Raw genomic sequence first — 72,089 nt, 5'->3', positions numbered from 1 at the left:
CGAGTATATCCTCTTGATTATTCATTTTCTATTTGTAATCTATATATTTCATCCAGTGGCAGCGCCAGAAGTGAACTTAAAAAGTATTGGGCCCCCGCGTCGTGACCCATCACCTCAAAATTTAAATTTAAAATAAATCATAATTGGCTATTGAAAATGATTTCATGAACCATGATTTATAAGATTATATGAAAATAATAAATATAGAGCATGGAACAACATCATCACCATTGTTTTTATATCATGTTAACATTTTACTATAGCACCCCTAAAAATGTTTGACCTCAGCCAGGACCACCTAATATTGAAATTCTGGCGCCGTCATTGTTTCGGTCAGTAAAAAAAAGAACGCAACACAATATTTTGTATGATTAGAGGCACATAATATACGACTGACATATTATATGCGGAACGCCAGAACTAAAAAGGACTCGGGGAGAGTGCTATATTATACGAGTACGTTACCTATTGTGCTATTTAGATACAACAAACTGGTATTAAAAAAGGAGTATAATCTTACTCTACACGACTACACGTAATTACTAAAGCTTTAAAGACTTATCGCAGTATAATCACTAATACGCATAGAGATATTATTTAGTCCAGTGCTCGAATTAGGAAAAATTAAACAGAGGAGCTCCATCCAACGATTTAAAAACTGCGTTCCAAGTGCACAATACCCGTGGGGAGCTTTACCCCTCCCCCCGACACACCCTTCCCCATTACCCACCAAAATAATAATAAAAACGTATATAGTACTCGGTATACATTATAAGTATACATGTATAATAGTATAATATTTCATGAATATAAATCAAAAACAAATACAGCTTATATTTTGTTGATTATAGATAAGAAAACGCTGGTTAAAAACACGGTTACAAGGTTAAAGGTAATAGGTAAACAGTTGAGACATGGAATAATAAAAGAAAAATGTACACATATTACATAAGTACTAGGTAATAAGTACTATTTGGTACTATATATACGCTCTTGAAGTCAATAATATGCATTATTACGATTATATAATAATACTTAAAAAAATATTGATAACCTATCAGGTGAACTTAACCTTTTTAGTTAAAGTTAAACATAGTATAGTGATTCTCAGCTCTTCATCTGCCGACTCCAATCCCCAAACTCAGGGACCTCTCTTTGACTCTTTGTCTATCGCGCAACTATCTTCGGTCACCAAACTCGAGATCCTCCGCGAGGCATTAATGTAGTGCTCCACATATACGTATAATATGCTTAACATCGTAAACTTCGAAAACTAATAACTCTCAAGATAATAGTTTCCCCAATTTGGTTTTGCACTGTTGCACTTAACTCATTAAAATACGCATGAATCCTAAAAAAAACATGCTTGGTATGTCCGAATGTCTTTTTTTAACTGATCTTTGTTGTTTCACCTCATTTGGTGGCATAAATATTCTTTTTAGAGCAAACCAAAGGATTGTTGCTTAAAAGGTTTTTACTTTTTAAATATTCAACACATTTCAATTCATAATTATATTTCTATATAAATAATATCCCATTGTTGTAGGCGTTGTAGTTTGTAGTAGAATTCATATTAAAACTTTTATGGTTACAAAACTATGGAAAATTAAATCAAAACATATTATAATCACTCGTGAAAAAAATTCACCAAAAAACGAAATTACAACTATGAATGAACGCTAAATGATAACTGAATGTTTAAATAATATTTTAAAAATAAAATACAGTCGTAAAATTCATGTATCGTTAATTATATAGGTATAGCACTATATAGTGTAAAATATAGATAGATATCTATTATCGGTCAATCACACGTTCTACCTACAAGGCTTTATCGGTAGATCACACATTTGACCAGTCTCATGTAATTTAACCATATTACAAATTATTACCTTAACAAAACCACTTCAAAAATGTTGTATAATATACATAAAATGGTAGGTAGGTACAAGCAGGGCTTCCACAAGTGGGGAAGGCTGTTAGACCTAGGGTATAAAAGCATGGATATTTTAGTGGCCTATTGAAATTAATTTTGAAATATTTATAGAAATACTATTTTATGATATAATTGTATATTATAATACATTAAGTAAAAATCGTATGTGGGCGAGACTCGTATCACTTGTAATGGATTGTATTTTATTGAAAGTTTTCTACTGGGTCCCAAAGTTTTATGGGAAAGGGGGGCTGAATACAAATATGTGCTGTAGACGACAACAGATAAAAGTATTATTATTGTGCGCAAAATACAAATTGTTGGACAATCCATTGTGGCTTTGTGACTTTCGCGCGTTTCACGCCACTGAAAATACCTGATGTGTACCAGTTATGCCTATATTGCAAACTTCACGGCGGGTCATATTATTCGTTCTAAAATATTGTGTAGCAAAAATGTCGAGGATTGCTTTGCAGATCCGATTACGTAGGATTATCATACAATCCCCGTCGAAATTTCCTCACACAAAATTTAAAATAATAAACATATTTGTATAATATAATATCAAATATTGAATGTAGGTATACATATATATACTATACACAATATACTAAAACGATATTGTCACAATAAAAATATGCCAGGTTATATAAAAATAATGAAATTTAATTGTAAAAATATAATAATGTCATAATAATATAAATTATATGTCATAATTAATCACATACCTATTTATAAAAAAATTAAAATTGAACTGTAGAAAATATAATACTATCATAAACATAAAACATACAAATTAAAAGTCATAAGTCCATAGTTACTTATCGATTGGGAAGTCCGTATAGTCCCTAATATTTTTATCGAAAATATCCATCAGGTCGAAGCTATTGCTTTACACTGCGTATATCGCCGCTTGTCCGTCAATCTAAAAATGCATTGGTTTATTTTTAATTCGATAGAAAACGCCGCGAAATACGCTGCGTTCGAAACGCGGCGAATACTCCGTGTATAGCTCCGGCCTAAAAGTACAAACCACTAAAAATAAGATTTCATATGATAATATTATGTTAATGATAAATATTTAATTATTATTATTTTGTTAAAAATTTAAAAATATCAAAATTAAAAATAAATTTGAAAACCACTGGAAACCTAAAAAAATGTAAAGTGATGAAAAGGTAACACGAGGGACGCAATTCGTTCAAAAAGGTTCGTCTACCTGTTTTGGTACGCAATTCGTGTGCACCGACGCTCCGGTGTAGGTACATCAATTATCAGTGTATCACTAAAAAGGATAGGTATATATATGTTAAATTTGAATTCAATGATATGATTCATTGTTTACGAAAACTATTTTAAACGAAGATGGTCTGTCATCCTACAAATTACAATATGACTAAGGGTAACCTATTATGATTAAAGTACCTAATTTATTTTACAATTATAGGCATTAGTATTACATCACCTAATATAGGTTGATTTTTGCGAAAACAATTGCATTTGAAAACTTCATTGTGTGTATAAAATGTAGTAATGCACTCTAAAACTTTCAAATACCCACGAATTTGAATTGCAACAAAATAACTAAAATTGTTATTCTTGTTTCTAATTGAAATATTAAAAATTTAGGAAATGACGAAAATTCCTAATAGCGGAAGGAAATGATATCATTGCCTAGGAATGGTCATCAATTCCGTATTTTATAAGGCAATATTATCACGCATCGCTTACTTACACGAAAGCATTGGAGGTTATGATATTGCAGGTTAGGTCATGTGGACCGGCTTTACAATAAGTTACCTCTCAAAATTACAAATTGCCTCTCAGCCTTATCGTAAATAAAAAGGTTATTATTTACGAGTTACCTCCTAAAATTTTCACACTAGTTGCCTACTGTATTGAATCAAGTATTAGTGGTTCATAAACTTCATTATGAAACACCTCGTAAATACGTAAATCGAATTAAATTATTTATAATGAAAAAATATACATTAATATAGGTATATATTATAAATATTATACATTTACATTTATACAAATAATATATAACTTTTAAAAATGTTTCTTTCTGTTTTACCTTTCTCACTAATCATGTTTCGCTCTTCAGATTGATCCATTTTAAAAATTAGTTAAAAATTTAAAACCGCTTAACAACTTATAAAAATAAAATCGTACAACGCAAACAAGTGTTGGAAATCAACTAAACGATTCTCGTTCACTTACGAATTTACAATACCGTATATTGTAAATTGTTATTTATTAGTTTATTACAATCTGGGTAGAATAGATCGCGGAAAAAAACGACACAGAAAAAAACGTCAGGTAAAAAAGTAAAAAATGTATTTTTATCTAAAAATCACAATCATGGTTTTAAAGTTTATTGATAAAATAATGGCACAATATTACTATACAGTATACAGGGTGTCCCGTGAGGATTTACCCATAGCAATATCTCCCGAAATAATGGTGATATCGAAATTCTGGTTTTGTAATAAGATTTACAGGGATAAGAACTACAATTATTTCATATTTTAATTGATTTTAATGTTTTGGTAAAAAAGTTAAAAAATATATTTTTTTATTTAATTATTTCCAAAAAAATTAAAGATAGCCATTTTGTAGAATTTATTTTTCAGAAAATATTGACATACCAAAATTTTATTTTCACTAATTTCCCGATTATTAATACTTTTTTAGTTTCGAGAAAAATTGGGAATTATTTAACACCGTAATGTTTGATAACATGTGACCCGCCGCGCCACGCGCATTCTCATACGGCCGGCCGAATACCTTCCGTGTTCCTATAATAGTTATAAACTATAATCATATTTTATTTCTTCAAAACTAGAAAAAATATTAAAAATCAGGAAATTAATGAAAATAAAATGCTGAAACGTCAATATTTTCAGAAAAATAAACCCTAAAAAATGGCTATCTTTAATATTTTTGTAAATAATTAAATAAAAAAATATATTTTTTACATTTTGTACAAAAACATAAAAATAAATTGAAAAATGAAATAATTTTAGTTCTTAATTTCTTATCCCCCTGAATCTTATTATAAAACCAGAATTTTAATGTTTCCATTTTTTCGTGAGATATCGCAATGGGTAAATCCTCGCGGGACAACCTGTAGACAATGTGGTGAAATATAAAAATAAAAATTATAATAGCTGTTATATATTTTATTTTATTTTAATTTTTATTTTATTAGAATACACGGGCTAAGCCCTTTTATACATAGATAAAACAGGTAATATGGTTTACAAAGCGAGAGAAAAAAAAAAAAATAATAATAGTAATAATAATATACATAGGTAGGTATGCAATTAAAGATACATGAAGATGTTAAAGTGAACAGTAGTTATTAAGTAGCAATGGGATAATACAGTTTATGGGCATTTCAAAAATAATAGATATGACAGAGCTAACTAAAAGAGAAAGTGAGGTCCAAATTGGCATTATGCATCATACGCCTCATAGGCTCATTTAGTAAGTAGTTGGTGGAACAAAAAGGGACATGAAATGTAGTAATGGAGCGGGTGGAGCGTTGGGATACTTTAAAATTAATTTAGGATAGTAAAGTCGGGGAATCAACACTACCATCTAACAGTCCATTCAAGAACTTGGTATCCATAATGCGCCTGCGTTCTGCTAGTGAGGCTAGATTAAGTTGAATAGCAACTGGGGAATAATCATGCGGTGGACATTTGATGCCTAAAAGGAAGCTGGTAAATCCAAAGAACCTACGCTGTACCCTTTCCACCTGGCAAGGCATATATAAAAAAAAATTAACAATAGTCTTCTTAAAATCACGAAAATCGGATAGTATATGCTACAGCCTTTAAACAATTTGGGATACCTCTTTACCCTTTTGAATATTCATTACAGATATTTTTTAATTTATTTTGTAACTCTGCATAAATCTTCGATTTTTTTGTTGTCCCCGCCCAATGCATATTGAGCTAGTTTTGTTTCGTCATTCGCTACCTTCATTCGGATTTTCGTTATCAATACCCATATATAGAGGGAGGGTAATGGCCCACTAACTTTGAAAATCTATGAAAATATATCTATTTTAAACCTTTAATAATATAATAAAATGTTATGTATATTTTTGTGTGCATATTTGTATATATATATATTATATATTATCTACGACAGTTATTTGGTATGGGTTCGATAAGACGCTCGGCCTATAATTGCTGTTACCTCTGCTATGTCCTATATAGCAGTGGTGCGCAACCTGGGGGTCGCGAAATTTTATTAGGGGGTCGCCAGTAATCACCAAATGAAAAAGTTTTATACTATATTGCTATGTATATTGTATATTATTTTATAGTTTTATACAAAGTAAAATTATTTTGTACCGTTGATGGCTGTGTCAATCGTAATATTATAACATTATGTCATATCTTAATGTTGCGATAACTATAGTTCTATTGAACCACGCAGTATATGGGTTATTATAATATATTTTTTTTCATGTTTTTGATTAATTAAAGAAATATTAAAACTGCTCTAAAATTAACGATTTAATGTATATGAATAAAATGTGTTATACATTAAGACTATTAAGTAAATTTAAATTACACACTTACATAATGTTGATAGGTAGGGGGGTCGTATTAAAAAATAAATTATTTTGGGGGGTCGTGGATCAAAAAAGGTTGCGCACCACTGCTATATAGTACCTATAACACAATTGCGTACGCTGCTTATCGGCGGTATCTTTTTCATAACACATCAATAGCGTGTCAAGATTAGATTTTTATTTTAAATTTGATTATCTTAATGTTTAGTTATATAAGTATAATCGTATCAAATATCAATGCACAAAAGTCATAAATTACAAACTTATTTTGATACATGCTATTTGAAAATGTATTACAGTTACTGGGAGGTAACTATAGTACTATACCTTTTTCGTTTACAATAACATTTAGGGTACATCGGGAGGCAATTCGTAAAAAAATGATTGTCCTTTTTTCTTCGGGAGGTAACTATAGTGTGCGCCCGTAGCTATTGGAACGATAACTAACTCGCAACGGTGACATGCTAAAAACCATCATACTGCAACTGCATGCTATCAATATTGTCCGTGTTCTAAAAATATAAGGTGGTAAATGACCGATATCGATAAAATGGTTGATTGAAAAATGCCATGGCTATCGCATAATATGTTCGCGTAATATGAATGTGTTTAATTAAAAGTGTACCTAGTCATATCTATAAAAAAGCTTAAATTACTCAACTTAAAGTCAGATTTTCTAATTTTTTTTTGGTTTATCTACCTAGACTCTTTTGGAAACTACTGTGAATGTTTTACTTTTTACTCCCCAAAGTACCTACTAGATTCATTGACCATTGACCTAACCAGAAAAAATGCCGAAGTAGAAATTCGTAGTATTTAAAAGTAAACAATTCTCAATATTTTGAAAATAATCGGGATAACCATACTAAAAATTAAGGGAAAAACGGGAAAATTTACGCACAATCAATTTTGGTTTTTGATGTAACTTTAAAACAATTGATCATTGATACATGAAATTTTCACCGGATGTTTATATAAGTATATTCTATCCACCATGCAATTTTCAAAAAATTTCAACTCAAGTTTAACTAATTATAGGCATATATGCAATTTTCGATCATTATCAGTTTTTTAAAATTAATATCGATAAAAATGTATTCGTTGGGTAGAAAAGCTAGAAAATGTAATACAAGGCTCCTCCATAATTGTTACAATAGCAGTAGAAAAATAAAATAAATTCAGTCACAATTTTTTTTGTATAAGCATTCAAAATTAAAAATCACGAAAATACGCAATTTATTTTAAGTTAGAAATTCATAAAAAATTTTCTTTTTAAATCTAGAATTTGAAAAGTTTTAATAATCTATAAATATATCCTAGACAGATAAACAGTCTCCGCTCAGAATCGTTTTTCGTATATAATCATATATAATATAATTGGATTCAAATTTAATTCCATCCATTACAGTAACCCACTTGTAACCTACTACTGTACATCGCAGAGCGACATCCACGACTAACCCGCTTCTTTTTGCTTAACTCAGAGTCTAAAAATTAAATAGTTGGATTTTAATCAATGTATTCTATGTTTTATTGTCGTAAAAATATGTGATTAAAATTGTTCATCTACTATAATGGCAATAGCTTTTAACCGTACGTCGTACCCGCACTTTGTTGTTCCGTCTAACGCACGGCACCAAATTTAACGCCCAAACTCAATCTTTATCTACCTGCATTATACTATTAACTAATTAATTGCTCGTATCTCGAAAACCACTACTGTATAATACTATAATCCGATGCGAAGTTCATACAATCATACTCGTAATACTTCATCTGCATTAAAGCTGGTGAACCCGTGAACCCCAAAGTAGGGAAGCGATCTATCTGCGGATCTATTTTATGTTTATACAGCTGACATACTTGCAGTTACAACAAATACCACCATAGTAATCTACACACAGACGACACCACAATACTACTTTGTGCTAATATTTAATAATGACTATGACATCCAAACTGCTACAAATTCACTTAGATTCAATTGACAACCGGGCAACTGATTACTGAGTGTCAAATTAAAATAAATCCAAAGACAAATCTTCTGTATATTAATTATATTATGTAAATGTACCATTTATAAATGTATGCGTTAAAAGAACCGACACTCCGGCCCACCTGTTTACTTACAGGGTACTCAAATTCCATCATCTCTTGATGTGTATTTTGGAATATGTATAATATATCTCTGCATTGCTCTCAATAATAAAAGAGCCCCTTGGAGCTTTAAATCAAAGGGGAAAGGACAAAAAGTTAATAACGACCGGTTACTGCGTATTACTAAGTCGTATAATCTCCTCTAGATACCTATTATAACTTTATTTTTACCTATTAATTTTTATTCGAATTGCGTGTAGAGGGGGGAGGGGCAAGAGAATTTTTTAAATCTCCTGAGGAGGCTTTGAATAAAAAAAATGATAAACGCCGATCGACAGACGATGGTGCAACAGCAGTTATAAAAATACGTACGTTAATAATAATATAATATATAATTTATATAAGCGCGCAAAAGGTTAGTAGAGGTGTGGGGTGGTGCTATTGTACCGGTTTTATATTTTTTTTTTTTAACTACCTCTCTCTGCCGCCCTTTCCACACCCCTTTTTGGCTTCTCGTGCGAGCGAGGTCCGAAACACTATATATACGCGCGCGTTATATATAATATAGCCGCGAATATCCCCGCCACCGATCACGACTCTGGAACGCACTGCAAACAAAAGGTCTGCCAAAAGGGATCTCGGCGCACACAATCTCTCCCCTATAACAATAATAATATATATTGTGTAATATGCGCGCGCGCGAACCCGCGCGCGTTTGAGCGGTGTACGATTTTTTCGGCGGGTCCTCACACATAAAGAGTGATTCACCAGGCGAGCTCACCCCCTTGCTTCTTTTATTAATAACACATTCATATTTCGATTTTTGAAATTTTTAAATTTACTTAAAGAAGGACATATTTTTAAATACATCTACATAGATTTTTTTACATTATCAACTTAGATTTTTCAAATGAGAACTTCCCTTTTTGTATCATACATTTTTATATAATAGATTTTTTTTTAAATTGACTTTTATCCTTAGAACATATTTTACTGTTAAATAATACGGGAACTACTCGTTCAGATTTCAATTTAAAATGTATAAATGCATTAACATTTTCCAAAAATTTATCTGCTAAATAATTAACAGTAATTTTTTAGACTTATTTGAAAAACAAAAATATGTCGCCACGCAGGAAACTTTTACTTTAATAATAGTATAATAATATTTACGTTATTAAAAATATGGTAGTTAGGTATATATATACATGGTATTTTAGTATACCTACTCAAAAATTTCAAAAATCAGAATTTAAATACATAAATTATTTAGGTAAAAAAAGGAGGGGAGCTATAGACATCGGACATGCCTGAAGAATCAACCTGTATAATATATGATATGCGTGTGATCGCATATTTCAGTGTGTGTGTGCGCGCGAGCGAAGAACAAGAAGCGATGGATAAATAATAATGAAAAAAATAATCTACATTATTTTCCCGCCAGTCGATCGCCGCCGCCGCCGTTGCCCGTTGGTCCGAAACTCCCACCGAAATACGAGTACGCGACCGTCGACGCGCGCGCTCCAGCGGGTGTGTGGGTTCATTCATCAGGCACCCGGCACCGATCGGGCGAGTCGTCCGACAGCGGCGGTCGCGGCGGCGGCATCGTGAGCGGAAGGAAAAGCGAGCGAGAAAAGAAGAGGAGAAAAAACCTTAAAAACCAATCGCGCGTGAGTGTGCGCGCGCCCGCGGTGTGTGCCGTGCAGTCGTAGTCCGATCGTTTTCGTTGTCCGCTGTCTTTCCCTCCCTCGACTCATCGTTCATTTGTTCTCAGCCGCCGTCATCGGTGGCGAGTTAGTGGTGGCGTTTACACCCCCGGAGCAAGACGGCCTCAAGACATCGCACGCTTATCACCGGTAATATTATAATGATATATAAATAGATTTATAATGATATACATATATAATAATATTATGGAGTAATTATTAAGTTTGACGTCGTAAAATAGTATAGGTAATAAGATCGCGAATCAATACATCATCGTTACGAATTCGAACGAAAATTACGATACTATAATAATAAATTTATTAATATAGCAGTTATTAGTATATTATACACTTCGTTGTTTTAAAATTATTTCGTAATTATATTGTTTACAGTATATTAGTGTGAATTCGTTTTATTATCGTATGTGTAATGTGTATTTAATCTCCCCAGTAAATATTATATAGGTGGTAGAGCTGCTTTTGAGCGGGCGCTGTACATGCAACGACAACAACAACAATAGTAATAATAATAATAGGTAATACAAATAATGGCCCGGTGGAATGTTTTGGATTACAAAAAAAAAACCCGCAGGGGTTGGTTCGTAAATTGCGTACACGGATACCTTTACCAAAAGGGAAGTCACGAGTGCTCCACGGTCTGTGGTGCGTGTGTGAGGATACCTATTATATATACTTACGTACTACCTGAGGATCGAAGTGGAGCGATGTGTATTATATTATTTCGTACCTGATCGCCACACTCGTTTCATATTATTATTATTATAAACTGTAATTTAGTTTTTTCACGTATCACGTGTAGACTTGGTTTATGGCGAAACGTTTACTATGATAATGTTATATTAACACACACGATACGATCATCTGTAGTGAATGCCAAAATATTTTATTCAAATACATTTTACACGTTTCATAAACACAAAAACAAGTTAAGTTATAATAACGTGTTTTGCAGTAGAGATTTCATTTAATTTTCACACACTAAAAAAGGTAAAATACTATAATATAAAAACTATAATATTTGAAAATAAACCTTAATTATATTTCTTGATATTTGTTCAATACCAACAAATCGACACAATTTCCATAAATACGTATAGATGGAATCACCTTAAAGATGGATATTAGACTTTAAAATATGAATAAAAGACTTAAGAATTTTAATTTCAAAATTAGGAGTACGAATATAATATACTTTAAGCATATTAATAATTTTGTACTAAGAAATCTGACTTAGCAAACAAGCAAAAATAAAATAATGATTTTTCATAATTTTACAACCCTTGAGCCCTTTTCTAATAATAATTATATAAATATTTAGAATTTTAGAATATCTGAAACTGATGAATATATTTTTTGTTTTAATGTATTAATAAAATATTAATACATTTTGACGTATATATCACTTAATATAATAAAAAAAATATATATATATTCACATCTCATTGTCACAGTTGTAAAATTACATTAAAGTTTTTGTTTAAAAAATCATATTGCAATAATTCCGCAGAATAAAGTTGTTTAAACAATAACAACCAGTCACTGTATAATATTTGTACACCGAAATCCATTGATACATATCGATATTATTCGTTTAAAAATTTCGGATGGCCTTGAGAAATTTCAGTGAATATAATTGGTTTAATGGTGTTTTACTGTTTTGTATACATTAGGTTATAAGGTCATTGTAAATATACACATATAATATATATTTACGATTGAGCCCAATGAACATAAGAAAATTTGGCAATTTTCGTACAAAACGATGACTATATAGGTTAATATGACATACACGTGTTACATCAAAAATATTTTTTATAAACAATGGCAAATAGTTGTTTGATGCCTACTGAATAAAATTATTGTGCACTCCATGAGTTACGTTTTATGTCTAGATAATATCCATGAATGTAGCGTATTATTTTTTTTTTTTTTTTTTAGTAGTAGCGTAATTCAAAACTAAAAAGCATATCAATTATATCGTCATCGCAACTACAATCAATTTCAATATGGAATATACAATATTAAAATAATTTAGTAATTCATTTTCTTTATCTGAAGATAAATAATAGTTATTTACCTAACATACTATAGTATTATAGTAGTTAATGTTGTTTTTATAAAATTAATTTAACAGTAGATTATAGAGATTTATAAAACAATATAACATGTTGATTATTAAATCAAATACTAATTTTATTTTTAATTAAGAAAAAGAAAATATTAATTTTATGTACCTATATTAATATATTATATTTTATAGTTAGACGAATCACCCAACACAAGATTAGAACAATGAAAATAAGCGTTCAGTTAAAAATTTTCGCTAGATTTAACTAAAACAAAAAAGAAAGAAAAAACAAGTTTTATTCATTGACCAACACACGAAGCCGTATAATATTGTTACCAGACACCGTGGTACAAGACCGTAAGCCACCAAGTATCGGGTTTCGACAGTCGTCTTGCATTACCATGTGTTCCCACCCAACAACCCTGAAGAAATTGTACTCGCACGATGAGTTTTAAAGACAGATATTTTAAAACAATAATAATAGTATAATACCCAAGAACATAATATGATTTTTATGAATCAAGACGGAAACAAATGAGTACTGTTATATTATTTTATGCAATGTCGCTGCTACATGCCTTTTTCCCACTACACGCAATAAGGTAGGCGTGGGTCATTAAAGAACAAAACCATTTTGCATATAAAGTCAAAGGATTTCGGGCAGACAAGTGCAGTATTTGCATGACTTTTCTTATGGACGTATTCAAGTGTGTCCCATTACTAGATGATACAAGGTTTATGCTATGGCAGCTGTGTAACTATTAGGATCGTTAAACGTCGGTGAATACTGGTTTCGTATTGGTGCATAGAAGTATTAATTTTTGAACTTGTCTAGCACCATTTGAAACCAGTACTTATTGACGGGATGTCTACCAGAAAAATATATTTACTCAGTAAAGGTACTTATGAAGGTATGATTGTATTATTATTTTTTTTTTGTGTTCTTATAAACTAAGTTTTGTTTATTTTATAGTGCAGTTAGAAATTAAGTTGTACATTTTCGTTTATAGCAATATAACGTGAGCTTTATTTAATATTTTATGCAACATTTAATCAGAACAAAATATCTATGATACAATTCTAAACATACCTATTGTTCATATATTTGCACACATTTCTTCATTATCATCAATATTTTTCTGGAAAAAAACATTTCACAAATATTATATTAAACTGTGAAAATATATAATCTGAATTATGTTTGAACAAAATTAATTATAGCTATCACTTATATTTTAATTATCTACCTATTAATGTTATTAAGTTATTACAAACACATTTTAAAATTTCTCCTGGATATATAAAATATTTGTTAAGTATGCCTTTTTCGTTATACATATATAATTGTTTATTCATTATTGTATTATATATATTTAAGCAATAAATTAAGAAATACAATATTATTATTCAACCAATAGATTATGAAGATTCTTTCACTTTCAGGAAACCTTTTAAGTTATATGGTATATTTTAAAAAATTTTACAATACTTTACAATATTTTACAAAGGAAATACTCATTTTATTTTTTTATTTTCATATTCTCTTGAACAAACGTAATTGTAGTAAATTACATAAATAAATTAAAAAAGTTCTTGTAAAATGTTTTAAATTTTATATTAAATTTAATTATTTCATATTGAATTATATGTTGTTTATTTATTAATCTTGCAAATAAATAAGCACAATTAGTTGGTTAAAAAGGAATTAGCACTAAACAAAATGTTCAAAGGAAAATTGTTGTTTCGATATTTCAAACAAAATTATATTCAATAATCCTAAATTTAAAACTTAATCTTTTATAAATTCATAGATATTTTTATTTCAAATGCATTTGTAACTTGTTTTCTAAAAAGGTAACTGGCATATTTGCTTTTGAAATAATAAAGAAACCTTATAGGTATTTTAAGTTTGTGTGAACAGTTTAGTTTTTCTGGAAAAATTTAAATTCATATAAATATTCTGTTTATAAAAAGAGATTTTATAAGTTTAAGGAAAAATTAGTTATTATGTTTGAAATTATAACAACCAAACCTATCTATGATTTTAATTAAGCCTTTCCCAGATCAATTTTTTAATCATGATTAATAGTTAATTTGTGACTTAATATCACAAATCCTGTATTGAGGTTAAAAAAATGTGAAGACTGATCAATAATGCACCTTGTGTTTAATTTTAAAGGTAACAGGAAATATTTCAAACATATCACTTCTAGTTTAATTTGGGGTCTTTTTACATGACAGATAAATACATCTGTTTCTGTATATGATCAGTTAAATAAAAATATCTTAAATAGATACCAGTATACCACTATTTTTGAAACTGGATTTGTATTGTTTTATTTTCTAAGCAACTTTGATACTTAAAGTTTTTTGATATCTTCAAAATTAAAATTTTTAGAATAGTTGAAAGTTTTAAAATTAGGTTAACCACTATCAACTTTTGATTTTCAAATGGGAACTCATACTAAACAATTTATTAACTATAAAAAAAGCTATTTTTTTTTAGGAATTATCACGTTCAAATTTTAATTTTTCGTTGATCCCTTTATGGAGCTAAAGCTCCTCTAAGTTGGGAGGTTTTGGTAAGTGTTTATGAGTAAATGTGCTATACCTAATCAGTAGATACCGCGGCATATAGAATTTGAATGCTTCGCAGTAAAACACTTTTAAAAATCAATTCACCAAATACACTATACAATAAACTAAAGTTAACAGCCAAATGTATTTTATAATATCCATTTGGTAGGGTGTTGTGTAATTCACTTCACTGAAGGTGATTGCGGCACTGGTCATAATTATAGTTATCAATATATTATAAAGACCATAAGCTAAAAGCAATAAATTCAATATCGTTCAATCCCAAGGCATAATAGGCATAAAGCACAATGATTATCAATCGTGGATTCAACAATATCAAATTTATTACTATTATAGCTACTGGTCTATACAGATAATAATCCCATTTCTGAAGCAACGGGGCTGATTTTGTAGTACTTATTTATGTATAAACCCCTAAATGCCACTCAACTTTGAACAGTTATAACTCACCACTGGATTAACAAAAGTTAAACATTTTAACTGGAAAAATCTTTAAAAAAATAGATTTATTAATTAATACAATTATTAATATAGGATCTCATTTGAAAGTTGATAGTTTTTTTACTATACAATAAAAAGTATACTAACAAGTAAAAAAAATAAAAAAGTTATACCATTGTAAAAAAGCATGTATCTAAAAGTTTAAAAAAAACTTGAAAAAAAATCAATGCTTTTTAAAATAATGAGTGATCAACGATAAAAGAATCACTCTGTATAATATAAATTATGATAGTACTCATATAACACAAATATGAACATTTAAAACAAAGATAGGAAATAGAAATAATATCAAAACAACATTTTAATGTTGGGATGTGAAAATATGAAACTGAATGTTTAGTGTTTACTTATTAAAACAAGTTCCTAAATAATATTAGCTGTTTTTTAAGGACAAGACTTCATAATACTTCATACATAAAACCGATTTAGTTTTATAACTTAGTTTAGTGCAACAGTTTAATTTCAAGAAGGTTAACATTCAGTGATTGCATAAAATCATAATTTTATATGATTTTTAAAATTTACTATATCATCTGAGTTTGTTGAATTTTTACACTGATTTATTGATTTTCCAAATATAGATATGTTGATAAGCGCAGAACAAATTCAAAAATGTTTGCTTTAATTTAAATTATTCATATTGCTTAGAAAAACTGTATGTCAAAATAATTGAAACTGCATTTTAAAGACAAGGATTAAAAAATCTAAATGAAAATATCATATCACAACTCACAAGATAAAATAATGATTTGCCTGAACTAATATAATAAATTTACTATAGTATTATAAAATAAATGATAAAGATTATGTAGTAAACATGTAGATTGGACATCGTTTTGATAGATCTTCAGTTTATATTAAAAACAAGATGTTGAATGTTTGAAAAACCAAATAATTTATTAGTCAACAAAAAAAGAAATTTTTTTTTTCAAATAATTGATAGTTTGATAAAATGTAGTAAAAGAACCATGAACATTTTATCATATTATTTATAATGTTTAATGTTTTAATAAACACATAAGTAAATAATTAAATTTGTATAAGACATGTAAAACAAAACCAGTAGCAAAATGTATAGTTATTAAAGGACAAATATCCTAATAAGTAATGTTAATTTTATAAATAAAGCAATCCACTTTGCTACTCAATTAGACATTTAAGACTTTAATCCAACAGTAGATTGATTGACGTAACAGAAACATCAAAAAAATACTGGAATAAGAAGACATTGTCATAGACATACGCACAGGGTATGTGTTTGCATATCCTGTGGGAAAACGCTTGGGGGGCACATGAACAATGGCTCAGTTCATAATATTTTGACTGGTTAGTGGTTATAAAATGATAATGTGATATCAATATAGAGTATGGACTTGTTTTTAAATTCAATGTAGATGGTTTTCAATATTCAATAAGGAAATATAGGTTTTATTTTTAGAGTAGGTATTTACTATTTATACTTTCCAAAAATGACGATGGTTACATTTTTAACTACACAATGTCTAAATACTGAAAAGTCTTATGTTTATTATAATAGTTGAATAGTTGATACTATAATAAATTTAATCTATTCTGTACTAATATAATCGCCAGCATGATTGACTAATTAACACTGATAAAAATATCTTTACCAACTGTTTGTAATCAAGTTGCAGTGATGACTCCAAAGCGCCTGGATACATTAACGTTGATATTCATAGAATGACAAATTTCTATTGAAATTGACACAGAGGATGCGATTGAAGAATTTAAAGCCTTTATTTCAGGAAAGAGAAGGCTTGAGTTATAACTTATGTATATTGTAAATTTTCATTTCAATAAACATGTTCGTAAAATAGGCATTTAATTAAATTTTAAAAAAAAATGCTTTTATTCAAAAAAAAGATGAAAAACCTATTTTTTTAAATTAGTAACTAGAAGTTTTAGATGAAATGTCATGCACATTAATTTTAGGGTCATTTATATTTTTTATCTGTGGGAGAGGAGCATATTTTATCAGCCTCATACGCTGCAAAGGCTTCACACGCCTATGGACATTGTATAGTAATAGATGAACATGGGTTGAAATATTTTCTTCCTCATTATAATAAAAATAACATTTGACATTAAAAAAACTGGTTTATATTTTAGAATATGGCTAAATTGAATGTTTTAACATCGCTAGCTTAGCAGAGATATTTGTCAAATGTATTGAAATTATCAGTATATAAACAAGTGTTTTCAAATGAATGTGCCATAGCACACTGGTGAACTCAAGCATTCTCTAGAAATGCTGTATACTTTTGAAATTTTTATCCAATAATTTAACTTTATAAAAATATAGTATAGTTAAATATTAGTAATAAATTTGAATATGCCTACACTTAGTAAAGTGCAATCTTGTTAATCAAAATTTGGTGTAGAAAATTATGCAATAGCATAAAAAAAAATTGTCTTTGATAAAGAAAACTAACATAATTGTGAAAATATTGTGAAGAGCAGATATAGAGCACAGTATGCTGTTGAATAATAGATTGAACAATACTGATATACATTATTAGTTTGGATTACTAAGTGTTTTATTTTATCTTGTCTATGATATTTGATTATGTAAAAAAATGTATAAAATCGTTAATAAAATAATAAAAATATTAACTTGTGTAAGTTTAAAACTAAATAAAATACAAAAGTATTGATACAATATTTTTATTAGTATCCAAATTTCTATTAATTTTGTTATAAAAAAAATACGATATTAAAATATTTTTTTTCAATCAAGATATCATTAGTATAAGAATTTAAATAAATAGTTCAATATAACAAAATGCAACTATAGTCTATAACCTACTTTATATAGAAATTATAATTACCTAAGTTAGGTATTAAATTAAATTAATACCATTTAAGCACTGATAGTGCCTTCTTCTGCATTTGGTGCACCTCCTTGTCTCAATTGATGTCTTCTTTGTAATAATCGCTTTTCTCTTTCATAGTCCTTCATGCGATCCAAATAACTAAAAATTTTAATTAAAAATGCTTAAATTACACAATTCAAATTATCATTGGAACATAAAACCAAAATATATCTAGCAAATTTTAAGTATGTATAAACCAGAAGTATTCAAATTGTGCATCATGGTTCCCAAGGACATTGCGAGAGTACAAAGTGAGATACATTTAAACACTGAAAACCAAAAATTAATGTAGGTATTGTGTGATTATTATTAATATTATTTGTAATCATTATAGAAACAATAATGAAACACATCATGTACTCATTTGAAATGTTATAAATATAAGTTATAACACTTATAATACATAAGTCAGTGTTATTATCATCCATATTGTATCTGTGTATTGATTCAATTTTTTCATAATAATTTGGGAGTTGTTAAAATATTGTGAATAACCAAAGAAACCGTGTGATGAAAAAGCTTGAATACTTCTGATTTCAATGATAAAAATATCTTACAAATGCTATCAAAATCATATTATATTTATAAAACAAATTTTTCATGAGTTTAGGTAAATAAAAATTTTTTATAAAATGTCATAACAATTGGGAAAGTCAAATATGTATAACATTTTATTTATTTATTTGATAGGTCTAGACTTTTAATTTATATTCATAAAAGCCCATAGCTTGATGTTGGAGTACAATACAAAGTAGAGAAATACACACTTTTATCTTAGACTGTGTTGAGAACCGACAACACACATTATAAAGTATAACTTACTCGTGATACTGGCATTCATAATATTCTTCTCTCTCGTGGTGACAATGGTGATTGAATGGGAAATGCTCTCTGATACAACCTCTTAAATTCAATAACATGTGTGCACAAAAATCTCTGGCATCCAAAGGAACTTTAGCTGATTCCATTTCTGCTAGTGAAGCGATCATTTCTAAGAAAGAATTCAATTCAATATTTAATACACTGTATGACGAAACTTATTGTCATTAACATATAGTGGTACATTACTTTTCTCTCGTCTTTCCGTGGAAAACCCAAAATGAGGTTCAAACTGCGATGGTTTGTCTCGCAACGGGGTCGTCTCTGGAGCGACATATTCTGACCATGTGTGTCCCATCACTACAATATCGTAAAACGATTATCTACAAGGATAATTCTAGCTGGGAAATTGCATGTAAAGTTACAAAATAAGTTATCCGTATTTTATAGATTGCAACTACTGTAACTAGTTACTAATGTAACTTTGAAGTAAAACGAATGTTAAAAAATGAGATGATAAGAAATTTTCTTTGATAAAAATCATGAAACAAAAAGCATATCACAGCTGTTCTAGTGTTCAATAACTATATTATAATTCACACTACTCCTAGTTATGGTGACCAGACGTACTTATTTTATAAGGACAGTACTATTTTTTGGTAACATGTCCTACTGTCCTAAATAAATGGTCAAAGTATACTTAAATGTACTTATTTTTAATAATTTAATAATTGTAAATGGAAAAAAAATTACCTAAATTCAAATTTCAAGGATTTAAAAAAATGCTATCATCAAAAAAAAAAGTTTTAATAGGTACCGTGATATAGTGTTAATATTGTAATCACGGCTTTAGATACAATCTAATAATAATATAAATATAATAATAATAATCTAAGTTCTAAAGTTGTCTTTTATTAAGTATTTTTTATTATAAGTCTTGTTTTTCATGAAAATCACATAATGAGTAGAGTTACCTATATATAAAAACACATATTTTAATTTCACCGTTAGTAAGATTAAAAATCTGTGATGCATATTTATGTTTAAAAATAAATAAATGAGTTTAAATTAATGTTTTATTGTTATGTAATTATATTGATATATATATACACATAATGTATTAGCCTATATCTATATTATAATGTACTGTTTTTTCTCTTTTAATATCTGGTCACCATACTCATAGTAGAATTATTATTACTCTGTGAACTAATGGGGAATGGCCAGTGGCGGACTGGGAGAAAAACACAGCCCGGGAAAATCATAATTGTAGAGGCCCCCTCAATATACTAACGGCCTTTTAAATATATAATATATTTTTTATACGTCATGTGGTTGCCTATATACCTAATAACTATTTTAGTTTCTGAGCGGAGCGATGAATGTATAGTTTTTACAATGATGTGTTTTTTAATTTTTTTTTGTGTCTGTCATCACCTTTTAGGACATTAAAAATGCTTAGATTTTTTTCAACATTATCTTTTCTAATAGGAAAGTAGTGAATCTAGTTGGTAGTTTTCCCAGTAGTTTTCAAAAGTAAAGTGAAAAACAAAAGAAAAATTATTTTTATTTTTTGATGTAACTCTAAAACAAATGACCGTATCTAGTATCTACATGCAATTTTGACTGAATGTTAATTTAGCTTTTTTTATACACCATAACATTTCAAAATATTTTGACTTGTTTTGAACTGTTTACGGCAATTTAAAATTTCATGTTTTTTAATTTTTGTTTTCTATAAATATCAATAAAATTGTATTTGTTGTCCCAAAGTGCGTGAAAAGGTAATGAAAGGCTCCTCATATATTGTTACTAAAGCGGTTGAAAAATATTAAAAATACATAGACACGATTTTTTTTTATAATCATTTAAAGTTTGAACTTTGACAAAATCTATCAAAATCTTGAAAATTATCAATCATTGTAATTAAAAAATTATGAAATGTTCAGTTTTATAACTAAGGATTGAAGATTTACAATATAGATTCTCATAAATTGTTCATATTATGGCCAATAAATCTAAAAAAATATATAAACACAGTTATTTCTTACAGACATTTTAAATTCAAATTGTGCATTTTTATTTCTTTATTTTAAATAATATTACATTTTTTAATTACATCTAGATTAGTATTCTTGGTCTACGATAAGAGGTATTACCTCAGTTATAGAGCAAAGCTAGTAAATTCATATTATGTTAACCATACACTTTGTTCATATTTATCAACTACAAGCAATAAATAAATTTATTATTATTAAAATAAAATTTGAACAAAGTTACATATTAAATTCAATAATATCGATTTTGGTTATTTTGTTGTAATTTAAAAATAAATATTATTTGTGGATATAAGAAACTTTTAAGAATATATTGACATATTGTTGTATTTTATACACACAATGACATTTTAAAATGTATTTTTTGAGGGGAAAATGAATTTAACCTACTGTAGAAGATACTAATGCCTAATACTAAAATTAATTATTTAATCACAATAATATTATAAACTATGCCTATTGCCAATATTGCTATAGTAATATTATAGACATACCGTCTCAAAATCTCGTTTTTCGTACACAATAATAATATATCATTGAATTCAAATTTAATACCATTCATTACAGTGACCTACTATTGTAACCTACTGTAAGCCTGGTCCAGAGCCGTAACAAGCTCATTTGACGCCTGAGGCAAGTTTGAGTATATGCGCCCCCTTCCGTCAACAAAAAAAAAAAATCATCATTTGTAAAATGTTAAACTATTATATATATTTGATTATTAAAAGAGCATGTAATATATAGACATATAATATTGACATACAAAAAAGTAAATCTCATAATTTGACTTTTCTTGATTTGATTGCCGCAAATTCATCGATGACATCTTCAAAATTAATTTCCCCAGCCACTTCATTTTATATCGACAAAATAGATAAATTCGAAAGTCTCTCCTGGCCCATAGTTGATCTCAAATAATTTTTTATGAGCTTGAGTTTGCTAAAGTTACGTTCACATGTAGCTGCAGTTACAGGCATCGTCAAAAAGATTCTAAATACAATTTCTACGTTTGGATACGATTCTTTTAAATTGTAGTCTTGAATCAGCTGAAGTAATTCAATAGTTGCAGATTTAATATGGTCAGGAATAATTGACTTCACTACGTTCTGAAAATCGGAAATCTCATCAATAAATTCTGCACCATTGATGTCTTTTTCGTATTTCATTGCTAAATCCATCGCGGCTTTTTTTAATTCTATAGTACTCATGTTGTACAATGATGCACCAGACAAAAATCCAAAATCATCAGCAACTTCCATTAACTTTTCATATCTCCAATTGAGTTGATTTATGAAAACATCAACTGCATTGTTAATATTGATGCGAAGATGTTGAACTTCCGAAATATGTATTCCATCGTCTTGTCCTTCGTACAATTCTAATCTTTTCTTTTTTTTTAATCTCATGGATGTGTTTGTTATTCCCAAAGTAGTAACTAATGTAGAAGTGCGAGTAAAATTTTCTTCAAATTCTGTATTACGAAATTCCTGTAGTGAATTTTTTAATGCCTGAATCAGACTTTCAGCTTTATCCAAAGTCAAAGTTTTCATTTGACCTAATATTTGATTCCAGACATTAAGGTAGAAAAGAAATGTTAAATTAATGTTTTTGAGTAGACTTTGAGCAGAGGAAGAAGTTTCAGCATTTAAAGAATTGGCTATCATATTTTTAAGTACTCCATAAACTTCTTTAATTTGAGTACTCAATGGTTTTATGGCATTGGATTTCGAAGACCACCTTGTATCCGAGTGTCCTTTTAATGAAACTTTTAATGTTTTCATCAGAGTAGTCCAACGACTTGTAGAGCGAGAAAAAAACTTAAAAATGCGAATAATTGAGAGCCGAGAGGCGCAGTCTAACAGAGTACGATATTTGAATAAGTGCAGAGTGATAGTGATAATTGCAGAAATGCAGACAGCTGACTGATGGCCAGTATAAATATAATAAATGTGTTCGTGTATAGCGTGTTTTGACTGACGAGTACGGAGTAATGGGACTATGGTCTATGGGAGCCGCGGTTGTCGGCTGAGGCCACGATTTAAGATAGTATGGTTGCCCAACGAGCTATGATAAGACGGCATACGACTTAAATTTTGATGCCGGTGCTCGCGCTTTTGGTGGACTATTTTAAAATTGTCATTACTGTTTAATGTATTTATGACATACTATATGGCATGGAATCATCAATAATTGTCGAAGGTTTTTTACAAAGTGAGAAAATGTATGGTATCAGATATAATAAGTTCATCGCAGATGGTGATAGCAGTGTATATAAAAAAATTCTAGAGGCAAGACCGTATAAAAATTTAACTGTGAGAAAAGTGGAATGTAGGAATCATCTTTTATGAAATCTCTGTAATAAATTAAAAGATATGACCATAAAACCACAATCGGGTAAGCTTGAACATCGCAAAATATTGAGTGGTAATATACTTAGGATTCGTCGCGGTATCGTATCAGCTAGCATGTATCGTAAGACAAATGGGCATTCTGTAACCGAGCTTAGACAAGATATAATGAATAGTATTGATCATGTTTTCGGCCATCATCAAGAGTGTGCTTCATATTTTTGTATCAAAAATAAAACAGACGTTTCAGCTGACTACGTGGAAAAAATTAAATCTACGGATCAAGAATTTTATGCTAATATAATGAAACATATTAGAAACTTGGCAAGACACAGTGATAGCTTATTACAAGATGTGGACAGCAATATAGTAGAATCATATAATGCTATAATTGCAAAAGTAATCGGTGGAAAACGTATAAACTTTGCGATGAATCGTTCTTATTCTGGAAGATGCATGCTAGCAGCTGTAACCAAAAACACATGTCGCCCGCTTTATTCGCTGCATAAAGTGTTACACCATAAAAGTCCATTAAAACGAGGATTTTTAAGTGCTGTGGAGTTAAAAAGAAAAAGAAAACAAAATCTTCAAAATATTGCTAGGATAAAAAATAAAAGATTTAAAAAACAACTTTTTAAAAATATTGACCTGATTTGTCGTATGGAGAAAATGCCATTAGACCCGATATAGATCAAATAGAATTTAATCGTCAAAAAGAAGAAGTTTTAAGTGAAATGAGAGAAGTAGCGTTAAAAAAAGACGATATTCAAAAAGAAACTATCGATCAATATGAAAATGTACAGTGGAATGAAGTACGAAGAAAACTTTTAACGGCTTCTAACTTTGGACGTATCATCTCTTGAAGACAAGATACTGGTTGTGAAAATATTGTCAAGAGTCTTTTATACAATACACAAATAATAGCACAGTCCTTAGATTATGGCCGTGAAAATGAAGTTGTTGCTAAAAAAGAGTTAGAAAACATTTTGAACAAGCCTATTCGTGACTGTGGAATTTTTATAGATGCAGAACATTTTTTTTTTAGGAGCTACTCCAGATGGCTTACTAGATAACGATGGACTGGTCGAAATAAAATGTCCATACTCTGCTTCCAATATGACTCCCGATGAAGGTATATTAAATAAAAAAATTGATTTTTGGTCTATAAATAAAGATGGGAGCATTGGAAGTTTTAAAAAAAAAACACAAGCACCATTATCAAGTTCAAGGACAAATGAGAATTGTACAAAAGAAATTTTGCGTATTTGCTGTATGGACTCCAAAAGGCATAAAAACTGAAACAATTCTTTTTAATAAAAAATTCTGGGAAGAACAAATGTTTCCAAAATTGCAAACATTTTTTTACGACTGTTTACTGCCTGAGATCGTAGACCCAAGGTATCCAGGAAGAACAATTAGAAATCTACAATATATTATTGATGCTCAAAAAAAAAAAAAAAAACTAAGATCGTTGTACATAAACCACAAAAACTATAAATATAATAATAATATGATTACAATATAATGAATATTTTATTCTTGTGTAATTTTAAAATTTTTATGTGTTGTAGTAACTACTTATTTTATATCATCATTATATTATTATTTAGCTAATATAACATGGTAAAATATTACTTTGATTTCACTATTATTAATTTTGTTTCACATAGGTACCAATGATTTGTCTATAGTCTGTTCGCGGAGAGACCAGAACTGCGTGGCGGACTAAAACTCGTCTATCCCTACCCAATACAACTCGTAATTGCTCCTGTCGCCACTGTCAATCGTATACGCGAAACGGTCCATGGTCTTTTGGCGAACAGAGTGTATTATACTCTACAGCTCTTTTGTCTACTTGTCATTATACAAAAGATACCAATAGTCTATATTATGATGTTAGTTTATAATATAATAAAGACAACAATATATGAGACGTTTCCGAATGATAAATGCGTGATTTTATTTTAATTATTTACGCAGAAAGGTGTGTTAAAAATTTTATAATATTATATCATTTTATTCCAAATAATAAACGGGACTTGTTCCAAGAAGATACCGCGCGATCGACGCCTAATTACGGTTCGGTTGGGTGTGGAATGGTAAGTGGAATATTGTACTATGCGGGTTACTACTACTAATAATCATTTACGATTAATACAACGGCAAGGCTGATTACCGAATGTATAAGAAGTTGCCTATACAATTTTCCTTTGAATCCAGTAGTATGGAGGCCCCTTAGCCATGGTCAACGCTCAACCATTCTATCTACCGTGGTGCCGTGATGTTAGTATTCTTTTCTATGGTGGCAACTGATGCTGATGCATAGAAAAGTAAGTAGATAGAAAGCGAAAGAAATTAGAAAGAACGACGCGCCCCTGGTGGCAGAATAACCGGCTCATAGGAGTTTGGTCTCCTTATCTCTGATCTTCATGCATTCCTTCTTAAACCGTGGTGGCAATTGATGTCTAATACTCATACTGTAGATGTAGATAACATTCTAAAATGTTTAATACATATTGCCTAGTTTCCTACATTAATTAATATTCATTATTCATTATTTAGGTATTAAAAAATTACAATATTATTTTCATTATGCTTAAGCATCGTTTTTGAGTAACCTGGTATCAATATTTCAATCGTCATTCACGAACCAAAGTACAAGCTAACATCAAATCATCATTATATAATTTCATAGCTTAAAACAACCAAGTGTTAGTTAAATGCCTAATTAAATAACATTCGGACTACATTGCTATAATGGTCAATGATTTATTTGCGAAGTAGTAAGTAGGTGTGGCATAGGCAATTATCTTTTTTTTTACCTATTAATTTTGCAAAAAATACTTAATTAGTAAATTAATAACTTCCCATATTTATTTATTTTTTTTTGCAAAAAGTATAAAATAAAATGAGTCCTAAAATATTTGTTAACATCTTGACCTCTCCAAAGTCTTTGTAAGTATCATGAAAATTCAAAATATTTTTAATAATTTATTTTATTTTATAAAAGCATCTAACACTTAATTATAATAAAACTACTACATTATTAGTGAATAGTTATTAATCATACTTAAATAATTTTAGTAGTATTTTAAGTAAAATAATGTACTAATTACTGATTTATATAATATGATTACAATAATTATTATATGTTACCCAATATCAGTTGTACTAGTACATACAAGTGGGAATAAAACATTTCCATATTGTTTTTTTATGTCAAATAATAAAATATTTGCGTAAAAATAAATTGGCATATTATTCATGTTCTTGTGTTTATACCCATGTATACTGATAACCATAAATTTAAACAAATTTCCCTACCTAAATAGGACAGAGCTATTTGACTTAAAATTTACTTTTTTTTTATGCTTATTGCTAATTACCTCATTATAGTATAATTAGTAGATGACTATGAACAAATATGATTAATAAATTATAATTCAAATTATATTGATAATACACTAATTGAAGAATTATAACTAGATAGTAAAGTATTATTTATTAAATAAATAAATCAAAATATTGGAAACAATTATTATCTTAGGATTATTATTTAATGATGCACTTTTTATCACATTGCCATTAATCGGAAATAAGTATTTCCCGTTCCCCTCTATCAATTAAAGAACTTGATTTTTATCATTTAAATAGGTTGGGGAAATAATAAGAATATATAACTTCATAATAAATAATGTGTTTTTGAGATTATAAACTGAATTAACCAATTGGTTTAACTGTAAATGGTGGATAAATTTAACTTTAGAGGGCCACAATATCAAATATAAATATAAAGTTTTGTACAGACTAAGAAACATGTTTCTGATAATGTAACTTACACTCAATTATGTTATTGTTTATGAGGAATCAGAAACATCGTCAGAGACAAAATATGTATCAACTTATTAAAAATGAATACTAACAAGTTTATTAATTTATGTAAATAACATGATATGTCTATAAGGATTATATTAATTTTTAGATTTAAAAAACAAATAACACATGGATATGTTCAGCATATATACAGACGCTGGAAGAATGAATCACATCTGCCACCAAAAGACTTTAGTGATTTACAGACTATGCAAGACAGTAATTATTAGTATATTATTTGAAATACATAGTTAATTGTTGTTAGACTAAACTATACATCAATTTTGTTAAGTTAAACTAAAATTATCCAATATAATGGGTATATCTGGAAAATACGAAAATGAAGAAAGGGGATGGTTATCTGAGTATTTGCCAAAAGAACAAAATGAGCTACCCCCTCGTTCTATGAATGTAAGTTTATAAGTTATTAAAATGCAATAAATTAATAACAAATTAAACAATATCTGTTTTTAAAATATTTGTAGGACAGTTTTGATAGAGCTATAGTTCCTTTGAGCACTAATTTGACATTGCAAAATAAGTATACTACAACATTCAAAGGCTTGCGAATTGGGCGCCTTTTAGAAGATATGGATCTTTTTGCTGGTAAAAAGAAAAAAATAATTATAAAAAATAATTAATACTATTGATAATTTTAGTTTGGATTGTTATGAAGCACATTTATAATCCAATGCAACCATTGGATGTTCCAACACCTTACGTTGTTGTAACATTACTAGTAGATGATGTTGTCATAAATGCTAATCGATTTGTAAGTTAATATTTTTAATGCTTAAAATTTAAAAAAATAATAATAATCAAGATTTTTATTTTAGCCAGATAAAGATTTGATTATAAGCGGCCAAGTAACTCATGTTGGTAAAACTTCATTAGAGGTTACTTTGTGGCTTGAACAATTAAATGATGATAAATTTGAGCGTATTACTAGAGCTCATTTTGTGTTTGTTGCAAGAGATCCAACAAATACATCATCTGTCATGGTAAATAATTTAGTGCCAGTTGGAGAGCGTGAAAAAAATCTTATGATTCTTTCTGCAAGTAATTATAAAATTTAAAATGTTTAAATAAAAGTAAAAATCATGGTTTTTAGTCAAATATAGACAAAATTAATTAAATTAATTATTTAGAAAAAAATGAGGATAGAAAAATGGCTCGCCAAAACTCCATATTGAATAAAATGCCAACACCTGAAGAACAATCACTTATATATGACACATTCATGAAAACAGTCAATAAAAAAGAGCCAATAATTGGCAATAGAGTATTACCAGAAAATAGTGTGTGGATGGATGATACTATGCTTGAGACAAATATTCTTTGTCATCCTGAAGTATGTTATATTGTTATCACATTTAACAAGTAATATTAAATAGTTTCGCCGTAATTTATAACAATTTTTAATATTATTTTAGGATCGAAACTTACATAATACTGTTTTTGGTGGTTATTTGATGCGTGTTGCTACTGAACTTGCATTTTTAGTAGCAAGTGCACACAGCAAAACAAGAGTGACATTACAAGCAATTAATAGTATAACTTTTCGAAAACCAGTTCCAATTGGTAGCAAATTGAAGTTAAATGGACAGGTATAACTTTAATTGTTATTCTTAAACTATTTAAGTTAAAATAATCTCAAAATTTTTCTTATTATTTTATTAGATTTGTTATACCAGTGGTAGAGTAATGATAGTAGAAATTATTGCCAAAGTTGAAGAACTTGAAAGTAAAAAGAGTTTAACTTCAAACTCATTTTACCATGTCTACGTTGCTCCGAATGATGTTGATTCAGTATTGCCACAGAACTATCATGGTAAAAATAATACATTTTGTGATTCGTTAAACTAATAAAATTAACTTATTTTTTAGATTCTATGCTCTATATTGATGGGCGTAGACGGTACTTGGATTTTATCAACCACTTAGAAAAAGGGCAACCAGAGAACTAATCTGATTATGGGAATATAACATATAATATTAAGGAGTTCAATAACACATTCTAATAAACTAATTTTCTAACTTTTGAGTTTCAAGATAAAATTTCAAATCTAAATGAGTGTTAGCAAACAGTCTTTGTTCAATACTGCATTAAGTTTTAATAATAAAAAAAAAAACAGTTTTTTTCATATAAATAATTACCTCTTTAATTTTAAATACTTGACATTTTTATTTGTTACATTTATTAGTTTATAATTTGTTAACTAATAGTATTATTTTGTGACTATTTACTTATAACTTTTTTTACTAATATATCATTCCTACTATTAGAAATATTTGTTTGTAATATTAAACTAATAATAGTCATGCTGAATTCATAACATTACCTTTAGCTCTCAATTTATACCACAGAATCATTAAAAAAAAAGACGATTTTTATGATGTAACAACTCTATACGTTAGATCTCTATTTTAAACTAGAGAGTTTATACATACATAAAAAATATTATACAGTCAATAACCAACTGTTTGAATGAAAATGACCTATTATATTACCAAAGGTATGTTGTATCCAAATATGCCCTAATATTAGAAAAATTAATATCTTACATGACACAAATAACATGCAGTCGGTTCAAGTATGTTATTCAATATATAAATGATAAAAGCTTATGCTGTGAATCCGGCATCTTAAATTTAAATTTAAGTTCACTAATTATAATTATTAAACTATTAATAATTATCATCATCACTAGATGATATATCTGAATAATGGTTTAATTGATCTAACCACCATTCGTGTATTTCCTTCACTGCATTTATAACTTTAGGGGTATTTGATCTTTGTTCCCTTGAAGAAGTCGATACATTTAGATTTGACATATTCAATGGTTTTAAGTTCCTATATGAAGCTTTACGATTTTTTTCTTTATCTGAAGGATCTGATAATGTTGGTGTCAAAAATTTGCGTCCAGATCCACTGCCAACACTATCTGAACGTGAAATTCCTGAAGTTGATTTGAGCTTTGAACGATTTGTATCAGACTAAAATCAAGAAATAATTAAATATCCTGTTTAAAATCTTCTGTAATAACATACTTTAAAGTCTTTTTCATCATTTTCTTTTTCATTGTTGGCAGCTTGCTTTTCTTCAAAATCCCTAAGCATCATTTCATTTGTCGCACGTAGGCCAGCTAATAGACTACCTTGTTGCCTCTGTAAAAATGTAAATCTTAATAATCATAACATTAGAGATAATACATTTAAATTTACATTAGCTGCTCTCATTTTTCGTAAACATCCTTCAAGCCAATTACGTATGGTTTGTTTAGCAACTTCTTCTTGAATATTGACTTCAAAATCTTCACGTGCAACTAACTCTTCAAGTTGTAAAGCTTTTGTTATATCAACTGTGCGATATGATAACATACTATGTACGAAAATATAAATTATAAATAAACGTTGAATGCTATTTAAAGAATTTTTTAATTACTTTAAAACATCATGAAATGTTACTTCTTGCCCATTGTGAAGTCTTTCTAATTCATAGCACATGTGTTTCAATAACATTTTTCCTTTTTGAGGATCGGTTTCTAATCTACCTTTCAATAGGCGCAACAAAAATTTCACCTATGAGAATTTTAAGTATATTGTGATTCAAATTAAAAACATTAGCAAGCAGTTGCCAGTCTCAGAAATAATTTAGTTTCAATAAGAACATTATCAAATAATTTAAATAAATCATTATATAAAAGCAAATATCTGTGGAAAAACATTGTTTATTTTTATATTTTATTTTCAGTTAGCCGGATGTATTTTACATAAGTAACAAATGTAATGCGAGTTGTCTAAAAATGTATAGAAGTAATCATTATTTTTTATTAAACTCACTTTGTATACTTGAATGACTCCAGCTTGTGTATCATCAACAATGTTCCATGAATGTTGGAAATTCCTAATATCTGCATATGAAAGCAAAGCATCTTCTTCATTGGAATAAAATAGGGAGAAATTTTCCATTATAATTGCTGCAAGAGAAAAAAAAAATTTTAATTTATACTTATCACTTGGATTGTCTTAATAAAAATTAAATAGTAAATAAATTACCAACTAATAAGTTAAGTACAATGTATGTGATCATTACGTAAAACGAACAGAAATAAATTAAAGCAGCTGCATAGTTTCCACAGTCTGTTTGCCAATAATTATCTGCGGGTGTACATTGTGGTGGTAATATCATACAGTCATGCATGATTTTGTTCCAATCTTCCCCAGTAACGATGCGAAATAGCATAGCTACTCCAGTAACTGGTGAACCAAAATTTGCAAGCCTATAAAAATAAAAATAAATAAATAAAATGTAAAAATAAAAATACTTTAATAGAATATTAATTACCTGCCAATTCCTTCACCATACTTTACAGTACCAAATAAAATAGTTCCAGCCAAGGCATATGAAAACACCAATAGAAACATACCAAATATAATGAAAAAACTTTTACATACAGAAACGCCTACAGTCAACATGAGCATTTTAAGTGTTGCATGTTTGCCTGTGATAGTAAAAAACCGTAATACAACTACTATATAGCCAAATGAGAAAGATAATTCGTTCTGAAATTAAATACTGAATTAAAATAAATACCATTTAAAAATGAAAAAAATATAAGTTCATTCAAATATTTACATGGAATACAAAATGCGTAATTATCCAAATCACTCCTAGAACAGTTACTAAAAGATCATATCGATTCCGACGTGACTGCCAATAACCACGAGCAGTGAATGCAATCATTTTCATAATTACTTCAGCTACAAATATTAAAGTCAGAAATGCGCTAACCAATGATAAAGGTTCAGTATGTTGATCTACAGCTCGCCACTATAACAATAGTTCATTAATATATTGTACAATATCAATATCAAAATAATTAATTACCGAAACACACAACAAACAACTGTTGATTAACACAATTACTGCAAAAAACCTCTTAAAATGAATTTTTTGGGTAATATCATATATAAAAGCTCGGAATTTTCTACGATCTGGTCTAGGAGGTAAATGTAGAGGTTGAGCAATTTTCAGTCTTTTCTTCAAGTCACACCTGCAATTTATCAATTTAAAAATAACCTTTCAGTAAGTAAAGTCTTTTATAAATTACCATCGTCTTTGATCTACAGTAAGTAATGCAGTTCCTTTATTTTCAGAATAATTAGCAATAACAACACCAACAAATAAAGTGAGTCCAATCATACATCCCAAGAATATGAATATATGAATGTATATTGCATGAATCTAATAAAACAAAAATAATTAATTTTATAATATTGTAATATAAATTTGTAATCATAATAACATCATGCTTTCACACTAAATTAAAAATACAGATTTAAATCTGTTTTTGAGCATAAAATAAATAATCATAAAAAAAAAAAAATGAAGCTATAAAGCGCATATGAGAATCAAATAAAATCCAACAATAGAAATTTTCAATTCAAAAATTTAACAAATCTAGGTTCCTTTAGACTGTCATAGTAGTCAATATTAGAAAAATAATTGTTCATAGCTGTAACATTAAAAGCTAATTGTCTTATTAGACACTAAAAATAAAAAAAATTAAGGCTAAAAAAATATATCAGTAATTCCAGCCATGCTTTGTTTCTATTTTAGGGCTAACCCCCTAAACTTTTTTTAAATGACAAGTTTCAAAGATGCATGCCCAATGATGGCAAACAAATTAAACATTACTGGTCCCAAAGCGCTGATCAGTATATCACGAACATCCAGCCAGCCTTTGAATGATAACACTTCAAACAGCGTCAGCATTGCATAGCCTATATTATCGAAATTGAACCTCCTTGGGTTCGCCCTTCATTATGAATACATAGTTCCTCAATTTTTTTTTTCTTAGAATTTTATTAAAATGTACCCATGGGTACATATGGTTAAAATTGTCATATTTACCAAACTCTTGGCACCAAAATGGCAGGATAAGTTTCATTTGGTCCTGGTTGCATTTTCATTTTTGTTACATAAATTTGACGCATAAAAACTCCAGTACAAAGGACACGGTCTTTAATAGTTGGATCATTACATCGAGCTAAACGACCGCCAAAAATTTGAACTCCATAACTAGCAAATACAAACATCAGCACAATCAATAGAACAGATACCTAAAAATAAATATATATATATATATATATACATATTTAATTCAACATGACTTGAATAATTATAAATATAATTTTTATTAACCAATAAAATTTCCTTAAATCCACGACAAAGTTCATCAACTACTTTTCTCATGTGTGGGACTAGTGAGAAAATACGTAGTGGGCGTACACATCGGCATATCATTAGTAAATGAGCAGATGAATTTGTAGCTACATTGGTTGGCATCCAACATAAAAATACTAAACTGGTCTAAATAAAACAAATTAAATATGATAGCAAAATTTAAAATGTTAAAAATTTAAAATGTATAATTTACCACATAAACAAATATATCTAATATAGCAGCAACATCTTTCATATATGCTTTAGGTGTAAAAAAAACTCCATCAGCTAAAATTTTTAATGCTAATTCCATACTCATGAAGCAAACAAATACATATTCAGCTATTTGTAAAGCCGGAGTTTCCATCACACGATACAAAGGTGTTTCAAACATCATTGATATACAACTTAATGTGGTCACCAATATCATTAACCAATCCAAGTATGTAACTAGTCCCAAAAAGTTACTGTAAATAATTAAAATGTAATTATCAAATTATTTTATAAAATGATTATTTTATGTGTTTAAGCTTAACCAACACAGTAAACGACTAAATTATTAGTATTTGTATAATAATTATTATAATGGGTATAATTATATAATTATATTATCATTATTTTTTTTTTTTAAAGAAAAGTTGCACACGTAATATAAAATATTTAAAAACTATGCATAGAGAAACTCAAGTATTAAATGGATGATTAATGATAAATCACTTAATTATATCTATTTGATTGATCAAAATGTAGTTTTAAAAATACTATAAAAATAATTTAGGGTGTAACAAAAATGAGGGTAAGCTATGGATACAATTTTAAACTTACTGAAACCCTTTATATTTAACCTGACGCTCTTCTCCTGTGAGTGGATCTCTTAGTTTCAAATCATACCGAGCATATACAATTAATTGACATAATTTACGGAATTTCGATTCCCTTGGAACAATAAATAAAGGGGTGTCAAATAATGGATGATTCTCTCGCAAATCTTCTTCCCGTTGATTGCGTCTCATTTCTGCTTGCTGTCGTTTAGCTTGCAATAACTTGATATCAAGATCATGAGGCCTGGCTCGTGTAGCTGTAGCTAAACGATTCATACCACCTATATCTCCATTTTCCATGAGGTGTTCATATGTCTGTTTGAGTTTCATTGATCCACGACGAATACTATGCCTCATGGATCTTGATTTAATAAAAATATATTAATTAATTTATGATAATAAAAATTAATAATTTAATATTTATAAATATTAATACTTTTTATGATCCATACGTGTATGTTGCATATTATTAACAGTGCCTTGGGCATGTAAACCACCTTTATTACCACAACTTGGAGGCAAAAATGTTGAATCTCCCAAAAGCAAACGTTGATTATTAGAATCACTGTAATAATTAATGATTGTTATAAAAAACTAAATAATTGTCATATAAAATATTTTAAATATTTACTTAATTATGTTTGATATAATTGATTTACGAATTTCTGGTGTTACTGTTCGCACTTTTGGTAAATTAGATAATAACCGCATTGGATGCTGCTTACGAGTGGTCAAGGGAGGTTTAACTACTTCACTTGCTTTATTTATACTGTCTGTAGAAGTTTCTTCATCACTTTTATCCAAGACAAACTGTCTCATAAAACTTTCACGTACCTAAAAAAAAATTATTATTCAAAATTTCAAAATTAATAATTAATATTAAATTTTTTTTTATATACATTGTTTTAGTTGAAATATTACTTTGGGCAAATTAAAATCGGATGGTTGCTTATGTATGGATGTCATTTTAGGACGGTCAGGAAATTTTTCAAAAATTCTTAATCTAAATGGCAGTGTTTCTTTGATTTCAGCACTTTGTTCACGAAATCTCAATTGTTTTAATTTTTTTAACTCTTCGTCTAGTTCAAGGTTATCCAAAATCACGGCAACAAAAAGACTTAACACAATCTAACAAAAAAAAAAATAGATTTTAGTTTTTTGTAATTTTCTACGTTTAAAAAATTTCATTTTCTTACAAGTGTGACAAACAAATGATAGAGAATAAAGTAGACAGCAACTAATGGTACTAATGTCTTACGAGTTCTTAACATTGTTTCATCCATAACATCAACCCAAGCTTCTTGAGTGAGAATTTGAAACATGGACATGAAGGCCTATTAAATATTAATAAAAGTTAAAATTTTAAATACATTTTAATAAAATACTTACTTCAGGAAAGGTTTCAAACTTTGGAAAATCGCATAAAAAACAAAATAGTTGCATGGAAATTCCAGATGAAATCACTAATAAACACAAAGTAAATATAATAAGGCTACCCAGTTTTTTTCCAGGTCCAAATATTTTGTATACAAAATCTTCTAACATAGGTGAAGCTTTGATCAATCGGACAATTCTTAAAACCTAATAATAATTTTACTAAAAATTAAAATGCATATTTAAATACCATTAAATTATTATCTATTTCAATTATAAATAACAAACCTGAAAATAAGTTAATCCAGATAAATAAAACTGTGGAAAAATATGTAATGTAGTTCCAACAGCTAGCATTAGTTCAAACTTATGATATGAATGTTTGAAATATTCTTTAAATCCAAGTAAAACCATTTTAAATAATGTTTCAAAGTTAAATATTATTGTATATACAACCTGGAAGATGATAAAAAAGTAAATATTTGACTTACAATAAGCTTTAGAAATGATTACTTCAATATAGTAATATTGTTGATAGAATTCTTCTCTTTTCCGTCCATCATGCTTAAAATTCATTGTAGCCATAGCAATTCCATTACTCAGTATAATGCACATAACAAGTAATCGAAACCAAGCAGAGTTAAGTATTTTATGTCCTAATGGTGATGCTAAGGTCCGATGTTTATTCTGTTCAGGAGTAACTAATCTCCAACCATTTTCATCACTAACCAAAATCTAAAAAAAAATGTTTAATATTTATTATTATTGAATAATTTTTGATACACACAAATATTAAATTAAATAAAAAATAAAAATGTTTATAATCTTACTTCAGTGGAAGTTTTGTTTCCAACATGTCTTCTACTTCCCCACAATTGTTGAAATTGCACACGCATTTCATTAAATGTTTCTGTAATTACTGCAATAAACACATTCTTAACTAACCATGCTAAGAAGAATATTAATGTAGAAAAGTAAAAAATTGCTCTCCAGGCTGGAAGACTATCAAATGTTCGAAACATTATGTACACCCAACCCTCTTGTGATGCAGCTTGATATACAGTGAAAATACTTGTAGCTAAAAAATAAAAGTATTTATGTCTAGACATTCAAAGTATACAAACAACCATAATAATTTACCAAACTCATCAAATCCACTAAAGCCAGTTATGTACCTTGACAACTCTAATTTCATACATTTCATACCTTCTGGACACTGATATCCAGCACCTGGTTCCTTAGAACAGAATGAGTCAGGTATGGCTAAATTATTAAGAGTTACATGCCTGTTGAATAATTTACCACATATTATTATACAATAAATACATTTAAAAATGATGAATTACGTTGGATCTGTAGTATTAAGAACACAGTGGTTTTTCATTTCACCAAAAAGTTGAACACCGAGTACACCATATAAAGACATAAAAAACAGGAAGAACAGTGTTACATTGTAGATTTGTTGACTCGATCGCCTAGAAAAATTAAATAAAGAGTAATTCAAACTTAAAAAACAAATATATGTATGTATATATATATACTACTTGCTTGAAAATTTGATTTATTCTGGATTTTGGCATTGAGAATTTAAGGAAGACACGTATAAATCGGATCATTATGAATGGCCTTGGTGCTCGTAGTATTGATAAATAACTAAATTCGGGTAAAAATTCCACAATTTCAAAAATCTGTAAAATTACAGACACCCAAAGGAAAAACGCCATTGTACCATCAAATTGACACCAGTGGTCTTTCAGGTATGGTGAATCTCCCTGTATAAAACAGCAATAACAATTATATATATATTACTACTTAACATGTCAACAAAATTACTAATACCTTTAATATTCCGCGAATGTGCATTTTTGCAATCATTTCTGCAGTGTACAAACCAGTGACAGCGAAATCGCAGATGAACGTCGCATACTGTAGAAATGGAAAAGCCTTAAAAGTTTTTGGAGTGTTGAGACTGACACAGAGTAAACTTAGAAGCGCACAAAAGCGCATCAACCGACGGACCCAAAGCTATAGGATCAAACATACAGGGTTAATTTAGAAAACAATTATTATATTCGTGGGGGGGGAAGGCAGTCGAATTTACCTTATTCACCCAATCGATTTCAGCGTTCTCGTTTAAAGATTCATCCTGAACGTAGTCGGGAGCCATTATATCTGCCCGGATGCTTTGTTTACGGCCCAACATGCCTTAAATTGTCTCACATTTTCGCTTTAGGTCCGAACTTAAGGGTCTAGACACTAAACTCCGGAGAGTTATTAATTGTTTACGGCTATATTAGTGTGTTATGTACGATGGAATCCAAATCAGGAATTCTTAATTCGTAAACATTATTCATTATCGTCCTGACGTAGTGACGTCTCCTCTCCAGCATAAATTGCTCTCGAATCTTCGATTGATTATTTTATTTTTCAACGATAACGAAAAAATCTTGATAACATATTATCATACACCGTTTAAACCGCGGGATCATGGACGAAAAAATAACGGTTAACTACATAGACATAAATACATAATATATATGTTCTATGATATTATCCATGTTTACTACTACATAGTACATAAATTTACTGTCTAATATAAAATAATAAAAAAATACTGAGTAAATAAAGTGATAAATTCATTGAATACAATTTGTTGAAAACCGGGCCTAACTATAATAATTTAATACTATGAACCACGATTTAAGACTTGCTGGCTTGCTGCTAGCTATATTATGGAATTACCACACTATAAAAATGGTATTAAATTAATATTTTTACGACAAGACATTGTCATCTGTTTTGGCTTATTTAGGTTGTGATCACGGAGACACGGACGGTTATTAATTTTTAACTGGTACTCCTTACTAAACAGATATATTATAGAATAAACTAGATTGATACAGCGTCTGTGTAATTCATAGACCTCATACTATTATAGTACTATTACTATTACCACAGATTATATATATTTTCATATAGTCTGTGCTATTACTATTACTATTTACTATTACTATAGTACTATATATACCTTAGTATAAGGTCTATGGTGTAATTAGTTGAAGTCATTGGCCGCCATTTTAAACGAGTACATCGTTTGTTATCACTTGTGTTTAAAAGATAACGTAGAATGATTTTTATCTTGTAAATAAAATATAATTATTTTCTAAAATTAAAATAATATATACTCGGTCCGGCGAGAGAACGCGCATCCAAATGACGGAGCTCCGCCGTCTCGAGGTGAATTTCTCCCACCACGCGGTGACCAGTGGTGAGCACCGCAGCGCCTTTTCACGACCGGCAAAGTCGGAGGTGACGACGACCGCGTACGACGGATGATGCTCGGGCTGGTTAGTGGTGGGAATGCGCGAAATCCGACGAGTTTTGGTCGCCGCCGAGGTGCGTTCTCTCGCCGGACCGAGTATAGTAAAATGCATGATAAATTAATTAATTTATCAATTTATCATGGTAAAATGAATAGTATAATCATTAATCATAATTTAACGTCTAACCAGTAACCAAATGGTTTTACACTGAAACACTGTAATATAATAATATTATTAATTGAATTCAGGATTACAATATAATAATAATAATTTAATAAAACAATAAAAACTATTACAAGAATTGTAGGTATAATGGTATATTATATTGAAAAGTTACATATTATAAAATAAAATAGACTTTGTTAGCTTTTGCCTCTTACATAGGTCATAGATATTGCTAATGTATTTTGAACATAAATCATAATTTTCAAATCCATATTTTTAACAAGGAACTGTTATTTTTCAATTATAAACGATTTAAATAAGGATTCTGTTAGATAGTTTTGAAAACATTGTTTGAAGCTAGCCATAGCCCTCCTCATTGTGTTGTAGAAATAAGATTTCATAATATCTGTTTTATTACAGTAAGAATGATCTTCATACTCAGGTGAGTACATCATGGCTTCAATACAATATTTACATTTTAAGATCAGTATGAGTTTTTTTACAACGTAGCTACTATGTATAATATAATATATTTTCAGTAATTAAATTAAGAAATGTATTATTAGTTGTTCTACTAATAAAAATAATCCACATCATCATTTTCTTGTTCTTCTGGTTTATTATATTTCCATTTTATCGCAAAAAGAGAATCTTCATTTGGTGATAATAGTGTACAATTGCCAGAAGCAGAACTCGTCTTTATTGAATTATGTATTAAAATGATTTTAAGTGCATGCTTAAATTGCAAACAATTTGGATTGTTGTTATGTCCAAATTTTCCTTGCATAAAACCAAAAAATGACTAGAGCATCTTGACTAAATTTATAAGTAAGCATATACTTTTTATTTTTATTTTTTTATTTTATTAAATAAATCTACAATCTATACATATTTTTGTATAGTAAGTAGGTTTGATAAATGACAAGTAAAAAGAAAACAGGTAACATGATTTAGGTGACTAGGAAGGATACCCAGTGGTTTATATTATAGGGTGGACACCCTATAATGTGACAGAATTCTGTTTTATTAATAACAATGAAAAATTGAAAAAAAACCTTTTTTTTTTTTTATTACCTAAATATTATAAGACCTATGTTTTATTTTTTATTTTTTATTTATCTCCATAAAATAACATAAGAATAAATTACAGGTAACAAACATAGTACATACATACATTTTAAACAAGCTATAATTACACATTTGATATAGGTAATAGTTAAAAAAATTAGTCCAATAAAATTACACAAGCCTAACATATCAGGTTAAAACAAAAAACCTAATATTATATTACAATAGACTAAGCAAAGTTACTAATTTTTTTTAAATCACCATATTAATTTACAATTATCATTAATAATACAACTCCAGAGTAGTTGTTTTAAAATTTTGTTTCCGAACTTTCTGTTGCAAAAGTTTTACCTTATTTTTTAGGCTCCTTTTATGTGGAGATTCAAATATCTTTCTCTTGCATTTTTTTTTAAAGTGAAGGTGTATATTGTGGAGTATGTGGTGAACTATCTGTAAGTAATATTTCATAATTTGTTTTTCTTTAACTACACTAATATTGGGGTTAAATTTAGTGAAATTACAAAAAAAATAAATATTCAAATAGGTATTCAATTTACTTGGTCTTAAAGTCAAACAACATAGTACTATACTTTCAGATACAATAATTGAATCAGTTACCAAAATTGAACTACTGGAAATATTGTTCAACAATTGATTATTGAAAGATGTACCTAGGAATAAAATCACATTTATATTAATATTTTAGTAGTTATGTTATGTATAGATTACTCGGTCGACTATAACTGTGATCAATACTGTTATTACTGGAAAAGAGAACAGTACCAATTGATTTTTTCCTTCCAACTTTCTTAATAGGGGTTGTCTGAAAATTAAAAATACTTGGTCTAGCATTATCTTTTAATATTAATTTTTCAGAAGCTTCAAAAAATTCTGACAATCTAAAATGGGCACTACAGAGTCTACTTAATTTGGACTCTGTGAAATTTTCTCTTTGAAGATTTTTTTCGGTTTTACTATAGTCATTATCAGGAAATCTTGAACACATAATTTTAGGTAAAATAAGCCATTATAGGTATAATAAATAATTTTACACATTATATCGGAATAAGTTAATGTTTTTGGGAAGACCATCTCGATTATTACAACCATAGTCGCAAGTTGCAAAACTTGAAGGCATAATTAAAATAAATTAATTCACACAATTTTAGAAAGTGAAAAACAAAAAATTGAAAAAATATATTTTTGGCGCCAAAATAATTTTTTTATTAATAGAATCAAGTCCGTGTGATCAATAATAATAATTAAATATAATAATAATAATAATAATTAAATATAATAATAATAATAATAATTAAATATAATAATAATAATCAATACGTGTGATAAGACCCATTGGCCTCTTTTTAATTGGCGGATGGTAACTTTAAGTCTTATCACAGTTAGCAATCTGGTATATATATCTGTGGTACTAAATTATTTTATTCTGTGGTAGTAGTGGTACATTTTACTACAACTATTGAACTACGATTTTAGAAAGAACTATCTTCTTTCTTAAATCGTGGGTAAACAAATTACTATTTTTTTTATTATAGTGACTATCACGGACTAAGATAGATATATATAATATAAATATATATCTTAGTTCGTGGTGACTACTGACTACTAATGAGTAATGATACTACTTACCGTGATAAATTTAATTTAATTTATCATGCTATTAAAATAGTAAATTGCCTTATCTATTATAATGGACACGAACGAGCCTCGGTTTACGTAGGAAAACTGACAACGTCGCGTAGGTTCCTCCACCAAATCAACTCGACAACCTTACCTTAGGTCTAAAGGCGTCAGGCGACCACAAGCTGCGCCAATCGAAGCCGTTGTTGCCGGTGCACTGCGCGAAACCAACAACCAACAATCCGGACGTTTTATTCAAACGAAAAAAAAAATCGGTTTCGAAGATAAAAGTTTGCCGACTGAGGATTGCAACAGTTGTACTGTTGTTCCTACTACTTCCTAGTTCATTGCGTTTATAATTTTCATAATCGTCGCGACAAACAAACATTCGTCCCAAAAATAATTATTGTTAATGTTTTTAATTAATTAACTGTTTTCGTTGTCGTTTCATTTTTTCCAACCTATTTGATGTTACCATTTATATATTTGAATCAATTGATAATATTATAATCGCACTACAACACTTAGGCCAATTTTTGACTTGCGTAAATTTCGTAAGATTTATAACAATATGTGGAGCGACGGTTACCATCATCACAGTTGCAACAGAAACGGTATCTGTTCGTTCTACAGAAGAAGGCACGTTTACAGAGACTTTCAGTCGAAAATGAAATCCGTCGAACAGGGCACGCCGTTACCTATAATGCAGGTCAGTGTGACGTGTGACAATAATAATAGTATAATTATTAATTACTTATCAGTAATCAGTAAAAGATATGTGTATGGCTGCCGGGTTGAATACAATATTTGTCTTGAAATGGTATATTATTAACATATTTGCAATAAATAATAAAATATATTATTACTGATGTTTATATCGGTCGTACACCATCGGCATGACCAATTTTGGTTCGATCCGGGGGCGGACCACCACGGACCGGTTGTGTCTTGAAATGACCGGGTCGCGTTGCTATTTGCGTAGTGGGAGGTTAAGAGGAGTAGGTGGCGTTTGGTTTTCGCTTTCTTTGTGGATGGCAGGCAGCAAGTTCTATTTGCGGTCTACCGAGTTCGGGTTTTCACGTTCGTTTTTCCATAATATTTAATATTTACAGTTTTAGCCTGTATTGAGATAATGACATATTTTGTTCTCGTCTGACGTCTTTACTCTCGACGTTATAAATAATTAATATTATATTATTGTTGATAGTTAATGCGTTCCAGCTGCTACAACGCATTTAACGCAACAGAAGTATCAAAATATATTATTTAATAATGTAAATTATAATATACAAACCCACGATAGTACCTAATTCTGTTACCTAATTTGATAATTTTTAAAGAAGTTATTTATAAATAGGTCAAATTGTTGTTTTCAGTCTAGATAGATACAGTGTTGGGGAAGTTACCTTTTTTTGGTAATTAAATTACATTACTAATTCCCGAGCTAATTCCTTTTCAAAATTTTATCTAAACTACGTTAAGTTACTTTTTATAGGGTAGAGTCAAGTTACATAACTTTGGAGTTAAAAAATAATTTAGGTATTTATTATAAAAGTTATTTTTTTTAAGTAACATTCATTAAGTAAAATAGGCAATAATAATAGGTATAAGAAAAATGTCAGTCAAGAGTATTTTATTTATAAATAAAAATACAAAATACTTATATGATATCATGTTATAATATTTACATATATATTGATATATATATTTTTTTTAAAGTTACGACTAGTTTTGTAACATTACTACCAAAATGTAATTTATATTACGTGTAAGTTACTTACAGTAATTTGTAATTAAGTTACTCCCTAATATTGGATACTTACACAAATTTAAATAAAAATACTTTGCCGTGAATCCTACTTTTAAAATGATTGATGCACAATGTATCACTAATGATACTTGAAGGTGAAACCATTAGCTTGTTGGACAATTTATTTTATATTTATGTTCAACTACAATTAAACGTGTTAAATTACATAATTTAAGTACCTACTACATTTTCAAAAAAATAATCAAATTATTTAACACCTTAATAGTTTTTATTACTTTTATTACTTTTATTTGGTAACTTGATTTATGAATAATTATTAATTCCTATTCTTAATTAAAAAATGTCATAATATTTGACGAATGAAAAGTAATTCTTGACCTATCTACATAATACCATTCCAAGTTTTTTTTTAAACAGTATTAGCTTTAAAAATTGTCAGAAAAAATATCTAGCCACTTACAAGTAAGTATATAATATCAAGATTATTTTTCGCCTAAAACGTTTAACCCACCAATTTAGCAGTATATTCATATTTATTATAACAATTGAAAGTCCTAGTTCTGTATTTTTCATTGTTATGAAAATAAATAGGATAAACAAAGACTATTACTCGAGGTATTATTAATGTATTACTAATCAATAATCCGACTATTCATATCAATAATTTATTTTTGTTCTAAAGTATAAAGCTTAAGTTACTCTTCATTGAAAGTTTAATTTTAAGGATAAATGTAATATATATCTACAAAGTTTTCTGCTTACACAAGTTAAAGCATTAAAATTATTTATTTCAACTTAATAACATTATATTTATTCGTTAATACTTATAACTTTTAAGTTACAACCTCGAATACCTCGATACTGTCTAAAAGAAATTGTGGTGGACGTCGACTCTAGAATTTAGATTGCTAGTTGATTGTAAATTGTTACTACAATTAATTTATTAAAATAAAATCTATCAAATAATAGTATATGTATAATGTATATTATAAGTATTGACTACGATTACTCTGGTTGTATAAATATAATAATTGTATCTAAATACATTTACATTACAATTTATATTATTTTTTCCACTTATTAGTACGTACCTAGTTAAAGTGTAATATGATCTGTTATGTTAAAATTTGATTACGCAAAAAGGTATAAAAACTTATTTTTTTTATTCAACATATAACTATATTTAATACGCTATTTATTGTAGACCACTGACACCTTATGTTAGCTTTCATTTCCATCTCAATGACTCGGTTAAATTATCCCGAGAATTATCCTCATCAAGATTTAATAATAAATAGTAGTGCATTATTCTCTATATCTATGTATTGTAAATCATTTATATAGATTGAAAATTATATAGAATTTAATACTGTTCATTGTGGTATACCATACTTCACTTAACATTGCAGCTCACTTAAAATACTATTAATTTTTACTGCTTGATCAAATAAATATATGACTTGTACACAAAAATGTGTTATGTAATTGACCACATTTTTTAGTAAATAATTTAAGATAATTTTTGGGGTGTTTTAAGAAGAAAAATGTTTGGTGGATTTTGTTTTTCAACTATGTTCTAAAATGTGATTCACAATTATATCCAGTCTATAGCGCATGTGTTCAAACGCCGACCGTCGTATATAAGATAAATTGCTAACACGCAATAAATCAGTTAAGAATGACTTATTAACGATTATCAGATCGATATTGTTTAATGAAGAACAATATAAATCCTTATTTTATTGTAAAGAAAGTTAAATTATATATTTTCTTAGTAGTTTTTATGATTTTAACCACATCTATAAACATATTATATTGATTGTTTACCTTGTATACTTATTAGTTATTACTTATCATACTGTAGTTTGTTCGAGACGTTCCACATTAGGCAAAAAACTTAAAACAGAGCGTAATAGTACGTTGTTTTTGGCAGATCTATATTGTTGTACCCAATGACGCAGTAAGGTCATTCCTTCAGAAATTCGTTTTTATTCGCGGGACCTCGGTTTTAATAAAATTAACGTAAATAACAGATAGTACATTCTCTATTGAGTTAAGCTATTAAAATAATATGTATACCCAAATCGAAAGTTGCAAATCTATTTAAAAGACTAAACTTACACCAGCAATATCACTGGTCAAATATGAAAATATAAATTATTGTTTTAATAGTATTTCTAGTTTAGAGTGTTTATACCTATTATCATTTTTTTTTTGGTTACATATAAAAATAATATTATATAAGTTCTTACTACTTATAAAATGTATCAACTATTGTAATCTTGTTTGTACAATTAAACTTGAAGTTAACTTTTTTTAAATTTGAATGTTAGATACATTCTGCAGTATTCGTTTATAAATATTATAATATTATAATGTTGAGGACGTTGAGGTTTCAAAACACTTAAAACTCGGATATACGCCACCGGAATGAAAACGGGTCATCTCCTTCCGGTCGACGTTCCATAGAAGTTTTCCACCCACTTGTGTTGCAGTTCTTTAAAGTTATATTAACAATGAAAATACAGCGGGAAAGTAACATTAAAAGGTTTGAATGAGTTTTATTTGCAATGACGCCTACACATATTTTAGATACCCAATTATATTTTTAACAATGTTTGACGATAACATTTTCTATCTAAGTTTAAATATTCAAAACAAATTATCTCATCTTTATATTTATTACACTTAATAGTTAATCATAATATGAATAAAATTGCATAACGGTTTAAATGCATTATGTATTTAATTTAAAATATCAAAAGAAAAAAAATTGTGGCTAATTGTTATTGAATTTTTCTTTTCCTCAAACTACAATTCATAAAACTATTTTAAATTGTAGAATATAATTATGCAATATTAAATATTCAAGTTGCAATAGTAAAAACCTTTACCACCAGGCACCAATTACATCAATTTTGAGCCGCATAGTTATCATGCGTTTAACCGCCGATTATACACGGGTACTGTTCAGGTATTTCGAGGCCGTGGCCATTCTCTCTTGAAAAACTAACCTACTACCCTGACATTGGTTCAATATATTATAATACAATATTATTATTTATTATTTTGTTTTTCTACTATTCTTAAAAAATTAGTGATATATTTCAAATGTTATATACATAACTATGACAATCGTATTTATATAATATAACATGATACATCATCCAAGTTAGAGTAACACATAATATGCAATATTTAATGCATTATATCTACTTAAGTTAGGTATGATCGGAGATTCAGATTAATAAACCGTTCGCATATTAACTTGAACGTTTATGATTGTGTAATAACGCACGTTCTCTTGAAGTCCTTGGTGGACACACTCTCCCCCACAATTAATCGACGGAGGAGAACCACCTTAAATGTTACCGTTGCGACGATACCAAACAGTTTTCTTTAAATGACCTAGCATGAGTCACTTGCTAGTTGTTGACAATAGCTTATATTGAATTTAAATAATTCAGTTTACCACCTACTTATTTTCTAATTTATTTGTTTTCCAATTGGAACATAAAGATAACATAAAGATGGCTGAAGTACTGAAGATAATTATATTGTATTGTTCTTACCAGTGGAGTGCCCAGGCATTTGGTATGGGGAGGGATGTCATAAAAAAAATGTATTATTTTCAATCTTTATTATTATACAAAAAAAAAAAAAATAGAGATCCAAAATCCAGTCATATTTGAAGACTAAAAAAAAAGCCCATTGGGGGATATACCCCCTGCGCATGCCACTGGTTCTTACCCCTATTTTCTGTAATTTTAGTAAAAATCTAGTCGACAAGTTTATTCACAATAAGATGATTTAATTATTTTTCATTCCTTAAAATTTAAATGGTGATGTTCATAGTTTTTAATGTATAAAAAAAGCCATACGTTTTTGCTATCATAATATTTAAAAAAGGCGGGTAAGTCGTGGATGTCACTCTGCTGTACAGTAGGTTACAAGTGGGTTACTGTAATGGATGGAATTAAATTTGAATCCAATGATATTATATCATTGTATACGAAAAACGATTCTGAGCGAAGACGGTTTATCTGTCTAGGATATATTATAGATTATTAAAACTTTTCAAATCTTAGATTTAAAAAGAAGATTTTTATGAATTTCTAGCATAAAATAATTTATGAATTTTCGTGATTTTTACATAATATGTTGTCAAAACTCAAACTTTGAATGCTTTTAAAAAAAATTGTGACTATGTATTCCTTTTATTTTGCAACTGCTATTGTAAAAATATGTTAGGAGCCTTGTATTAAATTTTCAAATCTTAGAATTAAAAAGAAAAACTTTTATGAATTTCTATCTAAGATAATTTGAACATTGCCGTAATTTTTTAAGTATTTAGTCAAAATTTTAACTTTAAATGCTTATAAAAAAAAATTGTGACAATGTATTTCTTTTATTTTTCAACTGCTATTATAAAAATATGTCAGGAATCTTGTATTAAATTTTCAAATCTTAGATATAAAAGGAAAATTTTTTATGAATTTCTAGCATAAAATAATTTGAACATTGCCGTAATTTTTACGTATTTAGTCAAAATTTAAATGCTTATAAAAAAAAATCGTGCCTACGAATTTTTAATATTTTTTAACTGCTATTGTTACAATGTGTTAGAAGTCTTGTATTAAATTTTCAAGCTTTTCTGCCTAACAAATAAATTTTTATCGGTATTAATAAAAAAAAAACTAATAATGATCGAAAATTTCAAATGCCTATGAATAGTTCAACTTAAGTCTAAATTTTTTGAAAATTGCACGGTGGATAAAATATACTTATATAAACATTCGGTGAAAATTTCATGTATCTATGGTGATTTGTTTTAAAGTTACATCAAAAACCAAAATCGATTTTGTCGAAAAATGAGCGTGCGTAAAATTTCCTGTTTTTCCGTTAATTTTTAGTTTGTTTATCCCGATTATTTAGAAAAGTATTAAGAATTTTTCACTTTTGACCCCCCAAAGTACCAACTAGATTCACTTTCTGATTGAACGAGGTACTGAAGTCAAAAATCGAAGCACTTTTACTGCCCCAAAACGTGATGACAGACACAAAAAAAAAAACACATCATGGTAAAATCAATACATTCATCACTCCGCTCAGAATCTAAAATGTTCTCCAACAAATAGCGTTTGAGTTTCAACTTTATTTAAATACTATATTTTTTGTGCAAATGTATGATTTGTGTATTATAAATTATAGCATAAATAGGGTTTAGACGTTTAGTGTGTACTGTTACCGCCACAGTGTACACAATTGAAATTATTTAATATCTATTTTAGAACATATCCCACTCGTATCTTTAAATCTATTTTTAAGCAATTTAATTAACATATTATGTAAGAAATACTTGTGTCCATTTTGGGGACAACACATTTTGTGTCATCCTTAATATTAACCAATTCTATTGTGTTGATTATTAATTAGGTTAGGTTTTTACATGTAAAATTCACTAACGTCGATCATTTATTTTTATTCAATCCGGTATATTCAACCACTTGCTATTACTTATTCATTTTTATTATTAATGTTCAAATATCATTTCAATAACATTTGATTTTAATATCTCAGTTTTAACCAACTTTAGTTCAATCAAGTCGGCAAAATTATTTATTTTCTTTGTATTTATTGCTTTTTATAATAAGTAAAATCAAGCGTTGGGATTTTCAATTGGACAGTACTACAGTAGTTATTATGTTTCTTCTAGAAGTAGCCAAAAATTAGTGGGTAACACATCAACCTGGTATTCTTTTATGTCGAATTTATAAATACGTGAATGAAGTTCACTAGGTGAAATAAAATAATTTGTATTAGATATTTCACCTTGAGAACGATATTAGAACATTATTATGCAATGGCAACTATCTTAAAACATTATTAATATTATTATTAGTTTGTGAATTATTCTGATGTCCGTTTTTTTTTTAATTTTAGAACTTCCAGTACAAACCAATACAGTTCATCGATTAAAATATTGCCTGACGCCGTTAAACTTCGATTTTTTAATATTTAAATAAAAATAATAAATAGGTTTTCCAAAATTGTATATAATTTAAAAATTTTATTTGGGTTTTTTAGATTTTGTAAATCTTAGTACTTCAAAAATGTTCACGTTTTTAAATATATTATATAATAATTAAGTAGAAATCGCTACGATAAGAGTAGAAAATAAGATCTTATTATAATATAATTTTTCCCATTTTGAATTAATAAAGTTTACCTTTCATAGATGCGCTTTCTTGAACAATATTTAATTAATTACCGAATTAAAAAATTATATATATTTTTTCATACGCTTAATTGTAATTAATGATTATTATGACACTATTCAATGTTTAGGTACATAAATTGATATATAGTTTCATATTATCGAATATACGAGTGCATTTGATATTTAAGAGGTATTTTTTATAAATCAATTCTGACCGTAGAAATATATCATACATTCATGCAATAACAAACATACATATCTGTACATAATTATTAATTTTAAATAAATATAATGTATAAATTATATACCTGTACAAACACATTGAATTGAATATTAAATTTATTTTGTTGATTAATCATTATTATACTACTGACATTTAAACTAGGGTTATCGAATATAATGACCAGTAGTAGTAGTCATAATTAATTTAACTTGAATTTGGCCTGATTACTGTAAAAGTATCATCACAATTTGTTTTAAATACCTTAACTGTAAAAAAATATGATACTTAACATTTTGAACGAATGATACAATAAAATCTGTTTTCATAAATCAAAAAATTTTATAATTTAGTTTTGAATACTTATACGGAGGACATAAAATATCTGATAATTATTTATTAAAAATGTATCACTTAAAATTAGTGGTTTTTTAGATTAAGAAATTATTTATTGCTGATTGTTGTCAGTATTGATTGAAATTAATATAATTTATTCTTCTAACTTATTACTGTGAGTGTTTAAGCTATTGTATTTAACATGGTTATAGTTATGAATTATGATCTTGTCAAGTGTATTTATGTAATTGTATGTCTTAAAAATACCATAAACTATTTAACTATACAGAAGAAATCTTATTATTACCTAGCTAATTGTGTAAATATGAATTGTATATTTTATAGCAACTATATTATGATAGTTAATTAGACAAATGTTAGATTTTTAACGTACATACTACATACCTATTTTATTTTGAAAAAAATCTTTTGTTAAAATTTAAAAAATAACCAATAAAGTATATATCACCTATTCAAAAAATGTAACGAAACTAATTGTTATAAATCCAGTTTGAAATTACTGTAAGGTATTAAAAGATAACAGTTCAATAAAAAGCAGATGATGCAAATGCACTTTTAAGGAATTTTGGAATATAGCTCCCGACCTGATGGTAGTGTTGCCTATGACGTAGTTCTCGTCGTACAAATGACGTCATATCGCCTGACGCCCACGCTACTCTCGTTGGCGTCAGACCATTTGGGATTATAATAAAAAAAGGAAATAAATACATAAACCACCACTATCCCTCGTCATCCCTTTCATTCCTATTTCCTCTTCATTAAACATACCGTATTTTGGATGCTTACGTCACCATTTTCCCTTATTTTCTCTCGTATGTAATGCGTGTTCAAAAATACTGTTCAATACAATGATAAAATTATTCAAAAAAATTTACACCTGTACATAATATAATGTTAGTTGAAAGTATCTTGATAAATGATAAAAACAGGGATAAAAACCATGTGTGACCTTTGACCTGATATCATAAAAATTGACTGCTGTAAGTAACAAGTAACAACAATAGTGTTATTCCCCTGAAATAATCTGTAATCACAACTTTTAAAATATTTTGTTCTAGTATTTTTATTTTTATTTTTTTAATTTTACATTAAGGTATACACAATATGTACAGGTGATATTATAAATAATAATGAATATTTTTTGAATAAGAAATCACCCATTGGTGATACTTGGCTGGAAATTGTTCTCTAGTATATTTAAAAAAAATATGAAATGGTATGTATATATTTTTATACTTAAATTGTTGTAGTTGTTTGTACTAAGTTATATAAAGCATAATAGAAAAAAAATTGTATTGACATTGTGTTATGACGTATCTAGTTGAACGTTCAACATTTACTTTTAAGTATAATTGAGATCATACCTATTACAATTTTTATTGCTTTCTTGTTTTTATTTCAAACAATTGTATTTTTATTATGTAGGTAAGTTAAACTACGCAAGAAAATGTGTTATTTCAATTATTAATTTTGAATTGTTTATATAAACTTCTGACTTAACAGAAAAAAATATCGTAAATTTTCGATGCAAACGAATTTATAAAACATTTACTACATTTTAGTCGTTGCGTTTTTACAAATTACAATTTATAATAATTGTGGCGACCCGCATTATTATATTCGACCCAATAGAATTAACCACACAACATAATAATATGCGAGTTCAGGAATTGTTAGTACCTACCTAGGTATGTATTATATAGGTGGTTGAATAATTTTTGTTATAGAATTTTAAAGGATTGTGGGAGATAGTATTGCTGTATTGCTTAAAAAAAAATTATATTAAATATCATGAATATTATTTATTATAAATTTTGTGGATAAAATCAAGTTTCCAAGGTTTCCCCGTTAACCCATTTTTACCCGCTCACCCCATTCATTCTCACCCCATGTTCACGGTACGTAATTAGTTATCGCGATACGATGGGTCGTTTGTTAGTTGTTGTACTATTGACAGTACTTACCGTTAGCATGTAAAGCGGAAAGACTTATCTAGTAATTAGATATTATACGGCCGGTATTTATTTTTTCTGGCATCGCCACTCTACTGTTTCGCCTTGCCCTTTGGACGATATTTTTAGACCGTATGCTGTAACACCCGCATGGCTGACGCTTTCGGTCACTGTCGTCGGCGGAGGTTTGCATACAATAATTACCGGTCCACACGGTAAATACCAAACGTGGTGGCGGGATCGGTGGCAGACGGCAGTGGTGATGGCGCGGTAACCCAACCGAATGCGCAATGGTGTCGCTGTCGTCGGTGCTTTGATGGGTGGTGGGGGTTAAGCGCGGGTCGTCACCGGCAGCCAACTGATCGCGGATCGGCCGTGCTGTGGCAGTAGTTCCGTTTCGTTTGCGGTGCCCGAACGTAACGTTGCGTGTGCGTGCGCCCTCCGGACCGTACCGTATCGCTCGTCACCAAGTAGCCGCTGCTGCTGTGTCGTCACCGACGGACTCGTATTAGTCGTATTTTTCACGTGTTCCTCCGACTGCAATACGAGCCGTGTGTGGTGCGTTCATTAAATTAACTTTATTTTTCCCGATTAAAAGCATCTCATCACTACGCACCTGTGCAGCAGGTAGAGTGAACTCATTACTCTGCTCCTTGTCGAAATCGTGTGCATTAGCTATCGCCGCTGATACACCACAGAAGCCGGGGCGCGTATTATGATGGAAAAAGACCAATACCTCAAAGTACGCCAATTTTTCTTTTTTTTTTTTTATCAATTTTTATGATTCACATCTCATCCCTAATGCTTAATAGATGAATATTACAAAAATATTTATTATAGTTTTATTATTATTATTGTCCACCAGTCCTCACTCACAAAACCGCGCACGCAGTGTCTAATTGTCGCCGTCGTAGAACTTTCGAGAATTCGTACCGTTCCCGGCGGGGCTGTTCCTCTTCCCTCTACTCCGCCCGACGCGGCGCGTAGAACGTTCCAGAAGGTTCGTCGCCGCCGCGCCCACGGTATGCGAGCAGCTGCTGCTCTCTGGAAAAACCTACTCCTCGTCACTCGCCATGAAGTTTTTTCGTTTTGCTAGCACGATTTATCACCGCAGTAATAATGTTAATATTCTTGCACCGGTATCGATAACTCGTGGCGTATAATTCGTGTTCGTTTATAATAATATATAACATTATCTATGCCTGTTTCACTATACGGCCGTCGTGTGTGACATATTGTTTCGTTTTATAAACGAATCGAGAACGGCCGATATTTTTTTCTCTTGTGTTTTTTATTATCGGTTACCGGAAATTCGATTACGGCGATAGTATAATAATATTACGGGCCATATGCGAAGGTCGCACGTAAGTGCCTTACCATGTTTTGTATTTTCGTGATTTTTTCCGTTATCTATCGTTAAAATGTCAAAAGCATAAAATAACACATTTGATTAGACTAAGTCTCGTCGATAATAATTTGTATCATTGACTTCAGTTCGAAATGCAGGTCGTATTCACTGTCTGTATAACTTTGCAAAACATAAGGTTGTTTACCGCAATATAGGAATTGTAAATAAGTATTACGATCGTCAGACATCAACAATTCGAACACTGACAATAAAAATAAAATTTTGCATTATTGTCGTCCTTGACTCTAATGATAGGTCGGTGGCACAATGGTCCAGATTTGTCGACGTATTTCTTCGGTTCAAATATTTTATGAAATTCGCCACGACGCGTTGGTATAGTATATGCGAGTATATGTGTTGATGTTCGTAGATATTCGTTTTTATAAATTTTAAATCAAATTGTTTACGACGACAGCGTCAACAAAAAAAATGGTGGTAGAAAAACGTTGAAATTTATGAATTATTATTAAGCTTATTGTCATATTGATTATTTTCTAATATTAATTTACCGTGTTAATTATGCATATCATTATTTTTAAAATACAAAACCTTCGTGATTTTTACGTAATAATCTTGTGATTTCGCTATCGTTAGGATGTATTTGCCGAGAGGCACTTGTGATTATCGTTAATGGAATAAAAATCTGTTAAGTCTGAACATAGCTCGACCATTGTTTCGACTTGTCGCTACGTCACTGGGCCGATCGTATTTTTTTTTGTTTTCCATCGATCTGAATAAACGCAAATTAAGGTAGACGTTACATACTTCTGGGACCGTTATAACGTCATCGTGTTCATCATTGCCTGCATATTTGATCGTCACGATTGACTGTCATCGTTATGTAACTGCTAGTAACCCGCGCCACTATCCATGTACCGTCACACGTCTGCGGGTGTGCACAGCTGCTGTGCCCGATCGTCAACACAACGTGCGTAAACACGACGGACCGTTTATAAATTTGCGAACTGTCACGGATTGGCATTTACGCATTTACATAGCTCACAGCTACGCCCCCTGTCGTGGTTTCGTGTGGCTTTTGTCTTAACCTGATTGTGGTAATCATGGTATCATACTATCATTTGCTAACCATGATCTACTACAAAGTCTCCAGAGTTGGGTTTGGGAATTGAGCTCAATTTTTGAACATGACATAGGCTGTTACCTGCAGGTTTCGGCGCTGTACTACACCAATATAATTATACACTAATGAGTATTGTATGAGACTCAACAACTTGACACATATGGCAGCGCACATGCTCAACTCTGACTGGCATAATTTCGAAATCGACCTTTCTTATGGTAGAATACATTATAATAGCACACCGTCGACCTTTGTTCGTTTGCCCTTGAACAACAACCAACCATATTATCCATGATAGATATAATACTATTATAATATTAAGTATATTGTGTATCACCGTTTACTTTTGAGTCAACGCTATGTGGTAAGGGCTTACAATTCCAATTAGTTATATGATATTAATCACAAGTGTTGATAGTAATGTTATGTTTTCTTTAAAAACGTTAATTCTTTTATGGTAGATTATTTTATATTACTGGGTAATATCGATTTTCTTTTGTCCCTCCTCAAAACCTTCGCCATTGCCATCCCTTTTCTACTCCCATTCGTCCTACAAGTATCTAAAAAACAATGCTTCGCATTAAGGATAGTAAAAATTATCAACGAATTCATCATTCTTTAATAGATTTATTGTTAGGTTTAGGCACCTACATTATTTGAATGCGATTTTCTCGGTATTTTTATTTTTGACACATTTTAAGTTTTCTAAATCTTATGTAGGTAGTTAGTCTGTTTTTAAGATGTATTAGTTTTAACATATTTTGAATTTGGTTCAACCCATGTATTATGTAATAAACTAATAATTAATCACATTTTATTTCCATTCGGCTAACCACAACTCTGTGTATGTTTTTTTCTTGCAGAACGGACGTTTAAACGTGTCGACAGCTGACTTGAACCACATGCGACCAGTTGCCATGTTGTCCACATGCGATGACCGCCATCGCGGGGCCTCTACCAACGCCACCACTGCGGGCGGCCGTGCACAACAAACCGATCTCAGCCGCCTGGCCGTCCTGAGCTACGAACAAGTGGCCCGACTGAACGACGTGATGGACGAGACTGTCAGCATCCACGGCCGTGGAAATTTCCCCACACTCGAGGTGCGTCTTCGTGACCTAGTGGCGATGGTGCGCGACCGACTGCGCGCCCAAGCCGCGCCCGAAGACGACGACGTTGCGTTCCCGGCCGAAAGGTCCGCACCTCCGTCGTCGGATGCTGATGACACGTGCTTCCAAGTACGAAGCATCAGACTCAACGGCGGAGCGGCCTCACACGTGCTGACCACCGACACACAACCGTACAATGACCTGGACTTGATATTCAACATCAGTCTGTCTGGGAACCGGGATTTCGACCGTGTCAAGTCGGCTGTGCTCCGGGCCCTGGTCGACTTGCTGCCCGAGGGTGTCAGCCGCAAACGTATGACGCCGTGCAGCATCAAGGAGGCATACGTGAGCAAAATGGTCAAAGTGAACAAGGACGGCGACCGGTGGTCGCTGATATCGCTGGGTACGCTGCCGGGCCAGCGAAACGTCGAGCTCAAGTTCGTCGATCGGATGAAGAGGCCGTTCGAGTTCAGCGTTGACTCGTTTCAAATCGTGCTCGACTCGCTACTGCTGTTCTACGAGTGTTCCAGCGGCGTGCCGATCAGTGAGAGTTTCTATCCGACTGTGGTCGGTGAATCCGTATACGGTGACTTCCGGGATGCCATGTACCACCTGGAGAACAAGCTGATCGTCACCAGGAACCCAGAGGAGATTCGTGGCGGCGGACTGCTCAAGTACTGTAATTTGTTGTTACGTAACTACGCACCCGACTACGACGGTGACGGTACTAAGAAGCTAGAACGGTATATGTGCTCCAGGTTCTTTATTGACTTCTCCGACATACACCAACAGCGCGCTAAGCTAGAGAACTATTTGAAAAATCACTTTTGCGCCCCCCAAGAGGAATATATGAAGCTCCAATACCTCAACGTGCTAAAACAGGTGGTCGAAGAAAGCACCGTATGCCTGATGATACATGAGAGGCATCAGACCCTATCGCTGATCGCCGAATTGTCGTGGCGGCTGATGGCCGGTCACGGAATGTACTACTATTACCATCCACAGCCGCAGCTGACCATGTCTATTGGACACCACAGCCAATTGCCGGCACAACTACATTGCCCTTCATAAGTGTGTTTGAATTTGATTTTTTTTAAATATTTTTATTATTATTATTTTTTTTTTTTAATGATACGTTTAACAATTTAACAAAAAAATGTTCATATTATGTTATTATATATATACATGATCTCTAAAAAAAAAACAAGTCTCTCGCACTCTGCCTCGCCCGCCTCCTTCATCCCAACAAATTTTTATTTGACACCCGCGTAACGGCGCCGACCCAGTGAACAAATTTTCACGTTTGTATATTGTCCGTACGACTTTGAATGATTTATCTTTAAATGTCTGTTAATTTATTCAAATTTTTGTTTAATATATTATTATGATTGCGCATTTGCGTTGTACGTACGTTTTCCGTTTATAAAAATGTATTAGGCTTTATGAGGTTGAACAAAAAAAAAAGATTTTATATTTACTTTCGTTGCGTACTTAATTGGCTACAATTTTTTTTTACGTTTTGGCAGCCATCGTTGACTATTGCACATTATCTATATTATATGAATCAAAAGAGTGAATACATTCTGCAGTTTACAGAGCGGAACGGCCAACATATGAAACACCGAATCTATTATTATGTTTTTACTTTTTTCTAATCCTATATGTATATAATTTATTCATATCTCTGATTCGGAAGCACATTAGACAGTTAACAATATTGTATTAATTTTATCCGCACATCGTCTTGTAATGAATAAGTTACTATCGATTCCCAAATCTGTCGTAAATATAATATATATCTGTTATACTTGGTATGTTTGATATGCTAAGGAAAAAATGCTTATGGCCCGAGTTAGAGAGACTTATTCTTATTATTTTTATTTTTAATATATTTGTATATATAATACACACACACGCGCACGCGAATTAACGTGTATTACGCACGGTGTACAATTACAACATATAAACAGTTGTTTTACTCAAAATTAAAAATACCATAACAACATATTGTGCGCGTGTAAAAATATCTCCTAAAACAAAAAATACAAAATATATGATGTGAACCGGTTACCGTACCGAAATTTTTAAACTGTTTAATGATAAATCATTATTATATAATATTATTTATCGTTCCCTTACAAATATTGTGTGTAAAAGTTAAACTTTTTTTATTAATTTAAACCCCCTCCCCCCCCCCCCAAAAAAAAAAAAAAATTAAAAAATTAAATAAAATATAAAAAAAAATTTTTAATTAAATTAAACATCATATTTATAACATTGCATTGTTTGTAATAAACATTCCTATTTGTAAAACGTGTATATAATTATAAAAATTATAATATTACGTTGAGGAACACATATTTACGAAAGAAAATTAACATCTTCGTGACCCGCGCGTGCACCATCCTTTTCTATATATAGTGTCTGTAAACCATGCTATTATTACAATGAAAAATAATAACATTAACGGTTTTTCGTTTAAGGCTCGTACACTACTTGATAAATACAGATTATAATATAATTATTATATTGTCTACATATTATCATATGTGTATCGCAAGTTATTACAATTTTTTGTATAAAATATGCATAAAATAATAATCGTAATATTTATTTTTTTCATAAAGCTTCCAATCCAATGTTTGTTCAGTATTAAAAATATTTTTTAAAAGTAATGAAAAATTATTTTAATTATATACACCTAACGTCTTTTTATCGAGCAATTTTGAATGTCCTAGAGTTATACAATGTTGTGATATTATTATGTCAATCTATTATTATTATTATTATTATTATTATTATAATCATCATCATACATTATTATATATAAATATATATTATTCTTATTATAAATTATTGTAATTATAAACTTAATGTAATCTTCTTGAATTATGTTGTTTTCATCGTCTGTGACGATATGTTCTCGGTTGCAGATGTCCGTCTACTGAGATCTGTATGTAGTACGTACTATATATATATTATATATATACACATCTTCCAGTAGGTAATAATATTATATAATTATTATAATTGATACCCCTTCTCTTTTTCTTTTGTTGTTTTGTTGTATAATTACCAGATTGGCGTTTAGAGTGAAACCACAAAAATACGCACTGTTTGTAAAAAAAAAAAAAATGTTTATATAAAAATAATAAGGCTGAAGTCTTTTTAAGTTTTTCTCTTTATAATATTATGTGTTAATGAAACATTTAAAAGTATATATGATATTTTACGTATATTCAAAATATTGTTACGAAAAAGAAAACCATTAGCGTTTAATCATTTTTAAATAAAAGAATATTTTAATTATTATTAGATAGTATTTGTTTAGTGTACTATGTAATAATGTTTTAAACAAAAAATATAAACCATTTTATTTGTATAATAATTATTGTTTGTTGATTTATTGGAGTTTTTATATTTACATAATATTAATTATTAGTTTTTGCGGTAAGTGTATACGCTTGTGCGTATAAGTTCTGCTTTCAAATAATAAATTAATAACCAATGCTGATTTCATCGTGCGTAACAATGATCATCGTCGGGGTCTCCAATTTATGAGTAAAAATGTATAGGGTAATTATATTTTTTTGCTCAATCTCTACGATGAACACGAAAGAGATAAGTCGTTTTTCGTGTAATGATTTTAAGAGTGCTAAACGTAGGTATTTCAGGTATTTGGTCGGTTAAAAACACGTGAGTGGAAAATCAAGTCCTTCGCTAAAATTATTCGATCAAGTATTTTTTCTATATAACAATGTATAGTGAAGATGAAGCAAATAATAATAATAACAAGTATTTATAACCATATTGTATCGTCTGTGGGGTGTCGATAACCCACGCATGAAAATTTTGAATACCGAATATATTATATGGGTACGATGATGTCGCCGTGTGCATAGAAAATTAAATATCTGCTAAATGACTGCATACCTGGTTTTGGTTGAATAGATGGAACTCAATATTTTTGCACCATTTCCACATCACGCCCATCTTTTTTGTTCCAGTGCAATTTTTTGTCCGCAAAAATTTAAAACTAATCCAAAAATTAACGTATAATATGAAACAAATCTATAATTTGCAACTATAAATACTGATGAAATACAGCTGTTGAAGACGCATTCCAGGTATAGTATTCGGTCGGTGAATAACATATATTGGAAAAAAATCATTGAATCCTCGATGACATTCATTGGGAATGTATTATAACCGTGTACAGTATTTGTAAAGCGGAGAGGAAGCATTGGCTATTACATATATTATATCGTCTGTGGAAACGTGGAGTGTATAGGTGAACCCTCGCATGAAAATTCCAAATATGCGGAAGGAATTTTTAGTGGTTTATTTAGAACTAAGTAAACCAATCAAATTTGAGCTATTTCAACACATTTATAAATATTTTATCCTCTGTTAAAACTTTTTTTTTTGTGAGTAAGTGCTGCGTTAGTAATTACCAAATTATCGAATTGAGAAACAGTACCTAGATGTGTATAGAATATGCACGGGTTAATAACAATTAAATTTTCCTCAAATAAAACTTGTATATCATTGAAAAATGATTAAACAACCTCTTTTAACCCATAACTGTAGTGTTTGATAGAAATAAAGAGAGACCCAATCGCGTGACTTAAAAAGTGAGCTGGTCGTGTTGAAACAAATTAAATACCTATACCTATTAAAACTCGGTAAAAGAGGTGTAGTGTATTGTTCACACATAGCCTCCTCTGCTGCGGTTATACACAAAAAAAAAATTACTACTAAAATAATTATAATATTATAACATATTTTTTACAACTATAATATTTTTCTGTATGGTTGTCCCAAAAATCCGATAAATATTGGGATTGCTTTTACTGAATTGAATGCATTTATTTTCCTAGTCATTTGTGGGTCCTTTAAATAAATATGATTTGAAGTATTGAAAAGTTACACAGCAATTAACAGCATACATTTTTTTTACATAATGTTACATTATAATACGTTATATTACGATATTCTATAGTTTCACTGAAACAGTTTTCTTCTTCTTAAGTAGGTTGTAAGTAAGTTGTGCAACTTGTGGTATTTTTGGTTACCTATTAATAAATTAAACATAAATCTACTTAATATATTAAGAAATAATAGATATAAATTGAAAACGTATACCTACATTTACATAAAATAACAATCTACATTATAATAAAAAAATCAATAATATTATTATAAAAAGTGTATTTTAATTTATAAAAAAAGTTCATTTGTATATTACTAATTGCATTGGATCTTTTTCAACAGATGTGCATGTATCAACATTATTTTTTTCAATGTTTTGAATATTTTTCATAGTAGAACTTGTGCTGGTTTTATATCATTTGAAAAAATAAGTTAAATATAAATTCAGGTACTTAATTGAATACATTTTATTTTAAACTAACTTAAAGTTGGTGAATATGCTATATGTAATTATTTTGAAGCTTCGAATGGATTTTCTGGTACACCGAAATGCATTACTGAAACTCGTTTTCCATTATGTTGCTGTCTTGCTGACGTTCATGTTTAGCACGATAATATTTATTAAATACATAACCACACAAGTTTAATTCCTTTCCTTATATATTCCATTATAAATTGAAATTAAAAGTGAAAATTATAATAATACCTACATATTTTATTATGTGATTATCAATCTATATTACTTCTGCAGTATCTAGTACTCATTCACACACAAGACGACGGAACGTGTATTGTGAAATGATTGGTGGTGTGCAGTAGACAGTAGTGTAGTACTGTAGTGGATGGATGTACGAGATATAGGAAAATGTTTATCAGTTTATACTAACAGTTTTAAAAATAGACATGGACTATTCCACGGCTATAGTAAGTATCTTAATAGGTTATTTTATCTAAAAAATTCCGTATGCCGAAAGTGCCGACTTTCATTACGATTATCCGATGGCGGGGTGTCACGACCCCCAATACCTCACTTGCCTCTGGCTCTGATAATGTATAAATAATAAGATATGTGAGCACAATTCTTGTAGATATATTTATATTTTATGGCTCAGCATAAAAATTATTGGGACGTGTTGTCCTCGTTTCACAAACGTTTCATAGCAAATTCGCGTTAAAGTACAACACACTTTATGTTAAATCGGTTTGAGAACAGTTTCTCAAATTTTTGAAGAAATTAATAATAATTACATATCTATATATATATATAGAGATAAGTACTAAATATATAATTCCACTTGACTTCTTTATCGCAACGTTGCCATTACATTAGTTATCCATCAAGGTTTAGATAAAAAATTGTTATTAAATTATACTAGATTCCGCAATTTTATCAATTGTGTTGCAGCCATTTAAATATTAGAGTGAACTTCTATCATTAAATTTAAAGGTGAGAATATATTTTAATATATATTATAGAGCATCTCGTATGTTTTTAATGATATTTAAAATTTAGTCCGATTGATAAGTATTATACAACTTAAATATTTTACATACCTAATTATATAACAGCTAATTACTTATATAAAATCTAAAACATGCAAAATGCAAAAATGTTATTAAAAATATATAACTAGGTAATTAATAATATTAGTGACATATTATACCAGTTTAAAGTTTAAATGAATAATACTAGGAATATAGAAAATAAAGTCCAGGGCTTGAAATCGGAGAAAAATTCCGACATTGATTTTGATATTTGGTTACCAGTTTTTATTTATTTTTTTTTGATTTCAAACACTGGTAGTTGTATTGTACTCGTATTTTTGAAGTTAGATCTTGGAAAATGAATTCAAATTATAAAACGCACCTGCATGTATTTATTAACAGCTGTATTAAGAAAAAACAATATTTTTAATTATTTTTAATCATACAAAAATTTTAAAAATAAGAGTAATATGAGTTTTTAATAAATGAGATATGTACAAGTATTTAAAAAAGTAATAAAAAATGAAAAATTTTCCAATGAACTTTATAAAATGATCTAAAATTTAAAAAACCGTTCTTTAAAAGCAAATAAACATCCGAAATTGAGTTTGTATATACCTACCTAATATAAGAAAGTTCTATGTTCTATGCAATAACCTAAAAAGAATTAAGTTTCCTGCAAACTCACAGTCATTATTGATTTAACCCTTTCCCGAATTTTTTCAAAATTTTCTTCAATCTTCATTTTATTTCATTATATTTTATTAATAGAGTTATTCAATATAATGGATATAAGAAGAAGTATCAGTATATGAGGAATGTGGTAGGGTTAAGTCTCTCGTGGCCTCACTTCCTTTAAAATGTCTTGGGTGTTTAAGACCCGCCTAGTATAATTGGGTATTTTTTTTGCTGGGGGTATGTAGATTGCTACAATATTATGTCTCATGTGGTATCTAAAAAAAAACCAAAAATACAATCTCTTTGGACTGGCACACTGCCACTCATCGATAAGGCGATAACAGAAGGGTCTGTCCATCATGTCCACTTACGTCGTATCAAAACAACAGTAATTATTCAGTTTTAAATTTACGATATAAATTGTCGTTAAAAAAATAGCGAGTCGTGTATAAGCCACCTTAATATTTTTATAACGTCCGAAGACTACCCATCGCCACTTTCGAAGTTTCCAAGGTTGAAAACGTTATTCTATAATGCCAAAATACAGTCGTCGTCGATGTTACTAATCACCACGATCGTTTGTATTTATATATAATATGACCGTGCGCGCGATGTTTAGCGTCGATTTTAGAGAGAAAAAAAAATGTTTTTCTCGCTCGAGGTAATCATGTTTTTATACGCTGCCCGTGTTAATTATAGGTATATTTACATTCACACATATAGTTGGTAACAATGCGACATGGCTGCATTCTTGTTAAAAATACTTGTATATTATATTATGTAGTGTTTATTTTTAAAATAGCTGTATATTTGTTTTCCAATAAAATTATAAATAATAAATATTCTGCTGTAAAAAAATAGTTCAAAATTTCAAAATATTTTTAAGTTCCATAGGTACTATAAATAGTATAATAGAGTCTAAGAGTTCTTAGCAGAATCGAAATAATTTTTCTAGGTATACCTACATAAATAGTTTTTGGTTATACAATATGAATATGAATCTTTTTTGTATAATATATATTTGTACTGAAGACAGCGTTTCTTTCAGGTACTTCTCCAGGAGGGTGCAAGACCCTTCGGATAATGTCTAGTGTAGTAGTGCCCCCCCACCCCTAGAGAAAATTTGAAGAATAGTAAAAAAAAATCAAATAGTCATAAGACAAATGTAAATTCTATATCACGGCGAATCACCAACAATAGATAAGAGATACATCAGATGAGGGTCGATACAGTATTCTATTTATAAATTTTTTTTTTCTCAATAGAAATCAGTAATCACATAGATAATTATTATGGGACAACGCTGACTATAAATTATTAAACACCAAAATTAATATGAGAATAATACGTAGGTATTTCATTAGTTTGTAATGTGTATCATTGTTGTTCACTGTGATAATGTACCTACTAGTACTACCTATTACTTTACTATTGTTTAAACGGCGAAGTGTATTGACTGTTATTACTGAGTGTTGTGTACCTGACTGAGGGTGAGTTGCGGCCCGACCTTTCGTTTCCGGTGTTTAATAAATTTATTATTATTATTATTTTCCTAAAAAAACCTCTGATGAGTAAAAACCCATGGTTTTTGGCAAAATGGGATTAGGAAAAATAGGATTCGGCCAAATGGGATTTATTATCAATCCATATAAAACTGGTTTTTTTGTCGGCCAAGTGGGATTCGGCGAAATGGGATGATACGGGTATATGACTTACATTATGAATGCTTTGATTTTTTTTGGACATTATTATCATAATATAATATTACACCAATTATACTTTTATTTGTTTTATTATTTATTATTTAATATAATGTCATAATATTAATATATTATATTATATTCTATAATTTTATGAATACTTTTATTTTCTTTACGACCAATATTAATATTAGTATGACAATTTCATACTAGAAAATACCTACATAATATTGCGATGTTTATATACCATATATAGACATATAGTATATAATAAAGTCAGTTAAAAAGTTTAATTCATAGGTACTAAAAAATATTTTATAATTTTTTATTTTTACCTCGGTAACTTCCTTAGTATTTCTTATTATTTAATAGTTCAACAATAAAAAGTCATTAAATAACATTTCAGCAAATCTTTAATATTTTATTTGTTTATATACACTATACAGTATACAGACATTTATAAATGTGTGTAAGTTATATGTTTTTCTTATGAGTTGTGATTTAAATGGTATTATGTTATAATTATTAATTTATTATAGTATGTTACTTTTCCATAAATGAATACCTACCTACCTAATGGTATAAATTCCATTTAAATGTATGGTATATCTATTAAATATTATTTTCAATGATTACCTTATTCAAATAAATTTGTATAAAGATTTCTATAGAGCTTAAAATAATTTAATAACAATAATAATATCATTTTTAAATTATTTAAATTAAATTAAAATTTGATAATTTTAAACTAAAAATAATGTGAAAATATTTTTTTCTAGCTATTATTATTATTATTTTTTGTACCTAGGTATATTGGACTTAACATCCATGTGTTTAAAAATAAGGTTGATATATTATAATAATACCATTATGTGTGTATGTAAAACTTTATGTGAAATGTTGTGTGTGACGTATATGTATTTAATTAAAATGTTCACAGTCATAACAGATTACCTATTATAATAATATAATAATTTGATATTGTGCAAATAAAATAATACATGTTATAATTGCCCCTCCGAAGAAAATTGTCTGAAAGAAATACTGACTGGAAATCCACAGTGTACAGTCCAATGGAATTAAGAAACCCCTTAGAATTAGCAATTTTTTTTTTGTTAATAAATATACAATAAGATACACAATCGGCACAATAAGAGTATGAGCTAATTAACAAAAGGAAAATTGAAAATTATGAACGAAGGAGCCATCCACCGATGACACTTTCGTCTTTTGATTATTTTATACAATTTTTTTGTTTTTGTTACTTGGATTAAGGGTTTAGTAGGTCTCTGCGCCACTTTCACTTAAGGCGACTATATGAGGGTTACTAGGGACGATTAATTCAGCTAGATTTTTTTATAAGTTCGTATGGATGGTAGTTAAGGCGTAGGTGGAATCGTTTATAATAATTTTTTGCCTCTTCCTGAATTGTTTTCATGTGCAGTTCTTTATGCAGGGTGTGATTTGATGATACGTATGACGGAGATTTTGTAATTTTTCTTAGTGTTTTATTTTTAAATAATTTGCATTCAAATATATAAATTCACTTAGTACCTATATATGTATTTCAAATATCTACCTATAGGTACTTATAAAGTATCTATATATAAAAATCGGCACTCAGAAATCTAAAGTAATGTACCTCAATCTTACCGTAGACGGATCACGGACTATTATTGTATAGACGTGACGTGCCGTGGCTAAAAATAATTGTATGAATTAGTTTGCGTATATATTTTACAGCAGTCGTGATGATAAAATTAACGCGTGTGTATAACCGAACGTCGAGCTCATGAACAAGGTAAATGACCAAACACCGGACATGTAATGCGATTCATAATATAATATAGATCACGTATATTTTCATTTCCGGTATTTTATAAAAAAATTTATATAATATTAAAATGTACTAGTAACTACTAATAACTAGCCACTGTATGAGGCTCTGGCTCCGGACGTGCATATCGTTTCCGCCAAAATTAAAATGGTTAAATTTCTCGTAAAATTATTTTTCTTCCAAAATTATCGCTTAAAATTTGAAGACCGCTAGTCATATTTTTGATTTTGTGTAGGTACCTATAGTTATTGTTTTATGGTACTTTAAAATTTTGTATTTTTTAAAACAGTATATATTTCCGTCTCGTTTTTTTTTTAATATTTGAATAATTTATTTAGTCATGACTGTATTGATATGCTCACACATCATTATGTAACAATAGTAAATTAAAATTTAACAGATTAATAAATAACGGCCAGATTATATCGCCCCGTAGAAATCAAAGACGAATACATATTGACTTATATATCAATATATCTATATTATTAACAATAAAAAGAGACGATCCGTATTATATGATCAATATTCATTTGCAACGGTAAAACGTGGGGCATATTGCATTCTTATATACTCCCAGAGAATAGGGATGGTCGTAAAAGATCTATGCCGCCGAAGACAAATCTAAAATAAAATTCTTAAAGTTTAATTGCGGTTTTCCTTTAAACCTTTCGATATTATAATACTTTATTAATATCATTGTTAACTTCAGTCTGTAAAAAAATCTACCTGTTAAATTATGCTTCCCAAAAAAAGATCGATCAGTTGGTGGTTGTACGTCTCAAGCACGAAAAAAAATGGCAATATGAGCTTCAGAAACAATCAAGCAAAGATATGCAAGATTGGAAACCGATAGATGTGTGTGAAGTTGGCCCCCCGACTTTGTCCAATCGATTCCAAAACTATGTCAATATTTTGCAAATTAGTTGCAAATAATTGCAAATCGGTTTTTAGAATTTGCAAATTACTCATAAAGAAATTATAAGCAAAAAACCATTACGGGGGGCCAACTTCACGCTGCCCCCCGACTTTGTCCGATCGATTCCAAAACTATGTCAATATTTTGCAAATTAATTTCAAATAATTGCAAATTGGTTTTTAGAATTTGCAAATCGATATTTTATTTTTTATTACCCCCCGTAATGGTTTTTTGCTTATAATTTCTTTATGAGTAATTTGCAAATTCTAAAAACCGATTTGCAATTAATTTGCAAAATATTGACATAGTTTTGGAATCGATTGGACAAAGTCGGGGGACCAACTTCACACACATAACCGACAGACAATCATGATCGATACGGACGAATCACTTACACAGATTTGAATCTCAGTGCATACCATTACGATGTTAATTATAATTACAGAATTCATCTAAGTGTGGTTATAGGAAAAATGGATAAATTATGCATATTGTAGAGCATTTAAATTCAAGAATGAGGTTCCAGATATGGGGTTTGCTGGCGAAAAAGTAAAATTGCAAAAATTACATACCATTCCAAGTGCTAGACCGATTGCTACAAAATTTGATACAGTCGATACAGAGATATAATATTAGACCTATGTGTTGAAGATAGGCTAAGTTAAAAGGCGACAGGCTTAAATATCATCCACTTGAATATTTGAATTGTCAGACTTTTCTCGATAAAACGAATAAATTTACATAATGATAAACTAAATTGAATATCTTTATAAGATTATTACTTAGAATATTTTAACCATTAGCTATTTATATGTATAAAAATATACTGCTAGCATAATCAGAGGTACAAATTTAACACACAGTTTGAGACATATAAGAAGTAGGATTTTTAACAGGCTACGAAGTGCACGGGTTCAGCTAGTTCATAATAATAATAATAATACTTATTTTTAGGTTGTCATGGCAATTTATTATTGTATGGAACAGTGGAATATACATATGTATATTAGCATTACATTTTTTTATAATTTAATAGAGAGATGTTATTATGAACTATTATATTGTGAATTGTGTTGTCACTGTTGTTTAAATTTAAAACCGGAAATGATGACGGCAGTTGTCGGTAGTCACGTTCAGATAAACGGTTCGTCCCTGTCCAGCTTAAATTGCGAGGTTCCAAAGTGCAAATTGTTTCGATTGGGTAGGTGAGGAGAAAAGACCTTTACCTATATAACGTAGTACCTTACCTAATGATGTGATTTTTATGATCAATATTGCTCGTGAATGAGGTGAACCATGTTATCTCTAGCTGCGCCTATTCTCAATTATTAGTATTACCATATTTATTTACACATGATAATTGTATCGTTACCTATACTACTTTTCAAAATTTTTACATTATAATAATATCTTATACGAGAGTCGATGTTATATAATTAAGTATGTTGTGAATTATAATTAAAAACCGTGAGCCAATATTGTAATTCATTAGTTCAATACGCTAATAAAATCTAATGGTGTACTGTACTGTACTATGGGACGGCATTAGCATGATGGAGAGTGTGCATTACTCCATTCCATAGATGCTCTTAATATTTTACAGATTTGTCATTGAAAATTACATAATAATATAACATAATATATATTATATAATAATAGAATTTGATAGTTTTATAGACATTTGTGATTTGAATTTTGTTCAGCTATAGGTTGAACTATTTGAGCATTTTGATCTTTATATCAATATTAGGTAACTGTTTTAAATTATCTTTTGAATTTATTTTTGTCTAATATTTTGATTGGAAAGAAGTACCTATTTGCATTATAATTGCGACCGGCCTATTATTATGATACGCTATTGGTTTGATACATTACTTCACGTTCTGCACGACAAATTCTAAAATGACGTCATTAATTATCAACTAATTATCATTAAAACGTTGAAATAAAAAAATATTGAGTTTGGAGCTATCATGTTTTAGGAGTGAAAAATACCCCTTTTGCACTACCCGATATTTTGCGTCTTTTATATGAACAGTGCAATTACTTCAAGATCGATCCCACTTTGTTAAAATTTATTTTTATGCATTTAAGAACTGTATTCTCAACAAATCTTTATAGCAACAATTTGGCTGATAAATAAATATATAGTATAAAAGGTGATTTTTTAAGCATATCCTATTGTTATGCTTAAATTATTTAAATATTAAAATTTTGATTTTGAAATTTTTTAATACACAATACAATTAAAGTAGTCTTTTTTGAATTTTATAACTTTGTGTTTTAAGGGTAATGACTCTGTGGTAATGGATTAAGTAGATAGGGGGCTCAGATGATTTGAAAAAATTATAATTACTACTGATTTATCAGTATAAATAATTTGTAAAAATGATAAAAGTATAATAAATACTACATCTAACATTACATATAATTTTTATTTTTATAAAACCATTTTTAAGGATTATATATTATCCGTAATATAAATAATTTAATAACTCAGAAACTACTTATTAGTAGGGGGAGGGCGTTCTCATTTTAAATTGAAAAATAGAGGTTTATATCGGTACAGCTTAAGTAGTACAAAAAATATCAAACATTTGAAAATATGGTATTTAGGTTTAATTAAAAATTCTAAAAATCGGAAATTGAATAATTAATGTCTATTAAAGGGAGGAATTTGATTGCATGTTTAAATAATGATCACTTCAGGTATATATGGTTCGTTATGGATTTTCAAGTACTGTTTGCAGTTATTTGTTATATTTTCAGAAAAAATTAATTGAATGATCGAAAAAGAGCAATATTAAAAAACGCTGCTAAATAAAGGCTGGGCTATTGCCATTTTGATCGATTTAGTAGATATACATATGGTACGATTTGACGTATGTGATTAGTATATGTGGTGACCCAAATACGAACACACCGCGAGGTATGGAATAATTTAAATTTTTTATTTATTTACATAATAATATTATATCATTTTAATTTGGATTTACTTACAAAAAAATAGTTAATTACTCTACTATACAGTACGAGTATATATATAAAGGTAAAGTGGAGTGTTCCTCATCATTGAGTACAGATCATTGTTGTTAATTTGAATTCAATGATACATCATTTTCTACAATAAAAAAAAACGATTCTATGTGGAGATTGTCAGTTTTTCATTTTTAGTTACCATGGTTTTTACTAAATTATTATTTTATTAACGAAATTAAAATTTCAATAAATATCTTCTTTTGATCATTAAAGAACACAATAAACCAAATTGCATACCATTCACCTCTCTCAAACTTGATAATTGGAGCCTTCTTTCTGTTAGGCTAAGCGTGTTCATATTCTCACAAATATTCAAATTGAATCTAGTTTCTACTTTAGAAGATCAAACGTAAAAAATTCCCAGGACTTTTCAAAATAATTAGGAATTACAAAAAGAAAGACGAACATATGTTAAGATTGTAATATTATTATCAACCTATAAAAATATTTGTTTGATAAGTTTGGTTACTGATAATAGTTAGACGGTCTTCGCTTAACAGAATCGTTTTTCATAGGTATAAAATTTATCATTTAATTCAAAACAAAAAACAGTGCACTACTCCAATAGTGCGGACATCTCGACGACTCGACAACATCTGCTATAGAACAGCGGTTACCTACTTGACGGCTTTTTTTTAATTACAGCAATAGTACTTATAATTTATATTATAGTGTGTATAATATTAAAATAAAAATACAAATTAGGTACATATTCTTCTGACCATCCACAGATATCTGCAGTCATTAAGTACCTACTATAGTTTAAATAGGTTTTATGTATAATGATTGGTACTAGTGGAATTTAATAATTTAAATATTATACGTATAAATTGAGTGAAATTCAACATGGATGAATGTGTTTTGTTCTTAACCATTTAAATTCTTCTATGGTATCCGTTATAACTTATTTAGAGTTCTCACAGTAGCTATAAACATATACTAATCCACAATTCACACTAAACATAATATTTATGGTTATCAGTTATCACCTATGTCCTATGTAGATATACACCTCTTTGCCAAATCCCGTTGATCCGATAATGCATTTTTACAGAAACGTTCCAAATTCTTATATCTGCCGATACGTGCGCTCATGTGCATCATTGTACATATTATTATATTGTTTAAACTTTATTTGGGTAAGCCTTCTTTAAATTTAATTTTCAACCCTCAGGCTGTAAAATACTAAAATATAAAGAATGTTCCTCTTTTCCGTTAAAATCGAATTTCCGCCACAAGGAATTGTAAAAA

General features: G+C 29.2%; 6 protein-coding genes and 1 long non-coding RNA gene across 11 annotated transcripts; 3 read left to right on the top strand and 4 right to left on the bottom strand.

The window, feature by feature from the left end:
• Window positions 1–9,639: 9,639 nt before the first annotated feature.
• On the top strand, window positions 9,640–13,513 carry LOC107166156 (uncharacterized). The gene is made up of 2 exons (XR_001506112.2): window positions 9,640–10,483; window positions 12,615–13,513. It is a non-coding gene; the product is annotated as an uncharacterized LOC107166156 (long non-coding RNA).
• A 4,857-nt stretch (window positions 13,514–18,370) lies between these two features.
• Window positions 18,371–19,742, bottom strand: ND-B18 (NADH dehydrogenase (ubiquinone) B18 subunit). Its single transcript, XM_015514707.2, has 3 exons — window positions 19,484–19,742; window positions 19,238–19,406; window positions 18,371–18,514 (listed from the first exon to the last, which is right to left on the bottom strand). The coding sequence occupies exons 1-3, from the start codon at window positions 19,590–19,592 to the stop codon at window positions 18,403–18,405; spliced, it is 390 nt and encodes a 129-aa protein (XP_015370193.1). The 5' UTR covers window positions 19,593–19,742; the 3' UTR covers window positions 18,371–18,402.
• Window positions 19,743–22,148: 2,406 nt separating this feature from the next.
• On the bottom strand, window positions 22,149–23,072 carry LOC149056211 (uncharacterized). Its single transcript, XM_089227041.1, has one exon. It carries the CDS (start codon window positions 23,070–23,072, stop codon window positions 22,149–22,151), a length of 924 nt encoding a protein of 307 aa, XP_089083167.1.
• Window positions 23,073–26,080: 3,008 nt separating this feature from the next.
• LOC107166140 (acyl-coenzyme A thioesterase 9, mitochondrial-like) lies at window positions 26,081–29,801 on the top strand. Its single transcript, XM_089225773.1, has 10 exons — window positions 26,081–26,594; window positions 27,622–27,731; window positions 27,805–27,923; window positions 27,998–28,118; window positions 28,172–28,284; window positions 28,349–28,571; window positions 28,661–28,863; window positions 28,946–29,119; window positions 29,193–29,343; window positions 29,400–29,801. The coding sequence occupies exons 1-10, from the start codon at window positions 26,548–26,550 to the stop codon at window positions 29,477–29,479; spliced, it is 1,341 nt and encodes a 446-aa protein (XP_089081899.1). The 5' UTR covers window positions 26,081–26,547; the 3' UTR covers window positions 29,480–29,801.
• On the bottom strand, window positions 28,398–38,362 carry na (sodium leak channel non-selective protein na). Of its 2 annotated transcripts, XM_015514695.2 has the most exons (28): window positions 38,041–38,362; window positions 37,779–37,964; window positions 37,488–37,711; window positions 37,286–37,414; window positions 37,080–37,225; window positions 36,770–37,017; window positions 36,453–36,674; window positions 36,228–36,395; window positions 35,955–36,146; window positions 35,762–35,899; window positions 35,487–35,693; window positions 35,197–35,399; window positions 35,002–35,130; window positions 34,570–34,926; window positions 33,959–34,211; window positions 33,724–33,891; window positions 33,433–33,641; window positions 33,217–33,337; window positions 32,630–32,763; window positions 32,407–32,572; window positions 32,155–32,349; window positions 31,864–32,081; window positions 31,575–31,798; window positions 31,359–31,495; window positions 30,961–31,097; window positions 30,741–30,897; window positions 30,567–30,683; window positions 28,398–30,512 (listed from the first exon to the last, which is right to left on the bottom strand). In XM_015514695.2, the coding sequence occupies exons 1-28, from the start codon at window positions 38,140–38,142 to the stop codon at window positions 30,201–30,203; spliced, it is 5,199 nt and encodes a 1,732-aa protein (XP_015370181.2). In that variant the 5' UTR covers window positions 38,143–38,362; the 3' UTR covers window positions 28,398–30,200. The 2 variants fall into 2 exon arrangements, with proteins under 2 accessions (XP_015370181.2, XP_089081898.1); XM_089225772.1 differs by lacking the exons at window positions 37,779–37,964; window positions 38,041–38,362 and having other exon boundaries at window positions 37,484–37,625.
• A 2,080-nt stretch (window positions 38,363–40,442) lies between these two features.
• LOC149056210 (uncharacterized) lies at window positions 40,443–42,274 on the bottom strand. Of its 2 annotated transcripts, none has more exons than XR_016191462.1 (3): window positions 42,143–42,274; window positions 41,225–41,318; window positions 40,443–41,166 (listed from the first exon to the last, which is right to left on the bottom strand). XR_016191462.1 is itself a non-coding variant. In XM_089226110.1 (3 exons), the coding sequence occupies exons 1-3, from the start codon at window positions 41,499–41,501 to the stop codon at window positions 40,905–40,907; spliced, it is 432 nt and encodes a 143-aa protein (XP_089082236.1). In that variant the 5' UTR covers window positions 41,502–42,124; the 3' UTR covers window positions 40,443–40,904. The 2 variants fall into 2 exon arrangements, 1 of the variants encoding a protein (XP_089082236.1); XM_089226110.1 differs by lacking the exon at window positions 42,143–42,274 and having other exon boundaries at window positions 40,443–40,945; window positions 41,053–41,166; window positions 41,225–42,124.
• A 273-nt stretch (window positions 42,275–42,547) lies between these two features.
• Window positions 42,548–59,639, top strand: LOC107166150 (terminal nucleotidyltransferase 5C-like). Of its 3 annotated transcripts, none has more exons than XM_015514697.2 (2): window positions 42,548–42,842; window positions 56,006–59,639. In XM_015514697.2, exons 1-2 carry the CDS (start codon window positions 42,705–42,707, stop codon window positions 57,320–57,322), a joined length of 1,455 nt encoding a protein of 484 aa, XP_015370183.1. In that variant the 5' UTR covers window positions 42,548–42,704; the 3' UTR covers window positions 57,323–59,639. The 3 variants fall into 3 exon arrangements, with proteins under 3 accessions (XP_015370183.1, XP_015370184.1, XP_015370185.1); XM_015514698.2 differs by lacking the exon at window positions 42,548–42,842 and adding an exon at window positions 53,024–53,395; XM_015514699.2 differs by lacking the exon at window positions 42,548–42,842 and adding an exon at window positions 53,866–54,017.
• The last annotated feature ends 12,450 nt before the right edge of the window (window positions 59,640–72,089 follow it).

Source organism: Diuraphis noxia, unplaced genomic scaffold (genome assembly GCF_037042655.1).
Source record: "Diuraphis noxia isolate RWA-SAM2 unplaced genomic scaffold, SU_Dnox_SAM2 contig0004, whole genome shotgun sequence".
In the NCBI taxonomy this organism is placed as follows: Eukaryota; Metazoa; Arthropoda; class Insecta; order Hemiptera; family Aphididae; genus Diuraphis; species Diuraphis noxia.
Note: the sequence above shows the minus strand (reverse complement) of the source record. Positions and strands in the feature narration are given on the sequence as shown.

What these genes read in the sequence shown, in the direction of transcription:
- ND-B18 (XM_015514707.2), bottom strand. Translation starts at nt 19,592, where the DNA reads ATGGGACACACATGGTCAGAATATGTCGCTCCAGAGACGACCCCGTTG. An exon ending in CACGGAAAGACGAGAGAAAA is followed by an intron (nt 19,407 to 19,483) that starts GTAATGTACCAC and finishes ATTCTTTCTTAG; the next exon opens with AAATGATCGCTTCACTAGCA. An exon ending in TATGAATGCCAGTATCACGA is followed by an intron (nt 18,515 to 19,237) that starts GTAAGTTATACT and finishes TAAAATTTTTAG; the next exon opens with TTATTTGGATCGCATGAAGG.
- LOC149056211 (XM_089227041.1), bottom strand. Translation starts at nt 23,072, where the DNA reads ATGAAAACATTAAAAGTTTCATTAAAAGGACACTCGGATACAAGGTGG.
- LOC107166140 (XM_089225773.1), top strand. Translation starts at nt 26,548, where the DNA reads ATGAGTCCTAAAATATTTGTTAACATCTTGACCTCTCCAAAGTCTTT. An exon ending in TCTTATGATTCTTTCTGCAA is followed by an intron (nt 28,572 to 28,660) that starts GTAATTATAAAA and finishes TTAATTATTTAG; the next exon opens with AAAAAAATGAGGATAGAAAA. An exon ending in ATTGCCACAGAACTATCATG is followed by an intron (nt 29,344 to 29,399) that starts GTAAAAATAATA and finishes CTTATTTTTTAG; the next exon opens with ATTCTATGCTCTATATTGAT.
- na (XM_015514695.2), bottom strand. Translation starts at nt 38,142, where the DNA reads ATGTTGGGCCGTAAACAAAGCATCCGGGCAGATATAATGGCTCCCGAC. An exon ending in CCGATTTTAATTTGCCCAAA is followed by an intron (nt 35,400 to 35,486) that starts GTAATATTTCAA and finishes ATTTTTTTTTAG; the next exon opens with GTACGTGAAAGTTTTATGAG. An exon ending in TAGATATATTTGTTTATGTG is followed by an intron (nt 33,892 to 33,958) that starts GTAAATTATACA and finishes TGTTTTATTTAG; the next exon opens with ACCAGTTTAGTATTTTTATG.
- LOC149056210 (XM_089226110.1), bottom strand. Translation starts at nt 41,501, where the DNA reads ATGTGTTCAAGATTTCCTGATAATGACTATAGTAAAACCGAAAAAAAT. An exon ending in TCACAGTTATAGTCGACCGA is followed by an intron (nt 41,167 to 41,224) that starts GTAATCTATACA and finishes TTTTATTCCTAG; the next exon opens with GTACATCTTTCAATAATCAA. An exon ending in TTGTTTGACTTTAAGACCAA is followed by an intron (nt 40,946 to 41,052) that starts GTAAATTGAATA and finishes TATTACTTACAG; the next exon opens with ATAGTTCACCACATACTCCA.
- LOC107166150 (XM_015514697.2), top strand. Translation starts at nt 42,705, where the DNA reads ATGTGGAGCGACGGTTACCATCATCACAGTTGCAACAGAAACGGTATC. An exon ending in CGCCGTTACCTATAATGCAG is followed by an intron (nt 42,843 to 56,005) that starts GTCAGTGTGACG and finishes TTTTTCTTGCAG; the next exon opens with AACGGACGTTTAAACGTGTC.